General features: G+C 33.9%; 3 protein-coding genes across 4 annotated transcripts in view; 1 reads left to right on the forward strand and 2 right to left on the reverse strand.

The window, feature by feature from the left end:
- Nucleotides 1-348: 348 nt before the first annotated feature.
- LOC111055905 (alanine--tRNA ligase, mitochondrial) lies at nt 349-24,549 on the reverse strand. Of its 2 annotated transcripts, XM_039433095.1 has the most exons (16): nt 24,038-24,535; nt 22,924-23,097; nt 21,283-21,428; nt 19,799-19,990; nt 17,346-17,490; nt 15,406-15,542; nt 14,765-14,918; nt 13,080-13,344; nt 9,329-9,634; nt 8,102-8,306; nt 7,132-7,349; nt 5,804-5,984; nt 4,554-4,773; nt 2,933-3,081; nt 2,034-2,226; nt 349-710 (listed from the first exon to the last, which is right to left on the reverse strand). In XM_039433095.1, the coding sequence occupies exons 1-16, from the start codon at nt 24,185-24,187 to the stop codon at nt 507-509; spliced, it is 3,039 nt and encodes a 1,012-aa protein (XP_039289029.1). In that variant the 5' UTR covers nt 24,188-24,535; the 3' UTR covers nt 349-506. The 2 variants fall into 2 exon arrangements, with proteins under 2 accessions (XP_039289029.1, XP_039289030.1); XM_039433096.1 differs by lacking the exon at nt 8,102-8,306 and having other exon boundaries at nt 9,124-9,634; nt 24,038-24,549.
- A 180-nt stretch (nt 24,550-24,729) lies between these two features.
- LOC111058212 (ras-like protein 2) lies at nt 24,730-58,817 on the forward strand. The gene is made up of 4 exons (XM_039433098.1): nt 24,730-24,950; nt 54,079-54,166; nt 56,210-56,421; nt 58,275-58,817. Exons 1-4 carry the CDS (start codon nt 24,846-24,848, stop codon nt 58,467-58,469), a joined length of 600 nt encoding a protein of 199 aa, XP_039289032.1. The 5' UTR covers nt 24,730-24,845; the 3' UTR covers nt 58,470-58,817.
- A 12,417-nt stretch (nt 58,818-71,234) lies between these two features.
- Nucleotides 71,235-72,089, reverse strand: part of LOC111058211 (distal membrane-arm assembly complex protein 2-like) — a 1,843-nt gene continuing 988 nt past the window's right edge. Inside the window, exon 2 of the mRNA XM_039433103.1 lies at nt 71,235-72,089. This exon is cut by the window's right edge and continues 7 nt beyond it. Within this exon, the coding sequence (XP_039289037.1) occupies nt 71,291-72,089 (799 nt within the window). The 3' untranslated portion in view covers nt 71,235-71,290.

The following is a 72,089-nucleotide window of genomic DNA, read 5'->3' on the forward strand; positions in this document are numbered from 1 at the left end:
TTCCATCTCTTTCTGCTATATCATCTGTACAGTAAGCTTTTAGTAGATCTTCACAAGTTAAATAAATTGTGGTAATTTATAAGATGTTCCATCATATCTTGGTATGCACTGAAAACTTTCGTGGGTTACAGGCTTATTAAAAGGTGAAAATATATAGAGTAACCTTGTTTGACGAAGGATATTCTCTCTATATATGGAATTATGCTTTTTATTTATAAAATAACATCATAGTACCCTATTTTTGAAAAGTTTGTAATGTGTTATTTTATATTAAAAACTTTTCAAAAAAGGGTAGGCTACTATGTATGATGTTATTTTATAAATAGAAAATAAGTAGCCCTGAATACATACATTTTAGGAATTCTGCTTATTTATTCACCGCTATATTTATTGTCTCCATATTATATATATAACTCAAGACTATAATAACAACAACAACTATTATCATAGCAGAAATCTATCTGCTAAATAATTATTAAAATTCATATTCTACCTATACTAAGAGATTATGTAAAGTTTTTCTCTGCCACTCTCTTAGCAACTTCTAAAGCATTATCAACTATTTTCTCAACGGCATCTTTGGAGATTTTCGTTGGTTTCATCAAGTAGACAAGTTTTGGATCTTGTCCTTTCGGAGCACCACCAGTAGCATCGGTAACTGAAATAACTGCATTCATCCAATCTTCAGCTGAAAGAATTTCACAATATTCCTGCAAAAAACGAGTTTTAATTATTGTAATGAAATTCAAAATTATTTCATCGTTATTCATTTGTACAGCGCTACTCAACAGTTTTAGGTTGTAACAACTGAAGCATAAAAGGGTAGAGGTTTTTATCAAACCGAATCACATAGGAGTTTCAAACAGATTTGAAGATTTCTGGTTTGAAGAACCAGAGAAAATTCCAAATTCCCATACACAGAGTGATTATGAAAGGACTTTACAACTTTGAAAGCCCATAAATATTTATTGAAAGTACTTACAGAATTGAGAAAGGTGTAATTTTGTTACAAAACACTTCAAGTTTAAGGTGTGGGTGTTATTTTTGTTCGATGTGACAGACGTTGGTAATACGACATACATCCTACCGACAATCGTTTTCTTGCCACACTCGTACCAGCATATCAGGCGTAACTTGGGCAACCGCAGCGATCCAAATGTGATCAGATTTTGGAGGTCATTGAGATTGTCTAGTAGAGGCGGAACATAAACCTTATCCTTAATGAAACCCCACAGGAAGAAATCCATCGATGTTAAATCCGGTGAGCGAGGTGGCCATGCCATGGTATTGGCCCTGCATGGTAAATCCAGCGAAGTTGAAAGCAATTGTCTAGAAAATCCCAAACTTCTACGTTGAAATGAGCTGGTGCACCGTCATGCTGAAAGTAAAAGGCCACTTGTTGATCTTGTTCAGCATGATGGTGCACCACCTCATTTTCACGGAGAAGTTTAGGATTTTCTAGACAACAGAAAATTAGCTGGTACGAGTGTGGCAAGAAATCGATTATCGGTGGTATGTATGACGCATTACCAATGGCTGTCACATCGAGCCAAAATAACACCCACACCTTAAACTTGAAGTGCTGTGTAACAAAATGACACCTTTCTCAATTCTGTAAGTAATTTCAATAAATATTTATGTGCTTTCAAAATTGTAAAGTCCTTTTATGATCATTCTGTATAATGAGAATGAGAAGTTTCTTGTCTTCTTGTAACGTAGGCCTACATGTTCTTATTCTGATCTTTTGCACTTTCAATGTGATAAAAACAATAATTCATAATTTTCTGAGACATTACTATAACTTGATCACAATAATTATTATAAAAACTTGAAATTATAGAATTATAATTGAAGAGTTCATTTTTCACATAATTTATGTACTAGCTTCTTTAATCTGTAAGTTCTTCATCACAATACATTTATATCTCAATCGTTATTCTCATTCAATGTTTTTATGATAAACAATACAATAAAAGTAGTCTAGTAGATATAGAACGGAACAAAAAAATTGTGTAGAAATCTGATGAAGATACCTTTGGTATTGTACAGCGTCCTCTCAAGCAATTGTCTGTGTATGAGAATATCATAACAGGAATATTAGGGCACATTTTTGTCGCTTTGATTAATGGAGTTGAGTCCAATTCGGATGAGCATTTCAAAAAATGTACAACGAAGTTCTCTTTACAATTTTCGATCACTTCCCTCATTTCCGAGTTCAAAGCATCGCTGAAAATATAAAACAATTACTATAAATAAATGTATTGATTATTTATAAAATAGTATTATAGTACCATTTTTTGAAATTAATATAAAATAATAGTTAAAAAAACGAATTAAAACGACTAGTTTTAATGTTCCACATCATCTTCAGGTTTTAAAAATAAATTTCAAATAAACGTTTTACTTATAAGTAGCCCTGATTACATACACTAGGTATTGATTATTATTGAGATTCATTGATACATTCGTAAGTGCTTGAAAATTATTAAGTGAGACGTAGCTTAGCGATATGCAGCAGTATAACTCTAATTTACTCATGCTACACTTGTGGGTTCGATTCCCATTCTGTGTAGAGTTCATGCTACCTTTATTATCCTCACATCTCTGCCCATAAAAGTCATACACTAATAAGGGAGTAATAAGTATATCATAAGTATATCAATGAATAAGTTGGAATGTATCAAAAAATACCATCAGTTCAAACTGTAGTTTCTAAAAGCATGAAATCAAAAAAGAATTGTATGAAAGTGTTCGAGTGGAGAAGAGGACTGGCTGCATCGTCCTTCATGTTAATAAATTAAAATTACCTATCAATTGTTTAAAAAATGAGATTGTTTTTCATTCTGAGAATGATAAGGGTTTGAAATAACTGGAAATAATGAGAATAATTATTTAAATGATACATTAATCATTTATTGATTATTGAACTCACCGTAAATGTAATCGAGCAGCTTTTTTCAACTCCAGGCTAATTTCATCAAGTATTGAAGAAGCACCACTAACAGCCAAATAACTTGCAGATTTACTTCTCTGATTCAATTCAGACTTGAAATTTTGAATCTCATTATCCAATTCTGACAACTGAAACAAGAGAATATTTCCATCAGCTAATTACACAGTTAAAGATTATTAGTAAATGAATCTAGGAGTTGAAGTCAAGAGATTAATTTTAAAAAGTGTATCAAGATTCAATTTGAAAGTGAAATCCGTCACAAAACAATCTCGACTCGAAAATAGGCTAAAAAATAGAATTTATTGCAATTGCATTTTCAGTTGAGAATTGAGTTGGTTTATTGAAGTAGATGAATATTGAGTTTGGATGAGAGTTTTAAATCACTTGCAGAATAGAAACATTCTATAATGAATTGTAAAGAAATAGAATACAGTGAGATTATTATATTTTGAAGGTTCGAATAAGTAATAAAAGGAGCTGAGGAGACTTCAGAATAGTATTAAAGAGGCAGAGAAGAGTATAAAACAATAAGTTTACACAATAAGTATTTATTTATAATTTATCATTTATCATTTATTCGTGGACATAATCACAAATCATATAAATATGATTAGGAAGGAACAACAGGCTTGGCCCAAATCTATTCCATTCCCAAATTTTCATAAATTAATAAAATGTCCAAAAAATAGGTTATGTTTCTACTGTAAAAGATTCTAGTTCAATTTTCGTCCAAAAATGAATATAAGCTTTGAATTAAGATAAATTAAAACACCAAACTATATTTAAATATAACACTCAATTATCACTTCTTATTGAATTAATCAAGTTATTTTATAAAATTTTGAACCCAAAAATAAACACACAACTTGTTACACAATAAGTTACCTCATCCATTGCGGACCTTGACTGACATAAATAAATTCAAGAGAGAACTGTACAGTCTTCTCATATCCAAAGCACTGTACAGTGTAGAAAAGTTAATGTCTTGATTAGCTTTGTAGGTATTGTATTTCATCATGTGATGAATGAAATATTGTTTTGACTCAAATAAGTTAAATTTATATTGTATTTTTTGGCTTCTCATTTATAATGCCTGTGTATTAATATTACATTTAGTGACGATATTCAACTGCATGATGTTTCGTTTTGCTGTGTTGAATGAAGAAAATATTCTATTCTATTCTAAAACATGAGGAAGAGTAATACAAAGATCAATATGAGTGAAATGTATCAATATTTTTGGTTTTTAACAGTATAAATTTCATTTTTACAAATGATAAATAGACAATTCTCTCCTCATTGTTTGGTTTTGGATAGTTTGGACGATTTTTGTTTGAATTTGTATTTTGAAATTTATTAATCTAAAAATTCAAAATTCTTGTAGTGAATACATTTTTGGACTCAAAATAGTGTGTTAAGTTATCATATTTACATAACCTCTAGTCTGTGTATTCCAAATTAAGGTTTAAAGCAGTTTTGGACGAATGCCTGTTGTTTTTTCCTGCATTGTATCTATTGTCTATGAATTAATGAAATGAAATGAAATTGAGGAAAGATATTAATAAAAATCTAATAGCAGATAAATTAATAGTATACTTACAAGAGAACCGTCATTCTTCGAGCCCAGGTACTCCTTCACTTTGTTTGAAATAGCTTGTGTCTTTTCATTGATTTCTTTCCCTTCAGTCATTGCATTTTCGGCAGTTTGGCCAGTCACGGCTTGCAGAAATTTCAAATTTGATCCCTGCGATTTCAAGCCGGTAATACAGAAAGCACCAATATCACCGGTATTCATAACGTGGGTACCGCAGCAAGCTTCTCTGAAAATGATTTAATGAGATAAAATTAAATAGGAAATAAATTCATGAATAGCAAAAACGTTCTAAGAATGGTTCAAAACTGTAAACATTTAAAAAAGACTATAGGATTTGTCAAGACTAAATTGCAATAACAATGAAGAAAATGGAGACAACAATAAAGACATATTAGGTTGAATACATTGACAGCCAGACAGTCAGACATAAGATATTTATTTTCAAAAAAATGCAATTTACAAAGCAAAAATCTTATGTACTCATTTTCAATATAAAACAATAACAAAGAATAAAACAACCTCATGAATACACAAAGCCAAATAAATCTTTAGAAAATGGTCTAAAAATGGGCAAAAAATGCCTGTGCGCAAACCAGAGTTGCATATTACAAGTTTTACAGAGAGAAAGGAAACAATAATCTTGATGCATTCAGAATCTTATTGAATATTATTATTACATACAGTGAATAAATTATTGAATAGCTCAAATTAATTAGTGTAATGGTGCATACATATTTCAAGAACAGTAGACGGGTTGTCACCACCAGCAAATTTATCGGCCAAGGTAGGTATTATAATTTGTTGTGATGATGTTTTCTGCATTGTCCACTCCCAGCTGTATTAAAAATTTCTTTAATTTCAATTTAATAAGGATTTCGAGACGGCCTGAAATACTATCTGATGTGGGAAGTGACGAGCCAAGTTACGATACAGAACATGTGAAATATAGAAGGAATTGGTTTGTGTAAGAGATCTCTGGAGGGGTATAGCTGTAATACCAGTGTTTTTAGCATACCGCGTTTGATGCATATGTGTAATTATTGTAAGAAGTTGGAAAAATTCCCAAAAAATTCATCCTGGGTAGCATAGTTATTTTGAATCAGCTCATCATGCCTACTCAACATTATACTAAACCTATTGATTCCGCTTGATGAAATCCAGCATAATTAACCAACATTATTTGTTTGAGAAGCGGAACATTTCTGAAATTACGACTAATAGTGGATAAAAACTACAATATTTTGAGAATATCTTACTTGGAAAAAAGCTGCTCTCCTTTTATTTCAATCACTGATATTTCGCTATCAGTATAAGTTTCTCCAGGCAGTAGTGCAATATCATCCATTGAAAGAATATCCTGACTGGAAACGATTTTTCTTTCAACTGGTGTTTTGGAAGCAATCGTTTTCCGCACTAATTTTTCAAGTTTTGAAGCTTCTGTTTAAAAAAATCGGGAAATATATTTTATATTAGTATGGAAGAGTCGATTTTGAATTAATTATTAGCTAAATAATATGTATTGCACAGTAAAAGTTGGAAAATTCTTCCAAAAACAGTTCTAAAATATCATTAATTCAGCAATTAAATTTTTAACTAGCTTACCCGGAGAACTTCGTACTGCCAAAAAGTCAATTTATCCATGTCACACTTGACTTTATTTGGTGAATCATGAAATTTATTTATTTACAATCAATATTTCATTTACATCTCAATACGGACTTTCTATGTGCTTAAAACTACCAGTACACAATTTTATCACAGAGTGATGTGTTTATGGTAAGTTTAGATGCTAAATCATATTATCTTAACATAATCTTGAATCATGATGATCTTCCCGTTCTACGTTAGTCGCTCGGCCAACAATTTCGAAAACAGGTCTGTAAAATGGATTAATATATAATTTTATTTGCCCCCCTATTAAAATTTCTGGTCAGAAACCATCCCAATATTCACACAACATATTCCAAAAGTTTCATGCCGTTCTGTCAAGTAGTTTCGAGTCTATAGGGAACAAACAAACTAACACACAGACATTCATTTTTATATATAGAGATGATCAAACCACTGTTGAAAAGTATCAGTTCAAGTAGCATACACTACCAATAGGAAAACTTGTGTACTTCATCTTCAATTACTGAAATAGAAGTTACTAAAGAAAAGTGAATGCATTCGAGGTTATGACCCAGTTAAATTTTAACCGTTATTAATTCCACGAGAACCAATCAAAGAAGGCGTTTTTGAAAAGACGGCTTCACTGATTGGTTCTCGTGGAGTTGATCACGGTTAAAATTTAACCGGCTTCTGAGCAACCGGCACTAAGACTTCATTATTATCTTTTACGATTCTGAAATTAATACTTCACTCTGAACTGATCCTTCCATAAGTGACTTTTCTAACATGATTCACATATGTAAGAAACGTTTCTTCAAAATGTTTATTCGTGTACAATTTTAATATTGATGTACAAGAATGTGATTATTTTGCCAAAGAACATTGAAAACTAGAAGTATTATGATCCCTAAAATGCAACAATCATTTGTGTAGAATAGTTTGGAAAAATGCATACTGTTCTTTGATTTTTTACCTTGTTCATAGAAAGATGCCCCGTAAACTGAGAAATCAAACGTGAGTGATTCATGAGATACGTTGCTAGCCTTTTGACACGAAACTGTCAATATTTCTTTCAAAGCTGCATTTATCAAATGAGTGGCAGTGTGGTTACGCATATGAGCTAACCGAATCGTTTCGTCTATCTTCAGATTTGCCTTGGTCTCTGATGTGAGTTTGAAAGATTTTCCTTCCCTGTAATAGAAAATAATATTATAGCCTGGAATGCATAGAATAGACCTTAAAACCAATCAACATCATTGATTGATTTTAAATCAATTAACAATTGAATGGAAAGGACTAAGAAATTGTCAAAAACCACAGATTTATTGATACTTAGAAAGACCGGTTTCGGTTATTACACCATTGTCAATCTCTGATAAACTAAAACTTAATACAAGAGCAGCAGAATTTATGCTAGTAGGCGAGAACTGCTATTGGTCAAGGACATGAACGCCTGCCATTGGCCCAGCTAGACAGTCTCCTCCCACTCAACGGTGTGACAAAATGGCGGCTTAAGCAGCAGAATCGCCATGATAACAAAATTTACTTCCAGTACAAAATAGGAACCAAGGAAACAAGTGTGAAAGATAATAAAACAAATAACCCGTTGTCAATATTTGCAGTAGCAGAAGTCTTCGGGGTGAATTACAGCATTTAATTTGGATTTTCGTTTAATAATAATCATCAATTCATTAGCATTTGAATAATTGCAATATCTCAGTAATTTCCATCTGTAAATATAGGAATATAGGAGCATATTTCAACGTCATTAATCTTATCTATAACATATAAGTTATAGATATTCGGGTCCTGGATACTATGATTTTGAGTATGAGAGAAGAGGCAACACTGCAAAACCTCAATCTAAACAAATGAAACAATCCATGTAAAAAACATATTACTAAAAACATGCATATTTCAAAGCCCAGTTTCATAGTACTTACATGTATTTATTAACACTGAGTTTTCCAAAATGAAAAACATATCCTCCAACTTTCTCAATAGCTACTTCTTCTAATGAAAAAACCTCTTCGCCATCAGGACTGAATACAGAAATAGTACCCTTATCTCCCTCTTGTCCACCTTCTTCTGAATAGAAATTCGTATTATTCACAATTAGAGCTGCTTGCTTCCCGGTTTCCAATACAACTTCGTCGTTTTGCATACCTCTGGGTCTCAATTTACTGTGATTAGATAGAACATTTCTGTAAGAAATTTATTATAATTTCTTCTTTCGTAATAAATTTGTTATGCTTTTTTACTCCAGAGCGAAGCTCGGTCCCGATATTTAACTCGTTAACTGTGATATTTATTCTCGTTTAAAATGATCAATTATATTTATTAGGCAAGAAATTATATTTTAAAATATTTTCATAATTAAGATAAAATATTTTGTTAATCAATTATCAATTCTACATTGTTAAAAAACGATCTGGCAAGAAAGAGATAGCGCTATCTGCCTTGTTGAATAATAGACAAGGATAGTAATACCATTGCTAATCAAACACTGTCATTATAACGTGGACCTCACTATATAGCTATTGTCAAAAATATAGGAATTAATGATGATTATTATTAAACGAAAATCCAAATTAAATGCTGTAATTTCCATCTAGCTGTTTAACCCGTTATCAATATTTGCAGTAGCAGAAGTCTTCGGGGTGAATTACAGCATTTAATTTGGATTTTCGTTTAATAATAATCATTAATTCATTAGCATTTGAATAATTGCAATATCTCAGTAATTTCCATCTGTAAATATAGGAATATAGGAGCATATTTCAACGTCATTAATCTTATCTATAACATATAAGTTACAGATATTCGGGTCCTGGATACTATGATTTTGAGTATGAGAGAAGAGGCAACACTGCAAAACCTCAATCTAAACAAATGAAACAATCCATGTAAAAAACATATTACTAAAAACATGCATATTTCAAAGCCCAGTTTCAGTAGTACTTACATGTATTTATTAACACTGAGTTTTCCAAAATGAAAAACATATCCTCCAACTTTCTCAATAGCTACTTCTTCTAATGAAAAAACCTCTTCGCCATCAGGACTGAATACAGAAATAGTACCCTTATCTCCCTCTTGTCCACCTTCTTCTGAATAGAAATTCGTATTATTCACAATTAGAGCTGCTTGCTTCCCGGTTTCCAATACAACTTCGTCGTTTTCCAAACACACATTCTGCGATTCACTTCCATCTAATAGCATGATTGCTAACAATTTCGAAGTCAAAACTGGGAAAGTATAACACAGATTTTGTGTACTTTCATTTTGAGAGGCGGATAGAGGTGGTTCCCGTTCATACACGTATTTGAAGGAATCGTTCGTTAATGGGACACTGTTTCTTATCAATGTGTCGGTCCAGATAGTAGAAAAATCAAGTTTTGGTGAAAATGATTTGCTTCCTTCTTGTTTGAATTTCTTCAATTTGTTGTCGAAATCGTCTCTGTCAAAGTTGAGGCCTGGAAACACAAAGATAATAAGGATTATCAAACAAAAAACATAACTTTTATGCAGAAATGGTTTCATGAAATAGAAGACTATGGTTGCTTTACACTAATTTTTCCCAAATCTGATAATGATATTATTAAACCAGCTTACTAACAATTTCGACTGCCAATTGAATTAGGAGATTAAAAGTAACCTCTACATTGAATTTGTGAGAATTTACTTGATATGGTTCTTTACTTCCAAGTATTAGTTGGAGGGTGAAAGGTGAAAGGTTAATCTATAAATTATTTAGATTTTTTTTCAATATTTAGGCATAAATTCACTCATTTGTTGTTGATTATCCATCTTGTTTCCGCTAATATTATTACTATTGTATTTTGATTACTTTCAAGTGAAAAAAACACTCACATTCTTTTGGTGTGGCAACGATCGTTTCGTGCTGGTGTTGCACATTCTCAAGCCAAACAGAAACACTGTTTAGTTTCTGTTGGTTTTTCTGTTTGGCTTGACAATGTGCAACACCAGCACGAAACGATCGTTGCCACACCAACAGAATGTGTTTGCTTTTTCACTTGAAAGTAATCAAAATACAATAGTAATAATATAAGTGAAAACAAGATGGATAATCAACAACGAATGAGTGAATTTATGTCTAAATATTGAAAAAAATGCCCAATAATTTATAGACTAACCTTTCACCTTTCACCCTCCAACTAATACTTCACTCATAGTGATTCATTCACTCATATTGTCTGTCGACATAATTGTGCTAGGAATTCGTGCAAGCATTAGCTTTTAGTATAACCTGTAATATTGTTTGTTGAAGTTTTCTGAAGAGAAAATTTTGTGGCTGAAGCCTGCACTATAGCCTCACAGTTTCAGTTTTATATCAACTTGCGAGAAACAAATGATAGTTGAAGAAAGAATTGAGCAAGTAGAACACATTTCACTTGTTCACTAAATGTGTTAATTCAGGAAACCATCAGTTCTGAACTACAAGGCTGTTACAATAATAATTGTTCAATGATTGAATGAATATGTATGTTTCTTATTTTTAAAATGTATGAATTCAGGGCTACTTTCTTGTATTCATAAAATAGAATTATAGTACCCTTTAAAATTAATTTTCCTTCCCTAGAAAAATACAATACAAAAAAATTATATTCTTGTTTTATTATTTTATTAATTGTAAAGGGTCTATTTGATAAACGTATGTTTCTATTAATAGTTGATAATAGTAAGTTAGAATATAAGGTTGGAAATAAAAACAAATGAAATCATGGATGTGTTAATGAAAATATTTACAAACCAAGAGCTGAAGCCAGGTCATCAATGAGATCAGCATCAAGACCACGAGTGTCATAGAGACGAACCGCTAACTCAGAAGACAAATTTTCAGTTTTTTCACCAATACTATCACACAGATCTCGATAGGCTGGCACTAAACCCACAGCTTCCACTCCAGTAAACGCCGAAAGCCGCTGATCTTGTTGCACCAGTTTCTTCCATTCTTTGGCCGTACTTCGGTTTAGTTCCCTGATTATTTCGCTTTCATTCCGTATTATCATTTGAACCTTTAGATGAGAAAAGTTGTAATTCAATTATTATAGAATTCAAAACAATAGAAATATTATTTTTAAATTTTGGTTCCATCCCTATCATTTATATCATTATTGTGGTTGTATATGAATGATAAAATCTGTTGTTGGACAATAGACAGCGTGAGTCATATGTATGGAAACCCTTCAATAAGTTGGAGACCGTTATAGATATAATACTGTAACTTACAGGATAAGTTATAGGTCAAACACTCTACCTTTTGACGTACAACTGAATTTCAACCCCTCATAAGGGGGTGACTATGACACAAAAGGTATGGTGCTGAGTGAAGGAAGAGTGAGTAGGGAATTCAGTATCAATGACGGCGTAAGACAAGGAGATGTACTATCGGCCTTGCTCTTCAACATAGTCCTCCAGAAAGCAATGGAATGCATTGACAAGAGAGGCAACATCACGAACAGAATGACACAAGTTTTAGCATATGCAGATGATGTTATCATAATCTCGAGAAGCATGCGTTCGCTGGAAGAAGCATTCTTGCAGATTCGAGATGAGGCTTAGGTAGAAGTTCTGGAAATAAATGAAGGAAAGACTAAGTACCTGGAAATGAGCCCTAGAGGAGTGAGAGAGCAAGAAACTGTCAAAATTGGAGAAAGAGTATTCGAAAAAGTTAAAACCTTCACGTACCTGAGCACTGAGATCAATAGCATTAACAGAATATCCTCGGAAATCAAGCGCAGGATAATGCTGGACAATCGAGCATATTTTGCCAATAATAAATTACTAAAGACCAAATTACTAACCAGGAACACTAAAATTAAAATATACAGGACTCTCATAAGACCGGTTGTTACATATGGTAGCGAAGCATGGACAGTACTACAAGAAGATGCTAAAGAACTGATGGTCTTTGAGAGGAAGCTGGTTAGGAAGAATATATGGTCCAGTGCAGGAGAATGGTGCGTGGAGGATCAGAAAGAATGCTGAAATTGAAGAAATCCTGCAAGGTAAAAATAGTCTCCGTTTTGTCAAGGCGAGAAGGATAGATTGGCTTGGACACGTGGAAAGAATGCCGGAGAAAAGAATGCCAAGAACGATGCTCTATGAGAAGTTGGAGGCTGTGAGAAGAAGAGGGAGACCTAGGGCACGATGGATGCAGGATGTGGAAAGAGACTTGAGAGTAATTGGAGTGAGAGGATGGAAAGATTAGGCAGGAGATAGAGAAGCTTGGAGGCGGATTGTGGAGGAGGCCAAAGCCCACATAGGGCTGTAGCGCCAGGATAAGTAAGTAAGTATAAGTGGGTGACTTAGGGGTTGTAACTCGAATATTTTAAATGTAAACACCCATTGTGTGATAGATCATTTTGAATGCCTTTCTAAAACAAGAAAGATGACATCAATAAAAATGTTCTATGATACTTTTATCTAAAATGGCGGCTGATTAAAGTTTTAGTTTTTAAAGAAATAATTGTTAAAGTTCAATCAGCCGCCATTCTGGATAAAAGTATCATATAACCTATTTATTGATATCATATTTCTCGTTTTGGAAAAAAACCTTTAAAATGATGTATCACTCAATGGGTGTTTACATTCAAAACATTTGAGTTACAACCTCTCATTTCTTTGAAAACTAAAACTTCAATCAGCCGCCATTTTGGATACAATTATCATAGAACATCTTTATAGATGTCATCTTTCCTGTTTCAAAAAAGGCCTTTAAAATGATGTACCACACAATAAAATATTCGAGTTACAAACCCTAATTTACACATTTAGTAAAGTGAGTTTTTAGTAAAGTTGTGAGTTAGAATACTTTTGTAAAAAAAGTTTGGAGGATTAAGTTGATAATAAAAACAATTTAAAATAATGAATTTGACAATAAAAATATTCACAAACCAAGAGCTGACGCCAAATCATCAATGAGATCAGCATCAAGACCACGAGTGTCATAGAGACGAACCGCTAACTCAGAAGACAAATTTCCAGTTTTTTCACCAACACTATCACACAGATCTCGATAGGCTGGCACTAAACCCACAGCTTCCACTCCAGTAAACGCCGAAAGCCGCTGATCTTGTTGCACCAGTTTCTTCCATTCTTTGGCCGTACTTCGGTTCAGTTCTCTGATTATTTCGCTTTCATTCCGTATGATCATTTGAACCTTCAGATGAGAAAAGTTATTGATTCAATGATACAAAATTATCATGTAAAATAATTTGGGGAGGATCAAAACTGTTCCTCCCCCGAATTTTGATTCATTAAAATAGTCCAGAAAAAAGGTTATGTTTTCGTCTCTTTATAAAATTTGTCTAATTTAAAAAAATTGTAAATTAATTATAGAAATATTATCACATTAATTTCGTATTAGCATTTGAACCTTTAGATGAGAAAAGTTGTTATTCAATTATAGAATTTAAAATAATACAAATATAAATATTATTTATCACATTATTTTTAAAATGTTGGTTCTCTTCCAATAATTTATATTATTTGTGGTTGTACATTAATAATGTTAAAATCTGTGATTCAGCAATATCTAGTCTTTTTCAGTATATGAATGATTATAGAAAACTCTTTAGGCTACATCCTCTTTGGTCACCAAGTCTTAATCAAATTTCTTTATTTGTGTGGATGTGAAAATTTGTGTGATTGTTTATTTGTATTGTTTGTGTAATTTGTAGCCTATTATTTATGCTCTGTTGCAATTTTTCAGCTACTGACGTTGTTATAACATTGTTCAATGTTGTTCAATGTTTTCAGCAATAAAGATTTTGATTTGATTTGAAAAGAAAATGGATACATAAGTAACTCACTTTCAAATATTGAATTATCCATCCATTGTCGATATAGCTTTAGTAGTTATCTATCAAATTATCAATTATCTATTAATTATTTAGATAATTGTAGTAGTTCAATTTCAGGAATTTATTTGGTTGCACTGTATATTAGTCAGAAGTAATGTTATAATTGAATACATGCCGACTTTGAAGAGACAAAGAAAGAGTTTATTCAATAAAATGTGTATTTCAAGTTCAAAATGGTGCTGTGGAGTGTGTTGAAATACAGTAGGAGCCTTTCACCATACAGATTACAACAGGATAGAGAATATCATTTCTTCCATTTGTTCCTGAGCACCAACCGATTCTGCAGTTACGTATTTCAATAGTACCATAGAGAAACAATAGCGTAAGTAAATATCCCATGGTATAATGAGTTTATGTCGCAACTTTTACTGTTATCTCAAGCCGATTACTGTCACTTATTGACGATTTTTACTGTTTTGACCGGGTGAGAGTGTATGATCGGCACAATATGAGAGACTACCAGTGTCACACAGCTTCAAGGGAAAGAACTACGTGGACTATCGGCTTGAGATAACAGTAAAAGTTACAACATAAACTCCCTATACCATGGTATATCTACTTACACTATTGTTTCTCTATGATAGTACTGCACTCAATTTTTCAACATAGCTATCAACTTTTTATTGAGCATAGCAATCTTTATATCAACTAATTCTAATAAAATGATTATCATAATGATATATCACAGTAAAATTGACAACTTCGATCATTTCTTACCTTATTCAAATTCCTAGATATCTCTGGATAAGCTTGAGATAATATATCGGCGACTCCATTAACAACTTCTCCCAATAGTTTTGCATTGTCTTTCATTTTGAAGTTTCGCTCACAAGTTACAAGTGCCTTACGTATTATTCGTCTCAATTTATGGCTGAGAAAAAACGAATATTCTTTATTCTTAATAATAAATAATTATAATGATAAGAATAATTAATAAAAATTATATTAATTTTTATTGAATAATTTGAGCAATGATACAAATTTGTACTGGATTTTATTCATGTGTTGTAAAATCGCTTCCCGGTGATTCCTCCTTAAACTGTAGGTCCATTCATCTCTCATTATCATCCGCCTTATTACCCAAGCACAAGCCTAGAGCTCATGTGGATCACCCTCAGAAAAAACATTGGAAAACTGAAAATTACTGAGATAATTTAGGATAAGAATAATAATAATATGGAATTGCATTGGAATACTGAAAATAGAAGTGTTGAAAGAATCACTTATATCTGAGAGTTGAAACAATGCTGATTCTATCTGCTTGCGTTTTTTTCAATGACATCATTTTCTGAAGATAAAATCTTTCCAAGTTTTGTCAAATATATTAAGATTACTCTCCTTATTTCTGTTTTACTTACTTTTGATCGGGAAACATATTATCAGACAAGGCAACAGCACTCATACGAGAATGATCAGCTAGAATTCTGTACGCTGTATCTAGGCCATCCCGATCCGCCGCACCGAAAGCTCCAGAGTAGGGTCTCGCTCCTGAAACCTGAGAATTTTCAAAATATAAATATTCAAGGCAAATGCATTTCAAAACAGCACAACTGGTACAGTGCAATACAAACAATAAATTACGTGAAGAACAAGGAATGGAACAAATTTTAGAGTATGTGAGACAAATGACGAGGGATCTGGATGCTATGAGCTATGAACAATGGAAGGCTGCCAACCAATCAAACGATTGAGCTAGAAGTAGAAGAAGAAGATGCCAATTCAAATTTGAAAAGAATATGTAGTAAAAAGCAGTAGAAATACTTCTAAACAATCATTTTCAAGCACTTTGTAACACAATGTTGTAAAATATTTAGAATTGCTAAACTATGAAGTCAATCTAATGGAAATACAGTAGCCTAATAATAATAATAAGGAATGGAAATTAAAACATAATTACATTGTAGACAAGTGTAAATCATCTTGAAATAATAATCAAGATTACCAGAGGAAACAATGGAAGATACTAGATACTCTTTGATGTGAGGGTTCTTTCAATAACTTATTTTTTCTACAACTGCGCGTAAAGAAAGAATTTACATACTCAGTTCTCCTCCTAAAACAGCTTATTTCTGGAGAGAATCTACTTTATCGCTCGCTAATATTCTGCGCATGCGCATGCGCATGCGCAGAAGAGTTTATTTACGCTCGCTAATCAGCTGATGATAAGCAGCTCGCCAAAAGACAAACCACTCTCGGTCAGATCTTAACCTAAAAAGTCGGTAATTATACCGATTCTACAGCCATGATGGATATAAGTGTAGACAAATTATTATAAACTCCGCCAGATATAAGTGAATTAACAGGTTTGTGCAGTTGTAGAAAAAATTTTGTATGTAATTCGCGCGTAATGCTTCTTTATCGCTCTTGCAAAATTATCACGCTCCGCTTCGCGTCGCGTGATAACTGTTTTGCGCGAGCGATAAAGTCGCGCATTACGCTCTTAATACATAAATAGCTATTAAATTACTTTCTGTGACGATCTTTTACTATTTATTGCATTGTATGATAATACTGTGTTGCATGAATGGATATCTTATCTTATCTAGACATTTGCAATAATTACTATTTAAATATTGAACTACCAGTGTGAGTTGTGAATGTTGAAGTGTTTATACATAGTGAACCAACAAGCATTCAACAGCGTACTAAAGTGAGGTCCACGTTATAATGGCAGTGTTTGGTTAGCAATGATATTTCTATCCTTGTCTATCATTCAACAAAGCGGATAGCGCTATGTCTTTCTCGCTTTGCAGTGTTGCCAGATCGTCTTTTAAGCATTTGAAATTAATAATCGATTAACAAAATATTTCATCTTAATTATGAGAATTCATTATTAAATTATTGAGGAATATAATTTCTTGCTTAATAAAATATAATTGATCATTTTAAACGAGAATGAACAGTTAATATTACATCAATAAACCTGTATCAGCTACCGTCTATAGAAGGCATTGACAAGACAAAGGATCGGCAACGTTGTTCTCCTACCTTTCTCCACTGCCATTATATCGTGGACCTCACAATAGCAACCTTAAACCTGGATTCCCATACAACATTCACAGTGAAAATACAATTCACATAAGTTCTAATGGCATTATTCGAAATCTCTCGACCGATCTGAGTGGGAATAGTCCAATAAGAGCTCGTGGAAATTATATTTGAACTTTTCACTGTCACTGTTGTATGCGAATCCAGCTTAATTTGTTCCGGATCGAATTATTTTTTTTTAATAACAAGATATTTCTTTATTATTGATTCCAATTTTTCTGATGTTTCTTGTAGTTCAAAGTTTACAAACCTTGGATATAACATCAAAAAGAGGTCTAAACAGATCAGTATCGTAATTCGATTTGACTCCTTGAAGAACAGCTATCAAACGTTCAAGTCCCATACCAGTATCAACATGTTTTTCTGGTAGCTTTTCTAATAGATTTTCTCCACGCCTGTAACATTGAAAATAGAATGATTTCCTCTCCTCGAAAAATGCCTTCTAAAACAAATGATCTAGGAATATTTTTGGAAAATGGTAGACCTAGCCATGAAAGCCATATCTGATCGTTCCGATTAGATTATATTATATATAAGCTTATGCTTTATGGGCCAGCATGTGGAAGCATCAGAAGTGACTTTTCATAATTTAAAAAATACAAAACAGAAATTACATCAAAGATGTACATTGAAGGACAGTATGCTATAATATGCAGTATTACTGCATATTTTGGAATGGCCTCCATGGGTCTGCCTCAAATGTCAATTCTCTGTAATACTACTTCGATCCATTTAAGCCCCATATCACTTGCCGCATGCACCTCCTGCAATCCTCCCTCACATGGGAACAGAGGGCAGTTTGAAACCAAGTGCTCCATTGTCTGTATCTCGCCACATTCACAGTATGGGTCAGATGTAAAGCCCCATAAGGCAAGAGACTGGGCGCATCTTCCAGTAAATGTCCGGAACCTGTTCAAAACAGCACCACTGCCGGCGGCCAAGCAGTGTCCCTGGCACCTCTCCATTTGGATCCTCAATTAGGTGTCTATTCTTTACTGATGAGGAGGACCACCTTGCCTTCCAAATTGTTCCAATATCCTGACCATTCTGATCATCTAATCTCAGATACCTCCTAGAGTGTAGCCGTCTTGCTGGTGCATTATTTAGCTCCTTAGCTATTGTCAACTCATTCCTTGAGACAACCCTGTTAACAAGTTGTCTTGTTATATAGAGTTCTTCATTTATGTGTGTTACAATATTTACTGGCTTATACACTAATTTACATTGAAAGACAGTATTGCCAATTATTCAACGAGTTTTACAAAGTATGAAGAGTTCATAAATGATAATAAAGATTGCATGCAATTTGAATAGCGATAATATAATATTGTGATGTAACTTCAAAAGTTGGCGGTGTTTCAACAAATAATTGTCAATTTTCTGAAAAGGATATAAAATTTTATCCTTTCCATCAACACACGACCGATGTGAGAGATCTCGATTCTCATATTTATTCATTCATTCATTTGTTGATACAATTACAAATCATATGAATATGATCGAGAAAGAACAACAGGCAAAGCCCAAAACTACTAGTTTTATTTTTTGTATCATGTGTACTGTATTGTATTGTTTTTCTAATTCTCTCTTTGCTTACAAAAGGAATTGCATATATGCTACAAATGAATTACATTATGTTACTAAATGGATGTACAGTGGATTGTAGATTAATAATTACATGAATCATCTCTTTTTCTTTTGAGTTTTTAAATTATTATGAATGAATTCTAGTTTTTCTGCTCTCTTCGTATTTCACTCTTAGTACTTCTTCTTTTCGGATTGAAATTTTTTTTCTAGTTTTTCATACATTCCATATGTTTCTTTTTTCTTTATTATATTTTTTCTATTTTCGACTGAATCTCAAGCCACTAATTATAGCCGACTGATTACTCGTTGCCATCGCTCAAACTACTTAGTTTTGCTGGTAACGCCAATGATAATATAATAATCGATTTTTAAATGGAAAATATTTTAATTTTAAGTTTTTGTAATGTATTGTATATGAAAATTTTTATATTTTTCACATTTGTAAATTTTGTTTAATGATTTTGGCAATAAATATTTCTTTCTTTCTTTCTTTCTTTCTTTCTTTCTTTCTACTCTGTTCCCGAATTTTGATAAATAATATCATGTCCGAAAAATATTTGATAGTAGTAGGCGGCTCCACTGACAGTTAAGGACTTCTCACTGGTTCGGAACCCATTATAAACTAAGAGTGTTAGGTGTAATTGATATCTCATCATCATCATCCATATCATTACGCACGCAGAAGCGTACAACTTATATGTGGATGTGTATAATTAGGACCTCCTAATATATAGGAGGTCCTGGTATAATCCTAAGAATAAAATCAAGTTTTGAAAGTCACGGTGATTATTTTCCACAATTTACTATGCACCATATCAGTTTGAACGAGGATACATCAGCTGTTGGTTCAAACTCGGAAATTGACAGATTATAATCAATGCGACCATATCTCCATGAAATCCTAGATTAGCGTTAAAACACAGAAAAAAGGAGGAACAGCTTTTATCAAAGAGGACGAACAACAGTAGAACTTTGCTCCTTCTTCAGTGGTTAGAAAGTTGTGAATAATAATAAATAAGTTGTTAAAATTAATAAGATGTTGCATGTGGACCCAAGTCTAGCAAAACTAATCGCACCATTTAATATTAGAAAACACGATGACGCAGAATTGTTTACCTATTAAATTCAATGAAGACAATATTCCACAGTTCGATTAGAAGTGGATTTGCAGTGTTGACCTTCTCAGGCGTTGGTGGCCCATCCAGGTAACTGTAATGTATTTCTGTACAGGGACCACAGGGTCCAGTTTTGCCCATCTCCCAGAAATTGTCTTTCATTCCAAACGGTAGAATATGTTTCGAATTGACACTGAAAAACAAAAATTGAAAGACAGAGGATCTCACTCAAGTAATTATAATAATAATATTCAGGGACCTGGCTGGCTCAGGTCTGGTGTGAGAGTTTTCAGGTCGCACCTGATCAATTTCAGAGCCTCTGACATGACCTAACGTCTGTTATAATCATTCAAGTGATAATATTTTATTCAACTTGAATTCAAATTAGATATCAAATTAATGACATCTATAAAACATTATATATTAGTCAAGAAACAGAAATATCACTTCAACTGATTCAATCTGTTAAAATTGATGCTACTATTCTACACAATACATAAAATCATCCTGTTGAACTCACAATGTTTAATACATCCCTGTAAGTTTCCTTGCCATTGAGTATCTATGGAAATAGTACCTGATTGAATATATGTGGTTTATCACTAAAATGAAGGGAAAAGTGTATAGATCAGTTGTGAGGCCAGCTATGCTGTATGGAACAGAAACATTGCCCATTTCAGAGAAACAGGAACGAAATATGGAAGTGACTGAGATGAGAATGTTAAGATGGATGTGTGGGGTTACAAGAAGAGATAAAATAAGAAATGAATTGATCAGAGGCACTGTAAAAGTTGGACCATTGGGAAAGAAAATGCAGGAGACAAGAATGAGGTAGTTTGGGCATGTGCAGCGACGGGAGGAGGATTATGTTGGACGAAGAGTGCAGGATTTGGTTTTGGATGGTGTGAGAGGACGAGGTAGACCTAGGATGAGGTGGGGAGATAGAATAGCGGCTGACTTGCGGGAGAGTAGTTGGAGGAGAGAGGAAGCATTGGTTAAGGCTTTGTGGAGAGGCAGACTAAGAGAAAGGAATGCCGACCCCATTTAAATGGGATAAGGCACAGCCAAAGAAGAAGAAGATCACTACAGAATAATTATTCTTGATAATATTCAGATTTTGATTACCTTGTAAGGGTGAGAGAATTGACAACATACTAAGTTACTACAGGTAGCCTAAGACAATGGTTTAAAATATTTGAATTTAAGAAAACAAATATTAAAGAAATATTTTAGGCCTAACTCATATTTGAAGTATTCAGTTTCTCTTGTACAAATCGGCTTTTATACAAGATGTTTTGTGAGCAATGTACCAGAAGTAGAAGATCAATTTATTATCTGATTGGGAGACATATATCAGATTACAGAAAGAGTATATCATGGAATATCCAACCAATTAACATCCTTATCCTAAGTTCTTAATAGACACTGCAACTTAGATATTTACAACATATTTAGGAATTCAGATTAAATAGATTGATTTCTTACCCAATTGATTTCCAAATTTCTTTAGTTTCCAAATCAGGAGGTATCCCCAACTCTTTATCCCCACCAAAATAGGTGACATAGAGTCGATGAGATGGTATATTGAATCTGGATGTTAACAGGGTCCAAGCCATTGAGCATGCTTCTTTCTGAAATATAAGAAGATACATAATGATGAATCCAATTACACATTTTATTAAATCAATCAACTTATTAAATAATATGTAACATTTTTTCTAAATCATTATGAAATGTTCATTGTTGTTGTTTTCTCAGATTTTTCAATCGTGGCCATTCGAAATGAACAATAAAATTGAAATCATCTTCACTCACAGAAAGGTGAAAATCATTCCTGGATTATGGACTATCAGGTCTGAAGCAAGCTGAAGTGGCAAAGCCTGTTAAGTCTGCCATCAAAGTTCTTAATATCTTCCAAAAATACTGTCCTTCCTAAGCATCACTCATGGATACAGTACTTACTAAGAAATGTACAAGAATGCGGCCCTAAGAATAGATCTAGAACTATAAGGTGTAGAAGAGTAATTATGGAAGACGACAATGGTTCTTTTCTGATGTTTGCGGATGATGCATCACTTCTGTCATCGGGTGCTGAGCTTGAGCGGATTTTGGAGGCGTCTGCAGAGCATCTTCGATCTGCCATCTTCATGGTTCCTGGCTAATCGATTCCAGCTGAATGAGGACAATACCCAAAAGGATCATCTGCAGCTTGTCACGAGAACTGCTGACCCTCAGAATCCAGTAAAGCTGCTGGGTTTTGTCTTGGATTGCAAACTCAGCTGGAACCGTCATTTACAGCAGGTAACCAGCCGACTCTCCCGCATTTGCTTCCTGCTGCTCAGGATGAGGGGCCTGGTGACAGAGAGGTATCTCTTAATAATGTATCACGCTCTCTTCCACTGCCACATCACTTATGGATTGCTCCTGTGGGGTCATTCGACAGGGGCTGTTGATTTCCTGAGGCTGCAAAAGAGAGCTTCAAGAATTATAACATGCAGCGACCATCTTGCCCACTGTAAGCCCATCTTTTCTCGCCTTGGTGTACTGACTGTCTTCAGCCATTACATCCTCCTGTGCTTGGTGTATGTCAAGAAGATACAGCATACACTAGCTGCCCGTAGTGACATCGATCGCCACAACACCAGGCGCAGTGAGCTGTTGGATATCCCCAGGAGACGCCTCCACCGATCACAGGCTAGTTACAGGATTTCAGCCCTGAAATTCTACAACAAGCTGCCTAATAGTGTGAAGCAATTTGGATGAGGCCGCCTTCAGGAGAACCGTCCGGAAGCTACTGTGTGCAAAGGCATACTACAGTGTGAACGAATTTATGGGTGATAGTTTGAATTTTTATAGAGAGCGTGAGCACTGGATCACTGCCATCTGAACTGTTACAGTTTTTTTTCATGTGTTTGTACGTGTTTTGATTTTTTGACGCCATCGATCTCACAATTGTGGGTAATGGATGAAGCTGAAGGTATTAAAGGTATAATATACTTCTCTCCATGGTCATGGCCAGATCTGGATTGACTTTGTCTGGAAGTGGACCTGACTTGGTCCTTGTCATATAAGTTATGTCAAGATTCAACTTCTGTTCACATTTTTATTACTGGTCTTGTTACTCACTTTGAAGTAGTCTCCAAATGACCAGTTGCCCAGCATTTCGAAGAAAGTATGGTGGTAGGTATCATGCCCAACCAAACACAGATCATTGTGTTTTCCTCCAACTCTGATGCATTTCTGGCTATTGGCTATTTTCTTGAAAGTAGGCTTTTGTAAACCCAGAAGAACGTTTTTGAACTGAAACAGGATTTCAACAATAAACAAACAACTATTAAAACTTAGATGAGGAATCACATGAAGTTAAGATGCAATATAGAAGACACCAATAAAGAATAGAATATTAGTAGGCTACAGTGGAGCCTGTTGGACAAGTTCATGTGATAAATCTGTGTATCTGTACAGTATTTGAAATTTGAATAATGTAAAGCAGTGTGTAATGTAGTTGTAGAATAAGCAGAATATGTAACCTCTTGTCAAAATTTGTCATTTTACAGCAACAATCTCAGAAAAATGTTGGAATTTATACTTTTTGTACACTTGTACTCTACTTTTGTAGCAATAGTTATTATTTTATAAATAGTAAAAATATATTCTAAGGAAACACTCAACCTAATATTGATCAGCATAACCATGCACTATAAGTTCACTATTGTGATCATACCTAATCAATCACAGAGTCTCTGAAAGGACTGTTTTTAGGTAGCCAGGATCTACGACTTCAAGTGTCTGTAACATGTTACTGCCTCAAATGCAACTTGTCCCGCCGAGTATCAAACCCGGTGTCTAAGCCACTCGACTGTAACCATAACCATTACTCCCTAAGGCTCTTATTCTCGTATAACAGTAAGCCACCAGTGGGGCGCCAGAGATCAACCGTTTGCGGACAAACGTAAAGCACTCTGGGGTCTGGCACACTAGTGAAGCACCAGGATTGGATGATGACACAGCCGGGTCGCCAAAATCAGGTGGACGGCCGCCAGAATTTGGCAAACTGGTTGGCTACCCACCCTTGTGTAATTTTAGCAATAAGAACTCACACTCTATTATTTGTTGAATACAAAGTTTTTGTATCATCAGTAAGTTATTTAGTCATAAGGCTAGTTTAAGAATGATTTTTAGTTTTTGAAAAAACTGATAGCAACTTGAGATGAATGGATTTATCAAAAGAAGTATTTACCTGGTTCATTCCTGCGTTGACAAAAGACAAAGTGGGATCTTGGAATGGTACTACAGGGCTTGATCGGATAAAAGCATGACCATTTTCTTTGATAAAATAATCCAAAAAGGTTGATCTTATGAGTGCAGATGTGTTCTTGGTGACCGACATAGTGTAGACTATTTTTTAATTTGAATCTACGTTTAATCAGTTCTATTCCTATTGGAAAAGTCTGATTTTATGGAAAAAATAACTGGATAATGATAAAAGTAAAGTTATTAAGCGTTTTTTATAAATAATTCACTAATGTAACACAATACAAAATGTTCACATTTGTGAATTCGGGAAGATAACTCATTCTATATTAATTTATCAAGAGGAAAATATCACGATAATACACTTTATCATTTAGAATATTTGTTTGACCAATTTCAAAAGTAATTTTGTAGGATTAAACACATTATATTGATAGAATAATAAAATATGATGCTGCTAATGCTAATGTTCTATGAACAGACATTGATACATAACCTCTAAATTTTATTTTGAAAACACCGCCGGAATATGAGAAAAGTAAAATTATGATTTTTATCAAGTTCAAAGTGAATTTCAATACTCAAATATGAAAAATATTTCAAATAATCAAAAAAGGAATTATTAATATTCCTAATTCAATTTTTCTCAACTTTTTTCCAGAATAAATATTAATATTTATATGGTTGGTAGACATGCAACTCAAAACTGTCTGATCAGTCAGATGTAAATTAATTTTATCAGTTTGTGTTTGTGTTGGAATGGACCAAAAACTTTAGAATAATAATTAGTAATAATGTCTAGGCAAAATGAAAGACAGAGCTATGCTCAGACTTACAAATTGGTGGTTGTTGGCGGGGGTGGTGTTGGTAAATCAGCTATCACTATACAATTCATTCAAGTAAGTCTAAAATCGTTTTTTCTCAAGTTAAGTGTGGGCTAACCTTGGATAGGCTGCATCTATCTCATATTCAAAACGTTAAATCTCTACAATTATAACATAAATTGAATAATTTTGCTATACATTCATATCTCTCATGCTTGGTATATAATTCTTGATACGTACATGTAACATTCAAGTCAGGATTTCTCTTCTATAATCCAGCTATGTTAGTAGCTAGTGGCATATTTGTCCCTCACTATTTCAAGTGAATAATGTTTACCATGCTTAGAATTTAATGAAAAATTATCAATAATATGGTATTTTAAAGATCCAAATGCTCTCCTATTAAGTTATAATTTTCGATCCACCTTTACCACTTGCTGTTAGATTCTAAATTTATCTGTACAGAACCTTTATGGAAAGTTGTTACAGTAACGGTTTAAATGTGTTGACTATACTTATTCATTTCAAATCTGTTCTATCTCATAAAATATTGGTAAGCTGCAACTAAGACTATTTAGTTTCATTGGCGGTTCCAGGCTTAGCCAAAGGGGGGAGGAGTAACATTTTTTGGCCGTTTTTTCTTTATTAACCATAATTTAGTGGCATAAAACTATGGTTCACTTAAGATTATCCACTAAAAAATAAAAGGGTTTTAAAGACATTAGAATATCATATCTAGTCCGCAGACCATAAAAAGTCATGGAAACCCACAAGAAATTAGCCTACCTACTACCTAAACTAATACTTAAATATTTGACAAGCATGTCGTGTGAAATACATAAAGTTAACTATTTTATCTAGTGTAAAATGGATTCCTAAGGGTTTGCTATAGTTCCTCTATGGATTCGCTTCAGGTTCATAGAGTCAGATTCTATTACTAAGCACCAAACTTGTTTGATTAATTAATTTATACTACTTTATTGAAATTCAAAGCATTTGTATGACGTTTCTTATGCTCACTTTGATAGTATCCAAGCAAAAATTTTATTGAGATGAATGTTGAGGCTGTTAAATTTTTCTATTGTAATTAGTTACGCCATAAGTTGCGTATTGTTCAAAATTTATGACTGTAGAGGTTTTCTTTTAACTAAATTTATTAACTTTGAAAATTACTTTGAAATAATAATCATTGTTACCTTATAAAAATCCACTTCACCACATAAAAAAATAACTATATTTATTCAAATTTCATTTGTTAATTTAGTAACCATTCAACATTTTTATGCTATTATTTTTAGCAATTCAAAGTTTCAGTATTTAATATCAGAATTGGCAAGTGTATGCATTCAACTAAGCTCTCGGCTTTATATTGCGATGATTAGTGTTTATATTTTGTGTGCTGCTAACTGATAGTTTAAGAGCCTATGAGGAAAAAAGCATTTAGGAAAATTCATAAACTGTTGTATAAATTGATCATATCGTCACCTCCTCCTCTTCGCATAATTTCCTTCTAGAGAGAATCCAGGATAGGAAGTTATTTTACATGGTTTGAATAAGTTCTATATTTTTCCACACAGAAGATATGAAACTTAGAAAGTTTCACTTATAATTTTCCAAACTGATTCCCCACCCTTTTAGTAGACTGTCCATTACTAGCGGGCGAAAATCCAGGGTGGAATTTATGATTAGGAGTCTAGATACTGTAGCAAAGTGACCTACTCAACAACTATCAACTAACAACTAGGCTAGCCTACCTATTTCATTAAATTCTAAAACATGAGTAGAGAAGGTGTTTGCTAATCTCTGTTTGTTCTTGTCTCTATATCGTAGTTCTTTTTGCTTTAATCAATCAGAAAAACAATGAAATCAATCAGTGAAACTTTAAAAAATAATATGAATAAATCAATCGTGTGTAGGCCTACTCGTCAAATAATATGGGCTAATGATAGACATATTCTTCAAATATAAACATTAAAATGTAAATAATAAAGTGTATCTCGATCAAATAAAACTATTTTCTTTAATCTATTTGTCAACTCTTATGGTGTCTTGATAATCTCAGTATCGGTGTTAGTTGGTTTTAATAATATAATTATATATAAAACTATTTTTACAATATTACGTTTTTTTAGACTTTAGTTGCTAGTGTAAGATCAACAAAATATATACATTATATTTACATAAGTGTATTCCATTTACACATAGAATACAATAGAAAAACCGTTTATTGAATAAATAAGCTACCTTAAGCAAACCTCAAAGAGGCTGCTTGACAAGGTACCATGTACGAAGCATTTAAATTCGAATATAAACAATAAACAATCAATGAACTTTATTTTTACAAGAATTTACTTAACAGTTGAAATTATCATGATATTAACTAATTAATTGTTGGCTCAGCTCTCAAAAATCTCAAAAGTGTTGAATACACATACTGTAAATAAAATAATTATTATTGCCCTTTGTTGAAAAGAGTGTTGATTTCAATATGAAAAGAATTATTGTATACAAGATTTTATCAAATGAGAATTAGCATAGAGAAAAGATAGCACTGACAAGGCGTCTCCAGTGTGCTACGAGCTTTACGCTATCTAGCATTCGTTCTATTGATTTTGAATATTTCGATCTGATGAGTCATTAATTAAAATGTAAACACATTGACGGACAAAGATATATGAGTAATACGGTGAATACATTAATAGAAAGTGTTAGCTCCCATTGCACTTTGCACCCTTGCTGATTTAGAAATTCAAATTTTGTGTTGATAGAGTAGCTCTAATGTATAACAACAGTAGACCTATAAGTTATGTGTGTCTGGCATCTGGAAACAAGTAGCATAGAAGCTCTTTGAAATAGAGTACAGATTCAACAGATATTAGTCGTCCAAAAATGGTAGGTACTGTTGGTGTGTGCTCAGGGTGACTTGGAAAATGTAACGCCTTGCATATGTTATATAAGTTGCGGTATTTAATCGAACGGGACTGATCAAAGAGTCTTATCGACTGGAGCGGAATCGACTATTGTACTGTACTGTTTATTGGCAGATATTGACAGACTGGTCCGAGTTGTGTGACATTGACCAAGCTAGTCCTTTTAAGGAAGGAAGTCGACCGATGCAAGTCAGATGCAGACTGAAGCCAAGTCGCGTACAGCCTGATACGCCAACAGTGGAGGAATCGGAGAAGGGACGAGAGCAAGGCTGGTTGAAAAGATAAAAGGAAGAATATGACAAGGATTGGTAGGTGGATTAGGAGTGACAAGGAAAGGAAAAGAATAAGAGACAGAGGAAATACAAAAAGAGATAAGGTAAGAGGAAGGATAATAGGAGAGATCAACTAAGGCAGGGTGGCCACCTACCGGGAGAACCTTGAATTTCTTATGATTTCAATCGGGAAAAATACCGTGAATTCATCATGAATTTTTCATAAATTTCAATCAATTTAGTAAAAAAATGTACAGTAACAATAAACTCAAATAAAAAAAATACTTGATGGCTAGCAAAAATAATTGGCAATGTTTTTGAACTACCCAACCTAAAAAAATATCTAAAAACATCGATATTGTTGTAATGTCATAAATTATCAATATATTTGGAAATGTAAATATGCTATTCGCAATTCGTCATGGAAGATGAAACTAAAGATTTCCATTATTATTTATGAATGTATCTTGATACTCAAGTACCGCGGATACTCTACCTGGAAAATTTGAAATTTTATTTTGGAAAACCGGGAATTACTATTGATTTTTTTATTTCAAAATGGGTGGCTACCCTGTAAGAGAAGTTGAGAGGGTTAAAGAATAATAAAAATGATTTGGAGAAGAGCGATAATAGGAATTTCTTTTGGTGTATTACATTATTAGAAATAGATAAAAGAGTATAAGAAGACGAACAAAAATGAAGTTATTTTCTATTTATTTGATGCATTTTACTACGCAGCTTGAAATGTGGGTGAGTGAGAAGAAGGAAGGGAAACATGCTTGGCTAAAACTAGGAATTTATATAAACTGGGAGTTAGATAAAGAACACTTAGAAAGAGTGCAGAGGACAAATTGAAGAAGGAAAGTAAATTGCAAAGGGTTAAAGAAGAAGATTAAAAGAATTAATTGAAAATGAGTTGAAACTATCAAGGATGTAACTGTAAATTGGAAAGGGAAGAAAAAGATGAAGAATTCTATGCATGAAAATATAGGGCGAAAAGAGTGAATAATGAAGAGGAAAAAGATGAATTGGGGAAGAGTTGGAGAGATAAGGAAAAGAAAATCTTGAGAAGTGGTGGAAAGCAAATTTGGCCTTCACTTCAACCCTAGCATGGTGTGTGGCCAATGCAAGACATGTTGTAAGTGAATGGATCAGTTGAAGTGAGTTACTAGACAGTGGACAGTAACTTTGAAGCGTATAAGTTTTCAACTTTATCGATAACTTGATGATAAGTTACGATAGAGGTGTGTAAAAGAGGTGTTAATATACATCTCTTGCACCTCATAAAATACTTCACTTGCAACTGGCCATCAGGAACGACGAGGAGCTGAACAAGCTGTTGTTCGGCGTAACAATCGCACAGGGTGGTGTCCTGCCCAACATCCAGGCTGTCCCATTGCCGAAAAAGACCGAGAAGTAGGTCTAAGTCTGCTTGCCTTGCAACGTCTCCGCTGTCTATGTATCCTTAAATTTTATGAAGTTGAATAAAATCAGTTGAAGAAATTTAATAAAAAATAAATTTTTAAAGAAATAAATTAAGAAATTGATAAAACAATAACGAGGAACAAAAATTGGATGAGATAGTGTCGAGGCAGGAAAAAGGAGAATGTATAATATGCAGAGCAAATTAGAAGATGAGGAGTTGATGGAGAGGAAGAGGTTGAAATTCATAAACTATTCAGTCTTACAGAGCTGAATGCAATGAAGAATAATGAACAATTAAAATTACAGCAAAATGTAGATGAGAATAATCAGAAAATCATTATGTGAAGGAGCAAAGAAAAATGTAAAGGTGGATAGCTCTGTCGTCTGAGACATCGACTTGGAGGGCATATAACAGTGGATAGGTCAGCTTGCAAATATGGACACTTGAATTACAGTAACTGCTTTGGAAGCTGCGCACTGTTTCACAAGTCTAGACCTATCATCTTGTGTTTAATAATTTCTCACAGTTACACTCACTCCATTGTTTACTTGTAAGTTATTCTATTCTGTGTAAGAGTTCAGAATTGAGAAAACTAATTACTATTTATTTGGAAAAACATCATGAAGGAATCTTGATAGTTTTAAAATCTCGGTATTACATGGAGATCTAATAGTAGCTAACATGTTGATATAGTGAGGTCCACGTTATAATGGCAGTAGAGAAAGATAGGAGAAAAACGTTGCCGATCTTCTGTCTTGTCAATGCCTTCTATTTATATACGGTAGCAGATACAGGTTTATTGATGTAATATTAACGGTTCATTCTCGTGTAAAGTAATCAATTTTATTTTATTAAGCAAGAAATTACATTTTTCAATAATTTCATTATGAATTTTCATAACTAAGATGAAATATTTTGTTAATTAATTATTAATTCTAGATTGTTTAAATTATTTATTGCTATCCAAGTAACAGATCTGCAGATTTCATTAGAGATTATTCCCATCGGGTCATTGTGAACAAAATTTGATAATAAACTAATTTCAATTTCCTTTAATATTATACACATATATTTTCACCGTACCGTACCATTCCACATAATTAATGATCTTTTGCTTTTACACTACTGTATTCCTCAACGGCAATCTAAAATTCTGATTCTTATTTTGTCTATCCAATGACTGTATCTTCTGAAAACAATCTCAATATCAAATCTCAATCTGTAAAATATTCCATCATTTATTCAAATCTTTAATAATTGCAAAAACACGATCTGGCAACAGCAAAGCGAGAAAGAGATAGCGCTATCCGCTTTGTTGAATGATAGACAAGGATAGCAATACTATTGCTAATCAAACACTGCCATTATAACGTGGAGCTCACTATAGTTTTAAAATATTGGCATTATTATTGAAACAAATTGGTTTTGAATTCAACCTTCAATGAATTGAAATGCCAACGATGTAATGTCCATTTTTCTCAAGAATTATATTTTTATAAAATAAATGTTTGCAAACTTCTCATTGAAAGTGATAAAAATATCACTTTGCATAAACAGTCAAGCTCGATTCCCACACAATAGTGACAGTGAACAGTGAAAATATAATTCCCATAAGTTGTATTCCCATTCAGAACGAGCGAGTATGAATAATGCCATTAGAACTTATAGGGAATAAATTTTCATTGTTCACTGTCACTGTTGTGTGGGAATCATAGAGTAAAGAAAACTATTATTATTTCTTTCATCTCTGATGGGAAATTGGGAATCCAGCTTAGGACAGTCTAAATTGCTGACAGAAGTTATCAGGTATATTTGATGGTTTGTTTGCCCAGTCAAAGTCACTATCTTCCTGGGTGCTGACCTTAACAGTAGCTACCTATATTTCGGATGTCTCTTCGAATTAGACTGGAGCTCAGCCAACAGTTAACGTGTTATTATAGAGTAATATTTATTCGCACAGCCTATAGCGCCGTCGCCGGCTCTACACCCACGCCAAAACAAAAACACTGACTCCCATTTCAAGGGTAAGCTATGGGCTTACCATCCAACTTGGCTGGGCCACGGGCCAAAAGAAGAAAGTTATGTGTAACAGGTCTCCGGCGACCATGTGGGGTGGTGGGTGGGTAATTAAGGGGTCTGTGACGAACGGATAAAACGGATTAGCCGACAGAATGGCTTGCTGAGATTGGATGACCGAGCGAAGTGAGGTCTAAGATTCAAGTCGACGATTTGGCATTTCTCTTAATGTTTAAATGTTTATTATGTTGCGCATTTACGGCGGAACGCGGTTATAGATTTTCATGAAATTTGACAGGTATGTTCCTCTTTTAATTGCGCGTCGACGTATATACAAGGTTTTTGGAAATTTTGCATTCCAAGGAGAATATAAAAGGAAAATGGAGCCTCCTTCATACGCCAATATTAGAGTAAAAATCAGACTATAGAATTATTCATTAAAATCAGCTGACAAGTGATTACACAGATGAGTGGAGAAGCCAGTCTATTGCTGTATTTCCATAAGGTCTATAGTTTCAATTAGGTACTTGTGGATGAGAATACTGCGTGAGGTCACAGAATACTGTTCACAGAACTACTAGTAATGTTGTTGATGAGGATGATGATGATGATGATGATGATGAGGATGATGATGATGAGGATGATGATTATGATGTAGATGGATCGATCGATCAAATATTCAGGTGTGCTCCGAGCCACCATTGAATAGTATTGTGAATACAAAGTGAAATATTATTCATGGCTATGTACAAATAGCTACATAACAATAAAAATTGACTTCTGATGAAGAAACTCTGTACATTTTAAAAAGTCATGAGGACGTTAAATTCGGTCAAGCTACTTTTTCGCATAGTTGAAGAAGTGAATGATGCATAATATTCATTGAAACAATCTTTTTCTTCGACTGAAAGCAACAATTAGTCTTCGTTTATCGTATCATGGTTTCCGATTCCTAGCTTATTCCGTTCCATTGATAATATTCGCACAAATTCCCCGAACATCTCAATAAGAAGTTATCTGAATGTAGCGGAAATGAGTAAGCTACTAGGTGAAGGCTGAATCTTGAATGAAATTATCTTGTCAACTCTTTACACTTTGCCGTCTTTGAACGATTCTTGTGTCTAGTCAGTCTAGTGTAGATATCTTGATTACTAGTGCTAATTGCTGAGCTTTTTCACTTTTTTGAAATAAGAAACCACTTTCCTGTAAGCCGGGTTTAGACGATGCCAGTAGTCTAGTTTTCAAGTTGACTCTCAACTTTCATGCCAAATGGATTGATTGTAACAGTACTAAGACTATTACTGAGTTTTTTATATAAATAGAGGGTACACTATATTGATAAAAGTGTGATAACTGAAACTAGTTTCTCAATTTCTCATAAATGGTTGTCACTATTTGGAGTCTTTCTATTGAACCTTTTGGTATATTTGATGTAATTGTGAAATCATAGATAAAATATATCATGAGAAGATATCCCATGGTATAGGGCATCCATGTTCCAAATTTCACTGTTAACTCAAGACGTTGATAAAAGTTTTCTTTTCGTGAAGCTATGTGACGCTTGTTATCTAGTATCTGATCTGATACTGTGACTCTGATACTGGTAGTTTCTAATACTGTGCCGTTTTTACACTCTCACTCGGCCAAAACTGCAATAATAGACAGTAGTCAACAGTAATTGTCTTGAGTTAACAAAAAATTGGCGGGGAATTTGGAACATAAACGACCTGTACCATGAGATATCTACTCGTTTCGGTTATTACACTATTATCAATATTGTGTACCCTCTATTTATATCGATAAAAACTTACTACTGCGCGTACCAAGCAAATCTTGAAAGATTACAATTTTATAGCCAAAAGATTTCTTATTGTATTTTTCTTAATCAATTGATGCTGTTTTATTATTTCGATATTGCTTTGAAACAAGAAACAAGACTTCTAAAAGTCGTATTTATTGACCGAGCGAAGTGAGGTCTAAGATTCAAATCGACGGTTTGGCATTTCTCTTAATGTTTAAATATTTGAATGTTTATATGTTGCGCATTTACGGCGAAACGCGGTAATAGATTCTCATGAAATTTGACAGGTATGTTCCTTTTTTAATTGCGCGTCGACGTATGTACAAGGTTTTTTGGAAATTTTGCATTTCAAGGATAATATAAAAGGAAAAAGGAGCCTCCTTCATACGCCAATATTAGAGTAAAAATCAGACTACAGAATTATTCATCACTAGCCGTCAGGCTCGCTTCGCTCGCCATATCCGTCTAGCCATGGGGCTCCGCCTGGGGGGTCCGACTGGATCGTCCAAGGATGAGATCAGCAGGCTCGCTTCGCTTGCCTGCATTTTTCATTTGAGCATTTTTATCATATGTTAGGACAATCCAGTCGGGGGTCCAGACTAAACGTCTGGCTAAACCGATATGGCGGACGAAGCGAGCCTGACGGCTAGTAATGTAATATTCCCAGGATTGAAGTAGCAGTGCCCAATCAATTTTTCCGCGATAAATGCATTTAAATCTTCAACTTGTTGCCAACCTAACAAAGTCAACTCAACTTAATGCCAACCTGACAAAATTATTAATTTAGTTGCCAGTTAACAACTGTTTCGAAGAGGTACTCTATCTAGATTATAGTTCTATAGTAACATATGCTATGGAAATTTCAATTATAATTAAGAGATTGGGAGAAGAAGAATATACATGCTAAAAGACGAACTTTAAACCCTTAAAAACAACCCTTAGAGTTGAAATATTGCCAAAAGATTTCTTAGTGCGCCTCTAAAGAGCCAACTGAACATACCTACCAAATTTGAAAGTTTTTGGTCCGGTAGATTTTTAGTTCTGCGAGTGAGTGAGTGCTATTTCGCTTTTATATAGATAAATCAGCTGACAAGTGATTACACAGATGTGTGGAGAAGCCAGTCTATTGCTGTATTTCCATAAGGTCTATAGTTTCAATCAGGTACTTGTGGATGAGAATACTGCGTGAGGTCTACTGTTCACAGAATTACTAGTTTAAGAAAAATGTAAATTTTTGTAGGCTAGAAGTATTTCTCAATAGATTATCAACATCTCACTGTTCTATTTTCAAGATTCTGTTGCATATCGCAGTCTACACGTTGAAGATTGACCAAATTCCATTACTACATAGCAGGAACTACAACTGTACAGGTGGGGCCAGTGGCCAGTACACCTCTGATGTTGGAGTTTAGCAAGCTTGTTATGTGGCTCAATCCGGCAATCCAAGTTAAGTTGAGGCCTGTGCTTTTAGCGTAGGACGAGCCAGCTGGTCTGCAACAAGAACTGCTTAGGACTGTTTCACCAGGCAGGCATTTGTTGAGTTGCAATCCGGCCTTGGCTAAGTTAGGTGGGAGTGACGAGGACGATTGGATGCCTGACAGAATAATTCATAATCTTGGATGATCTGTGTGCATTGTAACTGGCTAATTTTCTGAAAGACCTAATATATAAAATGGGTCGCTGTGGATTTGATGTTTGAAATAAGAGCTGTGCCTAACCGCTAGTTGTTCATAGCATAGTTTGTTATGATGATTTTGTACAAACCGTATTGTTTGTGAAATAGCTAATTAGGAAGAAGCTGCGGTATATTCAACAAAAATAAGTCAATTATATCAACTTGACTAATATAGTTACCCTTTGATAAAGTGGGGGCGTTATCAGCATTTACCATGAAAAAATAGTTTGCGGGGTATAAAAGCAGAATGGAAATGACTAGAAAATGAAATATGATATAGGCTACCGTATGAATAAAATTAGAGATTTGTCACTCTATGCGTTGGCCTGGCTTCTGGTACTAGCATTTTGGGAGCTAGGAGGGGATTGTGATTTCGATGAAATTCCTGAACACTTAAATATGCACAATAAATACAAGTAAAATATATATAAACACAATAAATATAGACTATATTTAGTGGTTGATAATAATTATCGTTATTTATATTTTGATAATAATTATCGAAACCCATAATTGATCGTTTAAGTAAAGTATTAACGAATATTGCAATATATTTTCTTCGTCCAGGATTGACACAATCTTCACTTGAAATCATCCACCAACATAACATGAAACTCTTCTTGGCAATGAGGTCGATTTCCTTACTTAAGCGCTCTATTTGCTACCATCTCGGTAGTCTTCGTTACCTTTGGCAAATAGTTTAGTGAATTTTGTTTGATTATTAATTTATATTTTTGATAATTTTGATTATTTGATAAATGGTCTACATCAGAATTAATCCAAATTTTTATTCAAAATCAAGTTCTGAATTTTTCAAGGAAGTTCGAAGAGATTATTAACCACTTACCAGAAGTCTATATTGTTCGAACATGCATGAAATTAATTGCATGTTTACAAATGAAATCTGCCCTGTATGAGATCCATACAAACTGAACGCATTGTTTAATAGTACTGCCAAGTGATTGGCCGTAAATTATGGGACGTTTCAACACAGCTAATAACAGTCTGATCTCGGTCCCTCTCTCTTTTTTCAGAAAGTGATCTCTATTTTTAGCGTTCTAGACTAGTTTTATTTTTGAAATTTATGTCATCCAGTAAACTGGTGCTGTATTCTGTACTAGTAGCCTACTTATGTGAGGATTCAGAACTTTGAATTAAGAACCATGTCGAATTTTGAATTGAACAGAATACAGAAGTAACCTTGATGGAATGATTGGAAATTTACAATTCGCTCGATGGATAGGGTGTTTGTATATGTCTGAAGAAGGGGAATGCTGCCGACTCCATCTAAAATGAGAAAAAGTTCTTGAAGAACAAGAAGATGTGATTTTGTTCATGTGCTTCAAGGTTCCTAACCATCGGGAAGCAATGTTTAAACTCTTGAATAGTATCCTTCTAAGAATACTCTTACACAATAGCTCATGTATTTCATTTTAGAACTTTCAAAATTAGAAATATCCAAAAATAATTGGGCAATGTTTGTTGCACAAGAATGCTCATTTACATGAAATTTTATTGAAGTTTTACAGCCTACTGTGTTTTCTCTTTTATGTATTTTTTCATTCTCATTCAGTCATGTTTTTCATCACCCATCATTGTTAGTTCGTAAATTGTAATCATAGAGAAACAATAGCATAAGTAGATATCCCATGCTATAGGGCGTTTATGTCGCAACTTTTACTGTTATCTCAAGCCGATTCATGTAATTCTTTCCCGTGAAGCTGTGTGACACTGGTAGTCTCTCATATTGTGCCGTTTATACACTCTCACCCCAACAAAACAGTAAAAATCGACAAGAATCAACAGTAATCGGCTTGAGATAACAGTAAAAGTTGTGACATAAACGCCCTATACCATGGGATATCTACTTACGCTATTGTTCCTCTATGTTGTAATGCACTTAAAACTGCAGTTCCATTCATATTTTATTGTTCATCCCTCTCCCCACTCCTTAGTCTCTGACTTGTCAATGAAAAACAATAATAGTTGAACATTACCTGATTAATTTCTTATCCATTTGATGTTAAATGATGAAGGCTTCATCGATTATCTTCTAAGGTCAATATTAAACATCTCAGTGGTGGATAATAGGAAGGAAGCCGATGAGAAACGAATAGATTACAGTTTTAGGTGGGTTCCGAACTTCCAAAAATATAACATATTGAGTGTACAATACTCATTGTACAACCGAATAATTGAGAAGTGATTAAGAAACTCACCTTGTGATCAACTCACCAAGAAGGGTACCTAGCAACCAAAAACCTTACCAAGAAGGATACCTAACAACCGAAAACCTTACCAAGAAGGATACCTAACAACCGAAAACCTTACTAAGAAGGATACCTAACAATTGAAAACTTTACCAAGAAGGATACCTAACAACCGAAAACCTTACAAGAAGGATACCTAACAACCGAAAACTTTAACAAGAAGGATACCTAACAACCGAAAACTTTACCAAGAAGGATCCCTAACAACCGAATACCTTACCAAGAAGGATCCCTAACAACCGAAAACTTTACCAAGAAGGATCCCTAACAACCGAAAACCTAGTCTTCGTTACGTTTGGCAAATAGTTTAGTGAATTTTGTTTGATTATTAATTTATATTTTTGATTATTTGATAAATGGTCTACATCAGAATTAATCCAAATTTTTATTCAAAATCAAGTTCTGAATTTTTCAAGGAAGTTCGAAGAGATTATTAACCACTTACAAGTAGAGTCTATATATTGTTTAAACATGCTTGAAATCAATTGCATGTTTACAAATGAAATCTGCCCTGTATAAGATCCATACAAACTGAACGCATTGTTTAATAGTACTGCCAAGTGATTGGCCGTAAATTATGGGACGTTTCAACACAGCTACTAACAGTCTGATCTCGGTCCCTCTCTCTTTTTTCAGAAAGTGATATCTATTTTTAGCGTTCTAGACTAGTTTTATTTTTGAAATTTATGTCATCCAGTAAACTGGTGCTGTATTCTGTACTATTAGCCTACTTATGTGTGGATTCAGAACTTAGCTTTGAATTAAGAACCATGTCGAATTTTGTGTTAAACAGAATACAGAAGTAATCTTGATGGAATGATTGGAAATTTACAGTTCGCTCGATGTGGAATGCTGCCGACTCCATCTAAAATGAGAAAAAGTTCTTGAAGAACAAGAAGATGTGATTTTGTTCATGTGCTTCAAGGTTCCTAACCATCGGGAAGCAATGTTTAAACTCTTAAATAGTATCCTTCTAAGAATACTCTTACACAATAGCTCATGTATTTCATTTTAGAACTTTCAAAATTAGAAATATCACAAAAATAATTGGACAGTGTATGTTGAACAAGAATGCTCATTCAAATGAAATTCTATTTGAGTTTTACAGCCTACTGTGTTTTCTCTTTTATGTATTTTTTCATTCTCATTCAGTCATGTTTTTCATCACCCATCATTGTTAGTTCGTAAATTGTAATCATAGAGAAACAATAGCATAAGTAGATATCCCATGGTATAGGGCGTTTATGTCGCAACTTTTACTGTTATCTCAAGCCGATTCATGTAATTCTTTCCCGTGAAGCTGTGTGACACTGGTAGTCTCTCATATTGTGCCGTTTATACACTCTCACCCCAACAAAACAGTAAAAATCGACAAGAATCAACAGTAATCGGCTTGAGATAACAGTAAAAGTTGCGACATAAACGCCCTATATGGGATATCTACTTACGCTATTGTTTCTCTATGTTGTAATGCACTTAAAACTGCAGTTCCATTCATATTTTATTGTTCATCCCTCTCCCCACTCCTTAGTCTCTGACTTGTCAATGAGAAACAATAATAGTTGAACATTACCTGATTAATTTCTTATCCATTTGATGTTAAATGATGAAGGCCTCATCGATTATCTTCTAAGGTCAATATTAAACATCTCAGTGGTGGATAATAGGAAGGAAGCCGATGAGAAACGAATAAATTACATTTTTAGGTGGATTCCGAACTTCCGAAAATATAACTGATTGAGTGTGTACGATACTCATTATACAACCGAATAATTGAGAAGTGATTAAGAAACTCACCTTGTGATCAACTCACCAAGAAGGGTACCTAACAACCAAAAACCTTACCAAGAAGGATACCTAACAACCGAAAACCTTACCAAGAAGGATACCTAACAACCGAAAACCTTACTAAGAAGGATACCTAACAATTGAAAACTTTACCAAGAAGGATACCTAACAACCGAAAACCTTACCAAGAAGGATACCTAACAACCGAAAACTTTAACAAGAAGGATACCTAACAACCGAAAACTTTACCAAGAAGGATCCCTAACAACCGAATACCTTACCAAGAAGGATCCCTAACAACCGAAAACTTTACCAAGAAGGATCCCTAACAACCGAAAACCTTACCAAGAAGGATACCTAACTACCGAAAACCTTACCAAGAAGGATATCTATCAACCGAAAACCTTACCAAGAAGGATACCTAACAACCGAAAACCTTACTAAGAAGGATCCCTAACAACCGAAAACCTTACCAAGAAGGATACCTAACAACCGAAAACTTTACCAAGAAGGATACCTAACAACCGAAAACCTTACCAAGGAGGATACCTAACAACCAAGAACCTTACCAAGGTTACTGTGTGACACTGGTAGTCTCTCATATTGTGCCGTTTATACACTCTCGCCCCAAAAAAACAGTAAAAATCGACAAGAATCAACAGTAATCGGCTTGAGATAACAGTAAAAGTTGCGCAACAACCCAAAACAACCCCAACAGTTCAACAGTAAACAACCCAAAGTTCCCCAACAACCGAAAACCTTAAAATTTCGGTTGTTTAGGTATCCAAATTTTTATTCAAAATCAAGTTCTGAATTTTTCAAGGAAGTTCAAAGAGATTATTAACCACTTACCAGAAGTCTATATTGTTCGAACATGCATGAAATTAATTGCATGTTTACAAATGAAATCTGCCCTGTATGAGATCCATACAAACTGAACGCATTGTTTAATAGTACTGCCAAGTGATTGGCCGTAAATTATGGGACGTTTCAACACAGCTAATAACAGTCTGATCTCGGTCCCTCTCTCTTTTTTCAGAAAGTGATCTCTATTTTTAGCGTTCTAGACTAGTTTTATTTTTGAACCTAATGTCATCCTAAATGTACCTAATGTCAAACCTAAACCTTAAACCGAAAATTAGGATACCTAACAACCGAAAACCTTACTAAGAAGGATACCTAACAATTGAAAACCTTACCAAGAAGGATACCTAACAACCGAAAACCTTACAAGAAGGATACCTAACAACCGAAAACCTTACCAAGGAGGATACCTAACAACCAAGAACCTTACCAAGGTTACTGTGTGACACTGGTAGTCTCTCATATTGTGCCGTTTATACACTCTCGCCCCAAAAAAACAGTAAAAATCGACAAGAATCAACAGTAATCGGCTTGAGATAACAGTAAAAGTTGCGCAACAACCCAAAACAACCCCAACAGTTCAACAGTAAACAACCCAAAGTTCCCCAACAACCGAAAACCTTACCAAGAAGGATACCTGACAACCGTCCTTTAACCAATTCAAGTGACGCTAACCTCAAGGCCAATCCGTATTATTCCAAATATTTTCTTGTACACTTGTAAAATCTACAAGGTGTCCTTTATACATCAAATAATTTCCGCTCCATAATTAGGCTAATATAATTGATTTGTTTAGTTTAAATACAGATTGACTGCTTTGTTCCAACTATGTTTCTATTCTGTAGCGATATTATTTAATTTATTTTCATTTATATATTAAGTTACACTGTATTATTTATCCAATTGCATTTGTAATGACGAGGTTGAGTGGTAGAGAAGACAACTTGAAAGTCCTAACTCCGCCTAATAAAGAACTTTTTCATTTCATTTCATTAGGCTATAGCAGCACAAACCATAAATTATTGACTACTTTTACTTGCCGTTATTCATCTTCAGTTGTACATAAACCAGATTGTACGAGCTAATTGTAACAGCCCATAAATCAAAGGCCGGCTCTGCAAGTTGAATTTCAAAGCAGCTACTGTAGCGCGTTCCCAAGTCACAACTTCTCAAGTTCAAGTTTCAAGAGAGAAGCATCAAGTAGTTTGTGTTGGCTGTCTATTTTGAGGCGATCACCCTTCACCTACTTGGCTAAGTCCTGCTGTTGCTTCTCTGCGCAGTCTGCACTGCGCAACCCTACTTCACAGTAGGCCTCACTGTTTATGCGTGATCACATTGATAAACACACTCAAAGTAATTTGTTTTGGGCAGTAATTATCTTGATGGACGTAATCACTAAATCCACTTGAATTAGATTACTCATTTTTTTCTAAAAACGTTTTTCTTCAGGGCTACTTAATGTTTAATCTTTTAGTTTTTTTATTTTATATTGAAAAGTTTTTAAAAAAATACTGTTGTATTATTTTTAAACTCATGTTTATTGTAATGTTTAGAGCTTTTAGGGTCTATTTTGTACGATTTTTGAGGACTTTATCAACTGAGTAAGTTATCTATAGTGATTATTGAAGATGGGATCTGTGTTGAAGAGATTGGTTATATAGGGTTTGGCAGTCTAGCAGCCATGCTACAAAACGTGCTTGGTTGAACATTTACTGAAGAATCGATTCTGAAGAGCTCCACTAGAAACAAGCTTCAAGTAATCTGACACGACTGTTGTTATTTGTAATGATGAATATTTGTACAGGCTTGAGTGATGAGCTAGAATATGTAGTTAGTGATTGATTAGAGATCCACCTCATATTCAAATTCAAAATTCAAATTCAAATTTATTGATTCTCAAAAAATATATATAACACTTTCAAGATAAAATATATATATATATATAAGAATCTACGCCTGCAAAGAAACCCTGTACGCAGGTGTGAGTTGCAATATGAATGTTTTTCAAAAATATTTAACAAAAATGATCCAAAACAAATTTCTTGAAAAAAATACAGAATAAAAAACTAGTACTTAATAATAAAGAGGATACTAAAAATAAAGGAACGGAAGGAGAAAGACATATTATAGAAGACCAGCTCTAGATATGCTCCATGATTATTGCTCAGAGCTCAAACGTATCTCAAGCAATTTAATTCGAGTTCAATGTTCAATTACTTGGATTCCTGTAAAACAGTGTTAGTGCCGTTTGCACTAAAGCCGGTTAAATTTTAACCGTGACTAATTTCACGAGAACCAATCAGAGAAGGCCTTTCTTATGAGGCGGCTTCTCTGATTGGTTCTCGTGGAATCGATCACGGTTAAAATTTAACCGGCTTTTGTGCAACCAGCACTTGGACTATAATGTTGTTATTTACGCTGAAGTTACACTAAAATACGAATCCTTTTAACTGGCTTTGTAATAAAAGAATATTGAAAATCTACTAGTCTGTGTAATAGTCGATTTAGATTATTATTAACTGACTACATTTTCATCACCTTTCTCTCAATAGATTATAGCTCAAAAATAATTGGAATCTGAATTATTATTTAATTTTTAAGTAAAGTTTGAGATTTTCGTTTAGATTTACTCACGCATAAGATTTACGTTTTTTATTTGACTCTTTCCGTCTGGCTAACTTTCAGTTGGGATGCGTCACCTGAACGAAATTCGCTTTTGACCTTGTTGAGTTGATTCATCGATGTATTTTTGTTTTGATTCCACATATAAAATATAGAACATCAGTGATCACTCTGAAGAGCATTATTTCGTATTGATGAAAACCAACTGTCCCATTCATAAATCATCTATTTTTATCACTTATTAATGATGGTAGAATGGATAGAGTGGTAGGGGCTGATAATTAATGCAAAGCAACGTAACTAGCTGAAGAGTGTGAAGGGATTGATTGATTGATTGATTGATTGAGTACTTTATTTATGTAGATTATAAGATAAGATTTTATATCTACTTTAAATCTATAAGATTTTATAGTACTTTATTTATATATGGGATAAGACCAAAGAAGTGAGAATAAGAGACAGACCCGTAAAGAGAAATAATTGTGAATGAAATGAAAAGCTAGAAAGCCAGAATAAAAGGAATGTGAATTAAAAACTCAGGTGTGAGAAGAAGAAAGGATCGATGGGGTAGGATTGATTGATTGATTGAGTACTTTATTCATGTAGATTACAACAATATATACTGGCTTATACACTTATATACAATAGCTTACAATACAGCAAAATTATAGATGAATTTACATAATATAGACTAAGAAAATTATTATTGAACTGTATATGATATGAAAAAAGCAATTTGTGATAACTATAGATAATATTGTTATGCATCTACATAAATTGGCGGAGCTTTGGACATATCAATGTCCATTGTTCGGAAAGAATATTCAAAATATCCTTCCCACTAACTCTCTACCAAAACTACTAGGAGAGAGTCCGTGAAAGAGAGAAACGAGAAATAATGTGATAGTAGAGAGCTGATAGAAGAATCTAAAAATATGTGATTTTAGAGAAAGATTGTTAGAAAGAGAAGTACAAATTTATTAAAGTTACCTAAAGGAGAGAAATACGAAATAAACTTAGGGATAAGGGAAAGATTCAAAAAGGGGAATATTGAATGAAGAAGACGGAAATGGAATTGTTTGATCAGAATAGAGTCGATATATAAAAAGGGGAAATAAGACTTTTGAACATAATTTGTCATGTTACAAATGAAGAGGTTCTGAGGAGAATGGGTAAGAAACTGCAACTCATTGGTGAAATCAAGGAGCGCAAATTAAGGTACCTGGGTCACATAATGAGAGGTCACAAGTATGGAATATTGCACCTCATTATGCAAGGCAAAATAACAGGTAGGAGGTCAGTGGGGCGAAGAAGGATATCTTGGTTGTGCAATTTAAGGGATTGGTTCAAGTGCACCTCAAATGAACTTTTCAAGTCAGCTGTAAGCAGGGTGAAAATTGCCATCATGATAGCCAACCTCCGCCATGGAGACGGCACATGAAGAAGAAGATAATTTGTTATTATATTAGCGGTACAAGAGAAAGCTTATAAGAAAGTAGTATAGAGAAGCGAGAAAACAAGTGAAGATAAGTTGAAAAGTATGTGATGGGAATGAGAGGGTAGCCAAATTTATTTGGTAAGGTGTAGTGATAATTTTCTATACACCCCCTAGTATTTTTTTTCACCTGTTTACGTGCATGTAAGTTTATATTTACGTGCACTTCCAGCGGACCACAAGGGAATCTTGTGTGCTGATTGCTAGTTGCTGGATGGTTATTTCTCGTGACTTCGTGTTTCCTGTTTTTTTAGTGAAATATTATATTACTATTGTTTATTTTTGTAGTTATGTGATCTATTTTAAATTATTTTGTAAACTGTTACTTGAAGAAAATAAAATTCAGTTTGATTTATATTTCAAAGACAACCAGAATACAGAAACGTACGTGAAAATAATGCAAGTTATAACAGTTGGAGAAGAACGAATGAATGATAGAGAGAGAGAGAGAGAGAGAGAGAGAGAGAGAGAGAGAGAGAGAGAGAGAGAGAGAGAGATTAGATTAGATTTCTTTATTTATGTAAGTTACAATATTTACTGGCTTATACACTAATTTACATTAAATGACGATAATGCTAGCTATTCAACAAATTTCACAAAGTATAAATAATTAATCAATGAGAATAAATATAGAAATGCAATTATAATAACGCTAATATAATAAAGTGATTCAACAAATAATTGTCGATTCTTTTAGAAGGATATAAAATATACTTCCCATTAACACATATAGATAGAGAGAGAGAGAGAAAAAAATAGAAAACAGTGATGTAGAAATAAATAGAGAGTGGAAAGAGAATATGAGTGTGATTGGTGGGTGGGGTAGGGCAGGGCATGGTAGGGTGTGTTTACGTGTGATTGAAGGGTCAAGGTGTCATCTGACTATTATTAGAACTTCACACTCTATGTCGTCAGCTTATAACTGAAAGTGATGTCACCTTTTCCAACTCAATTTCAAGATTCACCTTTTATTTAATTTCCCAATTCTCTACCATTTTGAATTAACTAAATTTTTAAAATGTTTCCTTCTGTCCTATCATTTTGATAATGAGATCAGTCTAGTAGAAAATGTTGTTATGTTGGAACAAATGATGTACTAGTGTTGATGGACTTGTATCAAGCAGCTTGTAGAATGAATTTATTTTTCTTCTCCCAATTCCTTTCGTAAAAGAATACGATTATTGGATAAAGAAAGTGGAAATAAGTGTCATAAAGATGGGACAATTTTTGAAATCAGATTGATTTGACTTGAATATTTTCAGGATTTGACAGTTTTTCGTCATTATCATGTCACAACGTGAATTAATTTTCACCATTCAATTAGTCTGCTAAATTTTCTATGAATTTCTTTTTCTTCTTCTTTAGTGAAAAGATACGATTATTGGATCAAGCAAGTAGAAATAACTGTCATAAAGCTGTGAACATTTCTGAAATCAGATAGACTCCTCAGATAAGCTTTCGAGGATTTTAAAGTTTTTTGTCATTATCATGCCATTGAATTAGTCTGCTATAATTTTCGTCATTATCATGCTTTTACGTGTACTAATTATATTCTCTCCATTGAATTACTGTGCTTCAATTTTCTCCGGTTATACATTTTCTATTTACACAACTGGAAGATATTTAGAATGATTCTTTGATTTTTCAAAAGAAAGTTTAATCATTAGATAACATAGAGACGTGTAGATCTCATTAAACCTGTTAAAAAATGTCAATGCTTTTGAACCGTGAAAATTGAGTACAGAGTACATTAAATTTATCTCACTTCATTTTTTCAAGTTTTGAATTCGAAAATGTGTAGAAGTGATACCATTTAGACACCTTCTATTAATTCATTAAAATGATTGGAGAAGGCCAACAGGCACAACCCAAAACTGTTCCTTCCTAGATTTTTTTATACACTAGTACAAAAAGTAGGTTATGTTCCATACACTTTTGAATTTGAGTCCAATTTTCAGTCCAAACATTTGAAAACAGAAAATTTTTAATTATTTAGATTGTTTAAATATCAAAATAACTCTCACTAATCACTTGAAACTGTAAATTTATAATATAGCCTATAAGTAAATAAATTTATCACCATAAATGAAGTGATATTCAAATCAGTCTTACTACTGAGAACTTCAAAAGAAGAATAATTGAATGTACAATTTACACCTCTAAACGTTTGAGAATATTACTGATATTTGACATTTATCATAACGTATTTGATTTGCTTCCCTATAAATTGCAAGTGAACTCAATAATTTGACCGTCACATCTGTGCGTGTGGCTTTCTAATACTTATAAGGACATTAACCTTGGTCCTTCAACCTTGTGCTGCCTTGAAGCCGCGCCAGATGTAAATAAAGTTTGGTCGGTTCTATTTCAAAGGAAACATCGTATGAATTAATATTCTGATGTGATAAAAGTCATCATGGCAATTGGAAATCAATCATTATCAACCTTAAATCAAAATACTTTTTTCAAAACTAATGACTGACAATGCATGTATCCTTAAAACTAGGACAATTTTAATGCGATTTCTGCCAAAACAAAGGTTACCGTTTCATAGATGAACGTGATATTGTTATCATTTCTTTTTAGTAAGAAATAAAGTAAACCTATAATGAAAGTGAGTAAAGTAAGTTATAAATAAGTATCTCACGAATATTTTTAAAATGAGAAATAAAATCAGGGTTCTATTTTACATTACACAATGTCCTTTCGAAATCATACCTCATCTATAATATAACTAGTACTTCTGTGAACAGTAGACCTCACGCAGTATTCTCATCCACAAGTACCTGATTGAAACTATAGACCTTATGGAAATACAGCAATAGACTGGCTTCTCCACACATCTGTGTAATCACTTGTCAGCTGATTTATGATGAATAATTCTATAGTCTGATTTTTACTTTCCTTGCCCTATTACCATAGGTAAGGAAAGTATTGCTTTCCGAAAAAAATTAAGGTACCCCAATTTCTAAATTTCTATACGTTTCAAGGTCCCCTGAGTCCAAAAAAGTGGTTTTTGGGTATTGGTCTGTATGTGTGTGTGTGTGTGTGTGTGTATGAGTGTATGTGCGTCTGTGTACACGATATCTCATCTCCCAATTAACGGAATGACTTGAAATTTGGAACTTAAGGTCCTTACGATATAAGTATCCGACACGAACAATTTCGATCTGATGCAATTCAAAATGGCGGCTAAAATGGCGGAAATGTTGTCAAAAACAGGGTTTTTTGCAATTTTCTCGAAAACGGCTCCAACGATTTTGATCAAATTCATACCTAAAATAGTCATCGATAAGCTCTATCAACTGACACAAGTCCCATATCTGTAAAAATTTCAGGAGCTTCGCCCCATCAATGCAGATAGATTCCCAATTATCAGGCTTCAGATACAATTGAAACGGAAAAAATCAAGTGGAGTAGATTGAGCATGAAAATCTCTACAATTAATGTTCAGTAACATTTTCACCTAAAATTAAAAATAAGCTTTAAATTCGAGAAAATGTGATTATTCAATTGCAAATTATTGTTGATTCTATTAAATCATTCACTATGAAGAGATAGCAGACCTCATGTGTGTCTCCAGCGTTATTGCCCTGTCACCAGCTGGCTCAAATCTTTGAATAGTAGACTTGAGATGCGCGGGAATACTAGCGTCAGGTGATCAATTTTCATAACGGCAAGGAAAGTTGTGTGAGTGCGCCACACCAGATTTTTACTCTAATATTGGTGTATGAAGGAGGCTCCTTTTTCCTTTTATATTGTCCTTGAAATGCAAATTTTCCAAAAACCTTGTATATACGTCGACGCGCAATTAAAGAACATACCTGTCAAATTTCATGAAAATCTATTACCGCGTTTCGCCGTAAATGCGCAACATATAAACATTTAAACATTAAGAGAAATGCCAAACCGTCGACTTGAATCTTAGACCTCACTTCGCTCGGTCAATAAAGAGTGGAGTTGGATTATACACGTACGATATAGGAAATTCACGAATAACGCATCATCACGTCTGAACTACTGACGGGACTGAGGCACACACCAGTTAGTCAAGTCAAGACAAGACAAGACACGTTTAGTCACAATACTTCACATAGCTGCTTGTGACGCAACTCACACTGATTAGTTATTGCAATTAGACATGTCTTCATGAGTAACTATGTGAAGTATTGTGACTATACGTGTCTTGACTTGTCTTGTCTTGACTAACCGGTGTACGCCCAGCCTAAGGCTAGGCACACACCAGTTAGTCAAGACAAGTCAAGACACGTTTAGTCACAATACTTCACATAGTTACTCATGAAGACATGTCTAATTGCAATGACTAATCAGTGTGAGTTGCGTCACAAGCAGCTATGTGAAGTATTGTGACTAAACGTGTCTTGTCTTGTCTTGACTTGACTAACTGGTGTGTGCCTAGCCTAAGAAAGACTACATCTGGACTGGACTGGTTGTCGCCAAGTAAATTCTATTTACAGTTCTATTTACAACAGTTTTATTTATAATTTTAGTTCTCATTCAATGCTTCAGGTGATGTCTCTCCAGTTTTATTCTGGACTAGCAGGTAACCCGTGCTCCGCAAGGATCTATTTTAAAACTTGACGTAATGAAATCTTGGAGAATTGAAAATAATCCTGTAACCATCCTCGGTTAATTAAGAATCTGTATGCAAAATTTCAAGTTAATCAGTCCAGTAATTCAGACGTGATGATGCTTCAAACCTAATTTTCCTATCCCGTACGTGTATAAGCCAGTTCTTTCCTTTATTATAGTATAGATGACAATACAGAATTTGTATGTCTTCAAGTGTGAGAATCTTCAAGTAGGAGTAGAACATTGGTAGTGTGTGGGCCACGTGTTGTGTTTGACAAGTGACGGCTCAGTGCTCACTGAATAAATAAGTTGATTGTGAGATGAGGCATGTACGCAAACACTTATCTTTCGATTGCCCTTTCTTCTTTGCTTGTTCCCTTCATTCTTGTATTTTCTTCATCTACTCCTCCTTCTTCCTCTTCCCCGTCTTCTCCTACTTTACCATAACGTCCAACCTCACACTACTTTCTACTTATTTTTCCTCTTTACCTCCTCCTACCACTGATTTTATTCTGTCGTATTTCTCCACCATCAAACTTCATCAAATTGTTTCTTTAACATCCCCTTCATCTCCTTTTCCTCATCTTCTTCTTCTTCCTCCATCTGTATCCCACCTCTACTGACTCAATTGTTTTAGATTTCTCTCCTTTCTTTAATCTTTTTTCTACACTTCCTGCATCTTATTTTTATCGCCTGCTTTTCTTTTTCTCTTCCTCTTTTTGTTTTATTTCGTCTGCCGATCGTATAATTTCTCTCCTTTTTTTGTTTTTCTTTCTCCTCTTCTTTTTGCTCAAACTATTTTTCTTATTCCTATAATCTTGTATTTACTTCGTGCGTGCTTTTTTCTCCTCTTTTTGTATTGTAATTTCCCTTCTATGAAAATAATCTTCTTCACATTCCGTTATCTCGTCTTCTTCTACTCCTTCTAACTTCTCTTCGTTGTCATCCTACTTTCCTTTTCTCCTCTTTCTTCAACTCCTCCTCATCCTCTTCTCCCTTCTCCTCCTTTCCCTCCTCTAAATTCTCCTCTCCCTCCACCACCTCCTCCTTTTCCACCTCCTTCTCTTCAATTTTCTGTTCCACTTTCACCTCATCCCTTATCCTCCTCACTCTCGTTACTCCCTCACTTCTTCTTGCTCCTCTCTCTCTCTTTATACCCTTCTCCCTCATTCTTTCCCCCCTTCTTCTCTTCTCCACCTCTTCATACTCCATCTCCTTCTTATAGACTAGTTTCAAAATGAGGAGTATTATTATTCAATTATATACATTTCTTCAAGAAATACAAGAGATGTATACAATTGAAGAATAATGCTCCTTATTCCTCAATTATTGTATACATTTCTTATTCATTGTATGTCTATGTTTTGAGAATATTTTTTTACATTCCTTTTCATTTCACCACCTTCCTTCCTCTTCATTTCACCATCCTCCTATTCCATCTTCTTTTCCATCTGCCTAACTGTAATGTAATGATATTTGTGTGTTGCCACTTGTTCGTCAATGATGGCGGTGCGATGCGTGGGCAGAGAATGCAAGCGCTGTGCCCAGAGCTCCTTTTCTGGTCGGTAGGTCGGTCCTGGATCTGTGACGAAACAGCTGTGACGTCACACCTCCCGACCGCGCACACACACCCACACGCAGCGCAAGTTTACTTTGGCTAAAAGGAAATTGTCATCTTGTCGGCTAATAGTCAATAGGATACAAAACATCGTCCAATATTCAGTGCGAAACAACAGTTTCACCACATCCACGGCTCTCTTGTGAAAATCCTTTCTGGAATTTTTGTCAAATTCTTGCAAAACTTGGATGAAGTTTGTAAATATGTACAACTGAATTAGAGCTGATGGGAGAAATTGATAGAGAAGAAAAAGGTCCAATAATCAGTCTGAATAGGAAAGAGTTTTACAAGGATTTCAATAGAAATCTGGCAAGAAATTATTGTAAATATTTGACCTAGTTTGCTTTCTATAAAGATAGATAAATATAAGACTGACAGGTTACATCTACTTCAATTCTGTCAAGCAATCGGAAAATGATTGACCTTGTATTTCTATAGTTACAAATCAAATACCGGCTAGTTACATCTACAAGTCATCATAGACCAATAGTCTAGTCTTCTAGTATCTTATCCAATGAACGGTAAGAAGACGACCAAGGACAATGGATCCATTATTATGGATATGAATCATAATAGTATTTGTGCAATTTTATGTTGACTTCTTTCATTGACGGAGTGAAGTGAGGTCTAAGATTCAAGTCGACGGTTTTGCATTTCTCTTTATGTTTATATTCATGTTCCGCATTTACGGCGAAACGCGGCAATAGATTTTCATGAAATTTGACAGGTATGCTCCTTTTTGAATATCACGTCGACTTATATTTAAGGTTTTTGAAATTTTAAAGATAAGACAAAAGGAAAAGGAGTCTCCTTCGAACGCCAATATTCGACCTCTCTATGTTTTGAACTAAGGCTGACCTTTTGCCAGTATGTCTTGAAGGAGATTATAGCTTTTGATGTCAGCATTTTTGATACACCAACCCCAACAGCCATTAGCAGTTTCCACACCGATATCTCGCCGACACGACATACAGACAGGATTTACTCTGATGGACAGTATAAGAGGAGGCTGTGGTTTATAACTGCGCGAGGTCTACTGTTCACCGAACTACTAGTATTTCGTGTATCAAATAGTATTCCTGAAGTCAATTATATCAAATCATATATAATATGTCAATTATATAGAATCAATCATAAATGCAAGGATATCTGTCATGTTTTTTCAGATTTCAAATTAAATAACCTAACAAAGTATTATAAAGCGGTTCCCAGACATCCAATATAACTGTATAATATCAGATTCTACAACACAAGCCACACAACTAGAATAAACACGGTACATACACTGTGACCTGATGCTATAAGTAGGTTCTATATTTCACAGTAATAATGACCGTCTAGGGCCGCTTAAATCTTATTTATCCAGCTAATAAACTTATTCAAATCCAATAACTATATGCAGTTAAAGATATGTCTCAAACTGGGTTCAACTAATAAGTAGCTAATTATCTTGTATCATCAACTGCAATAGAATACGTACTATCCTGATATTGCATATCTCGTAATATCCTCTTTGTCAGAATCTCCATCCTTGTCTGTTGTGGTCGTGAGGCTGGGGGAGAGGGAGATGGAGATAGACGTCAGGTGCAGTCATTGTCATGTTATCAGTGGCTGCCTCGGCCTCCTCAAATCTACATTATTCAGCTGAGGCGGAAACATAAGCGGTGACGTCACTACCTATAACACAGCCCTGATGAAATTTCATCGGCTATGAACCACCATATCCACAGGCTATGATAGCTTTGCACTGATAAATGTCTATCAAAGTGAGACCCAACTGCGATACTGTGATCTATATAGATATAGGTTGTTTGTTTAAGTGTAGACTCTATGTAAACTACTAGACTCTAAACTTATTAGTTATAAAGTCTAGACTTATGGCTAAATAGCTTTGTATACATGTCATATTTCGAGACACAGTGATTGTAAATGGATTGAAATTTTGTAGATAGTACTCTTATCAACAATATAGTACATCTTAATAATATATGATGATAGTAAATCATAATATCAACAACAAATTCGGAGAGTATCATGAGAATCAAGAAAGAAAAAAAAGGGTTAAATGACGTTATATACAATCGATAAAAAAACTTGCTTATTTTCAAGTACTCGCGAGGCAGTAATTTTATTAATTTGACGGCGCTGAATCCGAATCTGAAATCACAATTTCTCTATCTCCATTTTTACGCGATTTAGGTTTTGGTGGATAGGCAAAAGACGGACGGGTTGATGGAAAAAGATTCCCGGCCGATACATTTTAAGTTTGACGACTTAAGCTTGAAGACCCATCCGTTTTACCGTCCAGACGCAACGACTTACATGCTCCGACTTTTGCTTGAGCAAAAGATTGAAGCTAAACATGAGCGTCTGGACGGACCTTAATAAGTTTATGGCTAATAACTTATTAGTTATTAATACGTTCATGGCTAATAACTTATTAGTTATAAGTCTAGACTTATGGCTAATAAGTTTATGAGCATGACGATGGCCATGTATTTGTCAAAATACTCATAGCAATAAAGAATGAATGATTCATTGAAGTTTGAAGTTCAAAAGTAAGCTCTTGTTTGTACATTATTAACTGTAATAAAAATATCATCCAAGTACTTTTAGAATAAATTTGGGCTTTTGGTTAATAAGTTTGAAATTCAATAGTAGGCTCTTGTTTGTGCATTATTTACTGTAATAAAAATTATCTAGGTATTTAGGCCTAGTTAATAAGTTTTGAAGTTCAAAAGTTGACTCTTTTTTTAATAGTATTGTTATAAATCCAGACGTAGATTGATTAAGTTCAGACATATAGAAAAGATAGCATAAGTGTGCTATATTTTCTTTATGGTTTAGACTTCTGATTAATAAGTTCGGAAACTTACTGTTGATTGTAGATCATGGTGATATTTATATCAATTGCTTCACGATTCAAAATTCGCTCTCAACTAAATACTCTTGCCATTTAGATAGACTTGGTACTTGCATCGCCATTACTACGAGTATATTGTAGAATGTAGAGAGATCTCTACATAGGAAATAGAGACTATTCTATGCTTCTATCGTAAAAACTCTGGATAGGATGGGAATGAGCCGAAATCAGTACGAATCTTTTCAATGTGCGCCTTTCTAACTGCATTGCAGTAGTGAAATGTAAATTTTGAAACGTTTTTTGAAGTGCATTAACGCGTTCGTAAAAACGATTACTTTTATTTTGGCGTTATATTATTGCTACATTCAAAAGCTTTACGAACTAGAACATTTGTTTGTATGTGCCGATTTGTGTCTCATATTTTGTACCATCCAGCTTATTCTATCTTATGTATTGAATAATATTTTTCATGTATATGAATTCTCTGTCGATAAATTTTGTGTAATCATCTCTCGCTCAAATTACTTTACATGAGGAGCACATTGTTAAAATGTATTATTCCAATAAAATTGTTTTAAATTTGGGAGAGGAATATTGAATGGTTCGCCTGCTTTTCCTTTTCCAATATAATTTTAATATCAATGATTTTGTAGAATAGATTGGATAAATGGAATGACTATTCAGTATTGAGGTTTCAATATTATTTTCTATTCAATTATTTTCATTTTATATGTCAATTAGAACAAATGCCTTTCATTCGTTGGTTTTTCATAACTTCTACCACAATTTTTTAATAAATTACTTTACCGACTTGTCTCATTTTGTTTTAGAATTTTATTTATCAAATTTCATATACAGATCTAGAAATATTTCTGACAACTCTACTGTTTCCACTATTCATGATAAATTTGTGTTTGAGTTAGAAGTGAATTACATGCATTGAGCTAACATGATTACTGTTTGCTTGCAGAGTTTTTTCGTGACGGACTATGACCCAACAATTGAAGACTCGTATACAAAACAGTGCGTCATTGATGACATACCTGCCAAACTGGACAGTGAGTGCAATGTACCTTTTTGATTAGGTTATTGTTAAGTGGATTACTGTACCATGACATACTACTCTCGGTACTTCTCTCGAATCAAGCTCTTTTTCAGTCGAAACAGATATTTTTTTTAATAAGTCCACAAATATTTTCAGAAGATGACTTCAAGAAACGTTCTACTCTTTTTATACAAGATTATCACTTTTAACTACGTTAAAGTCGTACTCTACTTACATACTACTTAGCCTTCAAAATGATGTTGCACTATTTTTTTACAATCAAATAACAGCATTCGGTCTTTCATAGAAAACATAAGATGGGATGAACATTTACTCTCATGAAGTATGAAGCATACTTTGATTTCTCCTGTTTTTTGTTCTATCTTAAATACTTTTAATACTATTGCACTTCTAATTCGCTTTTGTATAATTAATTAATATCGACATGTGTTCTGTTTGGGCTTTACCTGTTGTACTCACCCATGTAACTTCGAATAAGTAAATACGCATAGGCTAAGTAAATCGTTTCTCATTATTGTTTTTTTTTCTTTAGGGCTATTTTTAATATAAATAGAACTATAAATCTGAGTACCCTTCTTAATTACTGTATGTATAAAACATGTAGTGAAAAAATAATTTAAAAGGGTACTCAGATTTATATTTTTATTTATATTTACGTTTGTCATGATTTATGTTTTGGAATAAATATATAGTTTTATGTAGTATAATTTTTAATAATTGGATTTACAATAATTTTCATTTAGAATACTTTCAACATGATTTTGTCAAAAAAAAATACAAATCAGAATGCATAACCACCATAGAAAACTATGGAAATTATTAAATACGACATTATACTGCATAATCCAAAAATCTATGAAATAGTATATTACGCTACAAGCACAGAAAGTTAGTGTTTACGGCATGAGGATAGTTCCCGGAATATGTTATCCGAATACCGTAAACACCTTTCTAAGAGAGTCGCATACGATATTATTTTCTCGCCACACTACAGGTACAGATGACGCGAAAAAGTTAGGCGGTTTCGTGGGTCTCTTGTGCCTTCCAACAGCTGATGTTGTCAAGTAGAGTTGTCATCTAGCTTGGCAATAAATAGATGCATTGCATCAGCTGTGAGTAGGTTGCACCATGTGACCCACGAAGCCGCCTAACTTTCTGGCATCAGCTACATAAGAATAATAAATTGAATAAGAATGTTTTATAAGGGGGGGGGGAACTTTGATGTCTCATATCTCAAGAACCAGACGTCGTAGGGTACTCAAAGTGGGGTGGAAATTTCCGATCTCACCCTCCTGAACACAATGCACCATATAGCACAGTTGTCCAAACACATTTTCAAAAATTTTCAAAAAGCGGCCGGAAAGGGTACTCTTCCCGGCCTTAGCCGGAAAGAAACCTGTTCTGACGTCAGACGAGAGTCGTCTGCAAACAATGTCTTTCAGATCTACGTAGGGACTGGAAAACAGCTGCTTTCTGTGCAGTGTGGCGAAAATGGAATAAATTAAGATTATCATGAAATATATGTACCCTCATAAATGGAAGCTTCATGATCATCATCCAATGCCTAGAATTCGATGTGCATGATCCTCAGAAAAAACCAAGCTTCAGTTGAAATAGGAAAATAAGTTCAATAATAAAATCAGTTGAAGGATGAAAATAATTAGAAATGATTGATAATTATTGGCAGCATAGATAAGATATAGCTATTCAGTAGATAAGAAATAATTTTCCAACAATCAGTTTCTAAGAAAATTCTTAATCAAAACTAGACTTTTTATAAGTAATCTCATTTTGACTATGTATAAATTAGAACATGTTTAGAGAATATCATCATCAACATCATTGGCTCGACAATCCAAAGCGGATATTGGCCTCCTCTAACATTTGCCTCCATTCTACTTTATATTTAGAGAATATAGTATGATAAAACTATTTGTTTTTCAAATAATAATTGTTATTCAATAAAAACTAACGCATTCAGGTACATCATTGTATTTATTGAATAAATTGATTGATTTGTAATTTGTGTTTTCAGTTCTGGACACAGCTGGACAGGAGGAGTTCAGTGCGATGAGGGAGCAGTACATGCGGTCCGGTGAAGGTTTCCTATTGGTGTTCGCCGTCACGGATCGAGCCAGTTTCGATGAAATCTACAAGTTTCATCGCCAAATTCTTAGAGTAAAAGACAGAGACGAATTTCCTATGTTAATGGTCGGGAACAAGGCTGATTTGGAGCATCAACGAGTTGTGAGTTGAATATTATCCAGAAGATTTATAATTTCAGGTATACAGTAATTGGAAAAGTGTTCCCAATAATTGGGAATACAATTATTATGATGTAGTTGAAAGTATAAATTCCGGAGGTAGAATGGTTGGCCTACACGTGAAAATTGGCTCTTTGTTGCTAAATTTTTTTTTCAAATTTTAGACCATGGATAAGTAAGTGTTGAAAAAATGGAAGACTTATAGTAGCACCAGATATTCTGAAAGTTGAAGCGAAATTAAAAATTTTGCTGAAATTTATTCATTTTCCCTCAGCTTTCCTACCATTCTTTTGGTTGAAAGAAGCCACCATGTGTCGTGAATGAATCACAAGTTTGTTAGGTTTTTCTAGAATCGGCCGATACATTCAAGCAACCAAAAACTCTCGTAATATGAATGTTCCAATTCATACATAATCCAGTTAGAAGAATCATCTAGATATTTCCTCTTGAGTGTATGATGACATTGGATATATATGCAAGTGCACGCGAGACCATACATTACCAAAAAAAGCTCGTAACAGTAACATGCATGTTTTAATTCATACATAATCCAGTTAAAAGACAAATCTCGATATTGAATCTTGAGGGTATAATCACAATGGATATATGTGCAAGTGCACGCCAGACCATACATGACCACGCATGCAGATGAGAAACTAAATCTGGAAAGAGCCAAAGAAACACTCCATTGAACGCGTGGACTAGCTGTGTGTGAGCAGCGACAGACAAGTCACAACGTGTTCTTATGGCTCTTTCAAAATTTTGTTTCTCATCTGCACCCATCCATGGTCATGCATGATCGGCACTTTTACATACGTGCCTCCAATGTGATCATACCCTCAATATTCAATATCGAGATATGCCTTTTAACTGGATTATGTATGAATTATAACGTGCATGTTACGAGCTTTTTTTGGTAATGCATGGTCTCGCGTGCACTTGCTCATACGTGCATCCAATGTGATTATACCCTAAGGTGTGATTATACCACACGTGAAAGATCAGCGCGGATGGAGGCCAACCTTCATATAAGGTCGGTCTTTACGTGTGGAGGCGCCTTTAGGGAAAACAAAATTATTAGGTACGGTTTGTCAACAACTTACATTCATATACTCGTTTTGTAGACCGATTGATGTGTGGAGTCCACCTAGTTCTTTGTTATCAAGCAAGGGATGGAGAGTCTCTCAGTTCAATCACATAGTACAGTATCCAAGTAGTAACACTTTATTGGATATTGATTTCATTTATTGACGTTATAACTAGTGTAAATGCTGGCTTATGTTTAGCTTATGATATGTTCAAATACATTTCGATTCAATTTTACCAAAAAAAGTGTATACTTTGACTGGAACCGCTGTAGGATTGACACTCGTCTAGCCTACAGTTACTAAATAGAAACAGTTTGGCCATTGACTGTCACGCTTTTGATTGGCTAGCTCGATCACGAGGTACAAATCCGCCATTAAGATTCTAAAGAAACTTCATAATCCTTCCTTATGGGGTTGCACATTTGAAGAGTATCACTCATTTTACCGATTAGAAACATATTTTGAACGTACGATGAGTTCGGTTTAACATTTTGGAAAGGTGGTCCGCTGTAGGACGATCTTAAAGAGCAGTTTCAATCAAAATATATTTATAATTTCTAATGATAATTTATGTTTTATTGATAATAAATGGTTAATTATTGATGGATAGTTTAAGGCTGTAACTGATGATCGAATTATGTGATTGAATATAATAAAAATATATATATTTGTGTTTTGACATTGCCCAATATATTCTGTAACTTCTATCTAAATAATAAAGTTGATTGATTGGTTGATGTGTATTTAGGTAGCAGTGGCGGAAGCGCAAAACCTGTCCCGCCAGCTGAAAGTGCCCTACATCGAGTGCAGTGCCAAACTGCGCATGAACGTCGACCAGTCATTCCACGAATTGGTGCGCATTGTGCGCAAATTCCAGCTGAGCGAGCGGCCGCCCATCAAGCACAACTACGCCAACAAAAAGAAGCGCTGCTGTTTGCTGTAGAACTGCTCTGCTCTCCTGTGTTGAAAGCGTCACTCAATCAAATCTCCACTACTCGCTCGCTCTCATCGCAATCTCTCAGTCATGCAGGTCAGCGAATCAGCGACTCTGGTCCGACTCTTAGAATGTAACAATAGAGAAAAGATAACATCACCTTCACGGCATCACAGAAATCATCAGGAGATGGTCCCTGGACGTAGAATACATACGGAAACTATCAACCAAACGCCTAACCAACCAATGCTTTTTACATGTCTCGAATACTAGACATGTCTCGTGACTGCGCCATCTTGTTAGAAATTAAAATCCTGGTCTTTTGATTGGCTCGTGGCAGTGAACGAGACCGATTGATCCGGATCAGTAAAGTGATCCGAACCTCCCATCTATACTATTACCTTAGACCAGTTATAGAATAGACACGCTGGGAAGTCTAGCCTCTGAAGCCAACATCTACTGCCATATCACCATATCTTGACGTCAGCATCAGATAGAAAACTTTTCTGCAGAGTTTGTTTACATTGTTTTCTATCCGATGCTGACGTCACAATATGGTGATATGGCAGTAGATGTTGGCTTCATCGACTTTCAGTATGAATATACAATGAGCCGTGTCTATTCTATAACTGGTCTAAGACTATTACAATGCTGAACTTTCTTACATGATGGCGGATTTTTGTGCCAGGATACTAGCCGAGTTTCCATTCTGTATGTATTCTGTGCCCTGAACAAGAGTTTCAAGCTCCTGGTGTAGCTACTTTAAGTTGCATCATAGAGAAAATATAGCATAAGAAAATATACCATGGTATATGGCGTTTATTTTCCAAATTTCACTGTTAACTCTAGCTGATAGTCATAGTAAAATTTTAAAGTAAATAAAAATACTAAGAAATTGTCAAAAACCACAGATTTAGGACTTACGTATAAAATTTATGACATAGATTTACAGATAAATCTGTGGTTTTTGACAATTTCTTAGTATTTTTATTTAATATGAATAATTACCACAATATCAACTTCTCAACTACACAAAAAGTGATAGTCATAGTCATTCTTTTTCGTATGTGACGCTGGTTCTTACACTCTCACCCGACCAAAACAGTAATAATAGAATGTAGTCGACAGTGATCGGCTTGAGTTGACAAAAATCTGCTTGAAATTTGGAACATAAACTACCTATACTATGGTATATCTTCTTAAGCTATATTTTCTCTTTGCTGCAACTTGAAGTACCTATAATAGGAGCTTGAAACTCTCAAGTGACCATCTCCTAATGACTTCAATTTTGTTGTGAATGTGATATTGTGGCATATACTCATATTGAGTGAAACCGACTTGATATTGTCAAAACCACCAAATTATTGGAACAATTGGGATTCCAGTTTCTGTTGTTATATGAGTTGAATGAGTTAACTAGAGAATTGCGTTTACTACAGATTGAACAACCGAAACTAGTATATAAACTGCATTAATAGGTTAGTGGTTTTGACAATATCAATTCGGTTCCCAAAACCACTAAATTATTGGAACAATTAAGATTCCAGTTTCTGTTACTATACCGTTATCAATCCCTAGTAAATGAGTTAACTAGAGATTTGCGTTTACTAGAGATTGAACAACCGAAACTAGTATTTCAACTGCTTTAATAAGTTAGTGGTTTTGACAGTATCAGGTCGGTATCATTCAATATGGAAATCTATCACAACACTGAAAACACCAAGAGATGGATGACCCCTGGACGAAAGTGCCAAGCTAACAAAATCATACCGACAAGAGTTGTGCGTTTTTTCATCGTATTTGAATGAACTTCAAATGAATACTGAGTATTATGAACTGAAATTAATTCTTGTGACATACCTACTGTAAAGGTTAGGTTTCAAAATAGACAAAAGAGAAATTACATGGCCATCCGTTAAGTAATTTTTTGTATTTTTTTCCTTACAGCAGCAATTATAATGGTATATTCATTTGTGAATTCAAAACAATTTTATAGATAAATTGCAGCAGCGCTATATGTCGGTATGATTTGTGAGCTGGAAACACTCCTTCCATGGATCATGCCCTGGTGCGGCTACTATAGCTGAGTAAAACTTTGTATCCCAGCAAACAACCAAGTACTAAATCTTACTGGTTGGTTGCTAGGCAAAGAGATCGTGTAAAACTTTCTTCATGAAGATGGTTCTAAATCTAACATCTGATGGACTGACGTTAAACTTGGCCTCTAGTCGCTCATAGCTGATATCTCATCTGTAAGTGCGTAGATCTAACTGAAAGTTAGGTGTCGCTTCCATTATTACAAATGGCTGTAGGGAAAAAGTTGGTGCAGTTCCACTTACCCAACCGTTCCCACTCTTGAGCAGTTTTTTCTTGTGGAGGGTGATATCCAACCTAGACTAGTAATTTTTAAAGGGAGTGATGAATATGATTTATGATTGATTAGATGTACAGTTCAAGATGGGTTCCGAACCGGCGGAAAATGATATTGAAGCTCTGAGCTGGCCTCAAGCAACCCTTTGCCAAACAATGTTGTCCTGGCACTCTGTTATAATGGAAGCGAGACCTGATGCTAGATTGAAGAGAACGAATTCTCCTTTTCCGAACTAACAATTGTCCACAATTTCGGCAATTAAGGTATTATTATCATCAACATATCAGTGATTGGGGATACATTGAAGTCTGTGCATCTACCTGCCTATTCAACGCCTCTTGGACGATTTTCCATTAACACAACAAAATATTTCGGATCTGATTCTATTGATATTTTGTTCACACTCTCATGGCGTTCACATGTACCTGAATCACAAATTGAAAAGATTGAGTTTTTAGCGACCTCATTGCGAAATAAAATTTCTCATAAACTTATGATAATTCATTGCCAAGATATTTTAATTGTGAATTCAATGTTTCATTTTTAATGCATTATTTATGTAACGTTTGAGGATTAGATTGTTGTTATCTAGATAACTGGATTACGAGAGTGCCGTTGTTAATCTAAATTTAATTATTGGTTATTCTTGGAATTATACAAGGTTTGAAAATCTCTCAATGGGTATTTGTTATGAGATGATAAAATAGGTAGAAAGTAAACTTGGCAAACCAAGTTGTTTGTAAATAATTTCACGATATGGTTGTCGAATATCATTCAAGTCTGGTATAATTATTACAAATCATATTTGTATATTTTAATAAATTTGGAGGTGGGAAAAACCTGATCATTTGAAACCATGACATTATATTTCCAATTTTCAACATCTAGTATTTTCTGTATAATTTTTGACGTATGTACTATTTTCAACTTTATAATAATCATATCATTGTACTAATCTACTCTCTCCTTCTCTTATCAAGTTTGTTTTTATTTTTCCTGAGATGGTATTTTTAATTTTTTTAATATCCATTCTATTAATTTTTTTATCATTGTCCATCCTAAATTTTACTTTTTTCAGTCATTGAAGAAGCTATATTGAGTTCGAATTTATAATAGCGTCCAACTGAAGCAAATTCATATTTCTCTCATATTCTCACGGCTGTTTCCACATAATTAGCCTTTTCATACAATTTGGAAGCATAAATCTACTATCAGTATTAATTTAATGAACAAAATGCGTTACGATTCCATATTTCCATTTTGTAATTAGCAAAATGGAATTTCTTATCATCTTGCCGATCTAGAAGATTTTATCTGTAGATGTGACACTAACTTGTCGTTTTCTCCATAATCAATCATGACCATACATTAATGAAAACAAAAATAAACGAAAAATGGTTTTTAGAAATTTGAGATAACCGAAAACTGGAATAGTTTTGTAGATCTCGAGCTAGTATTGGGTATCCAATATAAGGTATGCCTATCTCAAATTAAAAAATTCCTATTGTCTATAATGCTGCAAAAATTATCCACATAGTAGCAGTGATTAAGGCAACAGTACGCTCTCAGATAAAAACTGTTTTTCCGATGATTCAAAATCATTACAAATTGTAAACCTTTTAAAGTATTTTAGTGTCATGATCATCATCAACTACTGTAAACTCCATATATTGTGACTGAATTCATATTTGACTGCTAAATTATTAGACAAATCAATTATTATTGTTTGATTTGATATCTCAGCGGTAGTGAGATTGTTATATCTGTTTCAAATGCATTAAAACGCTTGATTGATAATGTAGAACTGGATATATAAGGTCGTTTTATCAATGATATTAACCTTGTAAAATATTACGAACACGCTTATAACTATTAATTAATAATAATATTGTTGTACTAGTAGATTCATAATAGGTTTTCTAGTTATAATACATGGTGACTTTTGCAATGTTTGAAATTTGACGTTTCTGTTAATTTTTCTGGGAATCTCATTGTTGAATTTTCATAGTAGTTGATTTCTAAGTAAACTATTGTTATCGAGATTATGATTTGCATTAGAACAAAAATATCTGTCAAAAGAATCAATCTAAGATAAATTAGGACAGAATTTTCTGTATGAGCTTGATCAGGGCGAAGGATTGGACGACTATCAATAAGAGTCACCTTTTTTAATTCTCATAGAATTAGAAGATTCTTATTTTCATAGTGTTATAGTGAAATTAATGTAGATTAATTTTTCAAACATTAAACAAAAATAGTCATTTCCATGGATAAATCTTACATCTCGCCCAGTTTGAAACCTTTTTTTCAGTATCTAAAGTATCTGTATGAACTATTTTCTAAAATGTTTTTCATGAATTTTACTGAATGCTTATACTTGACCCCTGATCAAGCTCGATTTTTCATCCCTATGGTCTTCTCTTGTATTGAACGATTTTTATTGTCTTCCATGTTGCATTGATTTTTATTAGTTGACCTAGCCCACTTCCTTTTAATCCACCCGAAGTTGATTCTATCGAACCCGGCTGGTTTCCGGATCGAATTTTGGAAAATTTTATTTTTATATACTCGATGTACTTGAAATTTAGCTGTAAATTTAGTGTAATGAACGGTTTTTGAATGTGTAATAATGTATTATTGAGCCAGAGTATCTAAAAATATTGATGTATTACAATTATCATTTATTTTTGAACAAATTAATCCTACTATTATCTAGTGAAATGCTATGCACAACAAATATTCCGGCGCAAAGTTTTAATTTGAAGTATCACGCTTTAGTTGATACTACATAATACTTTTTTTTAAATAAAGCATAAATGAAAAATCTCATTTCAAATAACGTAGCACAAATATAAATATAATGTTATCATTTAATTTATCAATTAAAAAATTAATACTGTTAACATAGTATAGTTATTTTTATTTACGTTGTTTTATCCACAAATTTCAACCATAACCCTCCAGAACAGAATCTCACTGGTCATTTAGTTAAGCATATTATTAATTTAGACTTTTATTTATTTAAGCCCGATTATTAGTGAATTTTATATAATATCATGTAAAAAATGCAAAACCCCATTGTCTTGATTGAATTAGATTAATAAAGTCTACTAGAGCATAATAATATTGGTACGAATGTTTGTGTGGAAGTAATATTAGCCTAACTATTGACCGTGTGTGTATATTATAACGATTAACTGGTCTGAAAGTCGTGTTTAAATCTCATATCATTAATAATCAACGTATTTCAGATAATTATTACATCACTGCATACCGTATGATATTTTATATTGTAAATTCAGTTTGTATTAAATATTTATTTTCTGTTTAGAATGCTGTGTTAACAAAATTTATCAGATAGATTTGCGTAAGTCAATTTTGAATTGTTTCGTTTTTCAATTTTGCATTTATTGAAAAGTTATCATTATTGAAATTATTTTTTAATTATTAAATTCAGTAACCTATAATTGAATAAGTTACGGTAAATTGACATTAGAATTACATCTCTGAATTTTTATGATTTATTATAAAAAAATTATAAAACTATTTCCTAATCCTTCGCTTTGGAATACCGTACTTTTAAGTATTATATCATTATTGTGTCAAACAAAACAGTGTCTTAATAAGTAATATTGTTTTCGTAAGCACATATCCTAATAATAGATCAAATTTTTAAACTGATTTGTGTAAATGAAATCCTATAGTAATGGAAGTGAATGATTGTTCTCCTAATAAAATTTTTCCTAAAAGAAAGCAATACTTTGATGTTAATAAAGGATCAATATTGTTATTGTTGTATTGCAATTGTTGAAATTTCAAATTGTTATATTCTTATACAGAAGTTTGTGCTCTGTAATTCTAAATATATTGATTTTTAGATTGGTGTTATTTTGAAATCATATTCAATCTGGTACTTTTAGGGGTTTCGGACCGATTTCTGTAAATATTTCATCAACGAAATTTGTAATCAAATTCTTGTAGTCTTTTAAATTTTTGTATTAACATATTTTGATTGGAAATTACTGTACTCGCATATACGCTTGGTTAAACAGTTCTCTCTTGCAAATCTTACTAAACATTTTTGAATGTCACGTACCTAATTTAAACAACTGTTTTAAGATAAGGTATTTTTATTATTCCCACTGATTTAATAATATGTATTTGAGAATTGTGGAAATTGATTGATTTGAAAGAGGATAAAAAAGGGATATTTTCTTCATATTTTCACTTTTATGTAGAGCCTACTTGGTTTAATCATGAATGAGTCATAGCGCGTGTTATGAAAGTTTTATTCCAGAATTCACTCTTTCTTCAATTGATTGAAATGCATAGATTACTTTTCAAAGCAAACTAAAATTTTCCAATGGTTGTTGAAGTTTTGTTTTAAATTTCGTTGACACCAGTAGAATTTATTCCTTCTTTTTTAATAGAATTACAAATTTTCAATTTCTGCAGTTAAATACTTTGTTGGTTCCAGATTATTATTCCATACTATGCAACTTAACATTAAGACTGAATTGGCGTTTGGACACGTGTTTTATCCGTATAATCCAAATCTTTCAAACTGCTTTGAACTTAAGATTAATTGACAATTTTTCAAATTGCACTGAAATCTTTCCTATCACTATCACCTTATATTGTACTGAAACCCTTATAGTCTTCCTAAAATAATGCAGAAATATCTTACGTTATAACAAATTCGAATATCTGTATGAAGTATGAAGTGCCTTGTAAGTTATTGTTATGGTATTATTGTGTCATCATATTGAATATGATTGAATTTTAATCCGAAGTTTTGAGAAGTTTCTGTTGAATTTAATATGTAATATTAATTATTGTTCTATTTACTTGAAATTGGTTCGCAGGCAACAATGTTAGTGTATTAACAATTTTTTGCAATTCTCATCAAATTTGTTGATATTTTCAGTTGTGGATCGTTGAAATAGAGAATCTAAGCTAGTATCGAAAGCTATACTATTGAAGCAGAAGTCTATAATACACAAACGCAACCTTGAAGAAATAATCCTTTATTACATACAAAGCACATGGAAAATAGAGAGCTTAACAGATTTCGTCTATTTTTCATGCGTTTCGTATGTAATTAATGACACATTTCACATACCTGCTGTTATAATGACACATTTAAAACTTTGCAGGTATTTTAAACTTCGGATGAATTAAAAGCATTTATATTATACACCTTACTTGTGAAAGTACCTAACAGAATATATGCGAGAGCATAATGTGTTTTTTATGAAGTATTATCATTTATCGCACAAAAATATGCAAGGAATGCTGATTGTTTGAAGGGAATATCACTATAAATAGTTGGTAGTATAAAGTTTAAGAACTTCAAAACATCAATGATAATCAAAAATATTATTATTTATTCATATTATTAAATTATTTACCTACCGCAATACACAAAGACTTTGAGAATAATCCATCTAGCTGTAAAATTAATATGCATTGTTCAAACTTATCTATCAACTAGGCCTCTGAAATAGAACCTGGAATGTTTGTTGCTGAGCGTTTTAAGGAATTATTTCCTGGATTCAAGGCATTAGATTAATTCATCCACAAACCCGCATTAGATGAAACACAACTGAAAATCCTTCATCGCCAATCAGTACCGTAATAAATCTAGCATCGATAATTATTAAATAAGTATTGATTTCATGAATGACTGTTGAATTAATATATCATGAGAAGGGTCCACAACTATTATCAATTACCAATTGCGAGTATGACGTGTTAATGTGTGTTTGAATGATTGTAAATATAATTAGAATATGAATTTAATGTTTTTAGATGGTACTATTTTGACAGGAGTCATTAACTATTAATTAAATACTGTACACTACGCAATACACACATTATGTATTAACAATGATGAACTAAAAATAAAATAAAACAGTTTTATAATATTGTACCGGTTTAATGTGTTAAAAAAGTAACTAATATCAGATTTGTTAGCCCAAGTGTTCAGATTGCATCCATGTGACATATGTGACAATTGGCATGTGTGTGTGACATATTTAAAGAAGTGAAATATTAGTTTTGTAACTTCTGTCGTGTGTATTCTAATCGATGCTTTTATGGCACCAGCAAATGAAATTGAATAAATTTAAAAGTTTTATTGCTAATTGATTTTTATTTTTTTAATTTCCCTTAGAAGGATTAATACAAGGTATATGTTGTTATGTTGTTAGGGGCGGATTCAAGGATCCAAAGAACCCCACTTGTCAACCGGAGCTTAAATATTGTGTGTAAGGCTGGGTGAACCCCGGTTAGTCAAGACAAGACTAATCACGTCCAGTCTCGTTTAGTTACAATACTTCACACAGTTGCTTATGAAGGCATGTCTAATTGCAATGACTAATCAGTGTGAATTGCGTCACAAGCAGCTATGTGAAGTATTGTGACTAAACGTGTCTGATCATGTGTTGTCTTGTCTTGACTAACTGGTGTGCACCTAGCCTTATATAAGATGTAATGATGATTGATTGGTCGGCCATGATTAATCACAATACTGAGTGGGTTGGACAGAGAACCAGAGAAGGACAATCATTATTGATTAACTCTGTCCAAAAAAAAGAGCCAAAACAAAAGTGGAGCGGCTTGTTATATACGTGCATTATTTTAACAGTCAAGCTTGAAGCCGCTCCACTATGTTTTGACGTGAAATAATAAGTTTAAAGCCTTGCGCACAATACTGCGAGTTGCATGACGGGAGCGGGATACTTGAGCCGTGGTTAGATATGGTTGAAATCGTCGCCGTCATGCGAGTCTCAAGGCTTGAATAAGGATCTCGATTAGCTCTTCTGATAATATTATGTATCATTCGATTACTGAGTGCAGAACTAATTCTAATTTAAAAGAGTTCATCCAAGTTAAGGTGCATTTTCGTTTGTGCGTAAATTTCCGCAGTCGACGACAACAAGCATTGTTGACATTCATATTGTCCAAATTTCATGTGTGCTAAAACAGCTGATCAAATAACTTTTCATTATTTGTCTTCATTGTTAAAGAATGAAACATTTCTAATAATATCAACATATTGCCATTTAAAAGTATAAGCTCAACCTGCCCCATTAAAACATAATTGAACATAACCTTTTAGGTTATGTAGACAAATTGAAATCTACCCAATGTGAGATTCTCTCCCTGTTGTGGTCGACGAAGGCATTTATGCACAAACGAAAACCCAGCTTTAGATTGACCTATTAATGAATTTTAATGTTTTTCAAATGATCTTGCATTATTTTGACTGTAAACAAAATGTATAAGTAGTAATTCTATTGTTATGAGTAAAATAATCAAAATAAATTCCTATTCACTAGGCAGCAGTAAGGCCTATAGTGAGGTCCACGTTATAATGACAGTATTTGATCAACTCTGATTTTGCTATCCTTGTCTATCATTCGACAAAGCCGGTGGTACTATCCTTTTCTAGGTCCACAACGATGACAATTATGTTTTGACAGTGTTGAAATATAATAAGTTAATGCAGAGAATCGGCATCGCTATTCTTCTATCTTCATTCACTGCCATTATAACGTGGACCACGCTATAGAAAGCACGTACAACTGTTCTCTAAACGCTGCCAAGTTGCATGAAGTTTAACTGAACATACAGACTGTACATCGCTTTGGAGTTTAAAAAAGTTTTGGTTCTCAACACTGAGAATATAAAACTTAGATTTCTTGAAACTTGAAAAAGCTTTAAAATGCAGCGGCCGCTGTCCAAACCATTCAATTATTGTTCAATTGATATTGATTCTTCATCACAAATTACAATGTATTGCCAGGTCTTGCAAGACCCATTGCATACAACATTTATATAGAAATAAAAATCCAAGTTTCCTTTTTTAAAATAGTTTACCCACAACTTTTTTCAGCATATGATGCCATTTCGGCTGTAATTCGCTTGATAAGGGCATCATAGCCGAAACATGTTGTGAGTAAACTATTTTAAAAAAGGGTTTAAATGTTTCGGCTATGATACCCTTATCAAGCGAATCACAGCCGAAATGGCATCATATGCTGAAAAAAGTTGTGGGTAAACTATTTTAAAAAAGGAAACTTGGATTTTTATTCAAGAGCAGCCCTAACGAAAAAAAAAACATTTAAATAAGTTGATTTATTGATATAATGATTCACATTGATTTAAGAGTATGAATCGGTCAGAATTCTAATGAAAAATCAACCATTTACCATTTAGATATTTTTATTAGATATATACTACCTTCAACTTATGTTACAAATTTTATTGAACCTCTCTTTTACTTTGATCAGGCTCCATGTAATTAACACCTTCAATTTTCAACTCGGGAATAGCTTCTTCGAGCTCAAGACATGAGAGCTGAAACTCCAACGAATCAGCGGTTAAGGTATTAAGGTACCTATATTAAGGTATTAAATACTTATGTCGTGTTTACTCTCATTCCTATTACACCTTGGTTTGCACTGCAACAAACTTTCAGTGGTCACCTATCACTAAGGCGGCCATACCTCAGTTAATATTGGTCCAATCTTAGAAAGTCAGGTACCAATCGATAAGTAATTGAATTTACTAAAAAAAGTTATTCTTGTAATTTGTTTGTAAAACCAACGGTTTTTGAGTTATTTGAGAAACAAATTTTAAAATGGCCGCCATTTTGTTTTATAAATTTGAAAAATTATCTCAATTTTTTTCTAGTTTTGTGTAGTTGTTATAAATGATCGTGCAAAGTTTCAATTTCGTATGTTCAACTATTATTTAGTAAAAAAATGATAAGTGAAAAAAGCAAAACGGCCGCTGTGTAACTGAAGACTTCCGGACAATTTAAATATGATATTTAGATATGGTTTTTACCCAGGGACAATACCCTAGATTATTTGGTAGGGAGTTCGTTAACACTCTGTATATTGTGTGTAAGGCTGGGTGTACACCGGTTAGTCAAGACAAGACTAATCACGTCCAGTCTCGTTTAGTGACAATACTTCACATAGTTGCTTATGAAGACTATAATTATGTCTAATTGTAATGACTAATCAGTGTGAGTTGCGTCACAAGCAGCTATGTGAAGTATTGTCACTAAACGTGTCTGATTATGTGTTGACTAACTGGTGTGCGCCGAGCCTTATATAAGATGTATGATTGATTGGTCGGCCATGATTAATCACAATAATGAGTGGGTTGGACAGAGAACCAGTCTAAAGCCTTGCGCACAATACTGCGAGTTGCATGACGGGAGCGGGATACTTGAGCCGTGGTTAGATTTGGTTGAAATCGTCGCCGTCATGCGAGTCTCAAGGCTTGAATAAGGATCTCGATTAGCTCTTCTGATAATATTATGTATCATTCGGTTACTGAGTGCAGAACTAATTCTAATTTAAAAGAGTTCATCCAAGTTAAGGTGCATTTTCGATTGTGCGTAAATTTCCGCAGTCGACAACAAGCATTGTTGACATTCATATTGTCCAAATTTCAAGTGTGCTAAAACAGCTGATCAAATAACTTTTCATCATTTGTCTTTATTATTAAAGAATGAAACATTTCTAATAATATAAACATATTGTCATTTAAAAGTATAAGGTCAACCTGCCCCATTAAAACATAATTGAACATAATCTTTTAGGTTATGTAGACAAATTGAAATCTACCCAATCTGAGATTCTCTCCCTGTTGTGGTCGACGACGGCATTTACGCACAAACGAAACCCCAGCTTTAATGAATTTTAATGTTTTTCAAATGATATTGCTGTCTTGACATTATTTTGACTGTAAACAAAATGTATAAGTAGTAATTCTATTGTTATGAGTAAAACAATCAAAATGAATTCCTATTCACTAGGCAGCAGTAAGGCTTGTAAAATACGAACGGCTATTCTCTAAACGCTGCCAAGTTGCATGAAGTTTAACTGAACATACAGACTGTACATCGCTTTGGAGTTTGAAGGAGTTTTGGTTCTCAACACTGAGAATATAAAACTTAGATTTCTTGAAACTTGAAAAAGCTTAAAAATGCAGCGGCCGCTGTCCAAACCATTCAATTATTGTTCAATTGATATTGATTCTTCATCACAAATTACAATGTATTGCCAGGTCTTGCAAGACCCATTGCATACAACATTTATATAGGCTAGGCTAGAAATAAAAATCCAAGTATCCTTTTTTAAAATAGTTTACCCATAACATGTTTCGGCATATGATGCCATTTCGGCTGTGATTCGCTTGATAATGGAATCATTCATAACCGAAACATGTGAGTAAACTATTTTAAAAAAGGGAACTTGGATTTTTATTCAAGAGCTGCCCTAACGAAAAAAAAACATTTATATAAGTTGATTTATTGATATAATGATTCACATTGATTTAAGAGTATGAATCGGTCGGAATTTCAATGAAAAATCAACTAATTGCAATTTAGATATTTTTATTAGATATATACTACCCTCAACTTATGTTACAAATTTTATTGAACCTCTCTTTTACTTTGATCAGGCTCCATGTAATTAACACCTTCAATTTTCAACTCGGGAATAGCTTCTTCGAGCTCAAGACACGAGAGCTGAAACTCCAACGAATCAGCAATATTCTCTACTTTGAGCACTTTCAATTTTTCCATTCTATACAAACACGTCAAACCTCTGTAGGTGACTTTTCTACAGTTGCTGATGTCCAAATACTCCAACGAATCCTTTAGCTCACAGGATATTCTATCGAGACACCAGTCGTTGAAATGAGGGTTGTCGTTTAGTGATAACCAACGCAATCGCGCCAGTCCTTTGAAATTCTCGAAGGCCTCGTAGATAAGTTGCATGCCTTGTGCGTCGACCGCCTCCAAGAACATAGTCGGATCGAACGATTTCGGAAGATTTTCGTAGTAGTCTTCATTTTTGACGGTTTTTATCCAGTGGTTATGACCGTAGAATTTGACTCGCCCACCTCTGTAAACGATGAAATGAGCGACAGCCAGATCGTTCCCTAATGTCTCATGACGATCCTCCCTGTAGCGCTGCGTTTCGATCATATTATATTTCTTCATCTCTTTCAGCCACATCTGCATGTTTTCAAACGTAAAGTCGTCAGCCAATAGTAATCTTCTTGGCTGGTCATCTTTTCTCCGACTGAACGCTTTGAAGAGTTTCGAGAAAGTGGTCTCCTGTTCATTATAGTCTCTTGCCCATTTCATTTTTTCGAATGCTATCTCCAGCTCAGTAGGTATGGGGTTTTTATTCACTTCCATGTCCCTTGCCTTGTAGAAGCGACTG

The sequence above is a fragment of the Nilaparvata lugens genome, chromosome 7 (genome assembly GCF_014356525.2).
Source record: "Nilaparvata lugens isolate BPH chromosome 7, ASM1435652v1, whole genome shotgun sequence".
NCBI classification, from domain to species: domain Eukaryota; kingdom Metazoa; phylum Arthropoda; class Insecta; order Hemiptera; family Delphacidae; genus Nilaparvata; species Nilaparvata lugens.

What these genes read in the sequence shown, in the direction of transcription:
- LOC111055905 (XM_039433096.1), bottom strand. Translation starts at nt 24,187, where the DNA reads ATGTCGGTCACCAAGAACACATCTGCACTCATAAGATCAACCTTTTTG. An exon ending in AATATGTTTCCCGATCAAAA is followed by an intron (nt 14,919 to 15,405) that starts GTAAGTAAAACA and finishes GTTTTTTCTCAG; the next exon opens with CCATAAATTGAGACGAATAA. An exon ending in GCTGCTCGATTACATTTACG is followed by an intron (nt 2,227 to 2,932) that starts GTGAGTTCAATA and finishes TTATATTTTCAG; the next exon opens with CGATGCTTTGAACTCGGAAA.
- LOC111058212 (XM_039433098.1), top strand. Translation starts at nt 24,846, where the DNA reads ATGTCTAGGCAAAATGAAAGACAGAGCTATGCTCAGACTTACAAATTG. An exon ending in CATACCTGCCAAACTGGACA is followed by an intron (nt 54,167 to 56,209) that starts GTGAGTGCAATG and finishes TTGTGTTTTCAG; the next exon opens with TTCTGGACACAGCTGGACAG. An exon ending in ATTTGGAGCATCAACGAGTT is followed by an intron (nt 56,422 to 58,274) that starts GTGAGTTGAATA and finishes ATGTGTATTTAG; the next exon opens with GTAGCAGTGGCGGAAGCGCA.